Source organism: Leopardus geoffroyi, chromosome A2, assembly GCF_018350155.1.
Source record: "Leopardus geoffroyi isolate Oge1 chromosome A2, O.geoffroyi_Oge1_pat1.0, whole genome shotgun sequence".
Classification (NCBI taxonomy): Eukaryota; Metazoa; Chordata; class Mammalia; order Carnivora; family Felidae; genus Leopardus; species Leopardus geoffroyi.
The window spans coordinates 10,666,935-10,739,023 of NC_059331.1; the positions used below are offsets into that span (position 1 = coordinate 10,666,935).

At 39.9% G+C, this 72,089-nt stretch overlaps 4 protein-coding genes across 4 annotated transcripts; all 4 read left to right on the forward strand.

The window, feature by feature from the left end:
* Positions 1 to 12,863: 12,863 nt before the first annotated feature.
* Positions 12,864 to 13,802, forward strand: LOC123607559 (olfactory receptor 7A10-like). Its single transcript, XM_045497057.1, has one exon. The coding sequence runs from the start codon at positions 12,864 to 12,866 to the stop codon at positions 13,800 to 13,802; it is 939 nt and encodes a 312-aa protein (XP_045353013.1).
* Positions 13,803 to 35,428: 21,626 nt separating this feature from the next.
* Positions 35,429 to 36,753, forward strand: LOC123607560 (olfactory receptor 7A10-like). Its single transcript, XM_045497058.1, has one exon. The coding sequence runs from the start codon at positions 35,429 to 35,431 to the stop codon at positions 36,395 to 36,397; it is 969 nt and encodes a 322-aa protein (XP_045353014.1). The 3' UTR covers positions 36,398 to 36,753.
* Positions 36,754 to 47,708: 10,955 nt separating this feature from the next.
* LOC123607561 (olfactory receptor 7A10-like) lies at positions 47,709 to 48,718 on the forward strand. The gene has a single exon (XM_045497060.1). The coding sequence runs from the start codon at positions 47,718 to 47,720 to the stop codon at positions 48,684 to 48,686; it is 969 nt and encodes a 322-aa protein (XP_045353016.1). The 5' UTR covers positions 47,709 to 47,717; the 3' UTR covers positions 48,687 to 48,718.
* Positions 48,719 to 67,884: 19,166 nt separating this feature from the next.
* On the forward strand, positions 67,885 to 68,853 carry LOC123604907 (olfactory receptor-like protein OLF4). Its single transcript, XM_045491055.1, has one exon. It carries the CDS (start codon positions 67,885 to 67,887, stop codon positions 68,851 to 68,853), a length of 969 nt encoding a protein of 322 aa, XP_045347011.1.
* The last annotated feature ends 3,236 nt before the right edge of the window (positions 68,854 to 72,089 follow it).

Sequence of the window (72,089 nt, forward strand, 5' to 3'; positions counted from 1 at the left end):
AGAGTTTCTGTGGTTTCTGTCATTTCATCTTGGAAAGAGATCACATCTACAACAGTAGAGGCACAGGAAACCCTGTGATGACATTTACAATACTCCACATTCACTATGCAATATCTAATTTTACCTTGCACCATCCAAAACATCAATTAAGTGTGTAGGTAATAGAAATTATGACTCCTGATTTTCAGACATTAATGGTGTCATTCTTGGTGATTATCCCAGGGATGCATTATGAGTTTTCTTTTAATATTTTGGTAGGCAGGAACACTGCCTTTCACAGATGATAGAAGCAATATGGATATTTTATGTATTGTCAGTCAAATTTTTGTATATCGTGTCTCAGAAATCAGGCAGTAATATCAGGATATAATTATGGACCTAACCTGTGCTTTATGAGACAGAGTAAAGCAAATGTCTCATCATCACCTGACCCTAGAAGCCACCACTTTGGTTTGTAGAAGTCCACAGCTCTCTCTGCACACTAGTATTCAGATAAATGTTTAAGGAGCTCTCACTCAAAAGTAAAGACTAAAAGAAAGAAGGAAAGCAGAGAGAAGAAAATAAAATCAAATAAAAAAGATCTTCATTGCAGCTTTACCAAGTTCCGCTGTGTAATTACTCTCATCTTGCCCAGTTTCAAGCTACCAATTTTAGTTCAGACCACAGTCCTCATGAACCATTATAAGCTAGCCAGCGCCATCATCTCAGAGACTTCGGGTTGGGTTTGGAGGAAAAGTAAATATTTGTTGTCATTTTCATTCCTCTCAGTGGTAACTGGTTCCATCCATTGAGGATCTGAGACAGTGAAGTGTCTTAGGTCTGAAAGTCAAGAAGAGATTATGACCTTACATTGTAGTGATTCAGGTCAGGCTTTTTTTCCCAGAAGAATGAGAGGGTTTTAATTGTTTAAGTTTCTTTTGGTTACTCAAATTGGTTGAACCCTTTGTAAGATTCTCATCATTTTTTTTTCATGGAGACACCGGGATGAATTTTCCCTTTCCAGAAATCTCTGTGGCTCAACCAATTTGGATGAGAATGATTAACTTTTACATGCACTATGAATACCATACCTTGGATGTTTTTGACTGCTGAGGCCTCTGGCAGTTCAAGATGGGCTGGAGTCAGGACAAGGCATTTCAATTTCAGCATGTCCATGGTAAGTCTGTCATATGGGGGAGAACTCTGTAGAACTTGTGAAGGATGACATTGTCACCTTCCCCAAGGTAGTTTCGATATCCTTATGAATTTTATGTTCTCTGAATCCTTATGTTGAGTACACTTAGTGGTTGAGGTATTGAATCACAGAAGATAAAGCCATCACAACACCCTTGTCTCCTTGTACTTTGGCTTCTTTCCTCTACATCTTTTTAACCTATTTATGGCACTGAAATTCTTTCAGAATATGTCACTGTTTTAGATTCTTTGTGTCATGGTAAAATAGATATAAAATTTATTATTTTAAACATTTTAAATATACTTATGTGGCACTAAGTACTTTCTCACTGTTGTACAACCACTACCTCTGTCCATCTCCAGCATTTCTTATGGTCTCAAATTGAACCCTTTGCCGCCTTGAAATACTATCTCCCCATTGTCCCTTAGCCCAACCCCTGTCTCCCATCATCCTACCTTCTCTCACTAAATCTGAGTACTCTAGGTATTTCATATAGATGGCATTGTATAATACTGTGTATGTGTGTGTGTGTGTGTGTGTGTGTGTGTGTGTGTGTTTCTGGCTTCTTACACTTAGCATAATCTTTGTAAGGTTGACCCAAGTCATAGCCTGTTTCAGAATTCCATTCGTTTTAAAAGCTGAATGATGTCCCAGTGTATGTGGTCACCACATTTTGTTCATCTGTGAGTTTGTTGATGGACATTCTGGTGTCTCCACATTTTGGCTACTGTAAGTAAAGCTGTTATGAATTGGTGTACAAATATCTATTTTGGTCATTGCTTTCGATTCTTTTGGGGCATACAAGTGGGTATTCAAGCAGAAGTGAAACTACTGGATGAAGTGATAATTCTATGTTTACGTTTTTGAGGAACTGGTATTGGAGAAATGTCTATTTGAGCCTACTGCCTGCTCTTTATTCCCCCCAGCATTAATTTGTTTTATAATTAAAAAAAAAATCTAATTCCAGTATGGTTAACATACGTGTAATATTGGTCTCAGTTATACAATGTAGTGATGCAACACTGGCACACAACACCTCGTGCTCATCACGACAAGGACACTCCTTAATCCCCATCACCTATTTCACCCATCCCCCACCCATCTTGCCATTGTAACCATCAGTTTGTTCTCTATCATTTAGAGTCTGTATTTTGGTTTGCCTCTCATTTTTCCCCTTTGCTCATTTGTGTTGTTTCTTAAATTCCCCCCATGAGTGAAACCATGTTGTATTTGTCTTTGTCTGATTGACTTATTTTGCTTAGAATAAAACTCTCTAGCTCCATGCATGTCATTGCAAATGGGAACATTTCATTCTTTTTTTATTGGCTAAATAATATTCCATTGTTTGTGTATGTGCACAACGTCTTCTTTAATCAGTTATCTATTGGTGGACACGTGGGCTGCCTCCATAACTTGGGTATTCTAAATGATGCTGCTAATACATAGGGGTGCGTGTATCCCTTTGAATTAGTGTTTTTGTGTTTTGGGGATAATGACCCAGTAGTGCAATTACTGGATTGTAGGGAAGCTCCATTTATACTTTTGAGGGGATATGATACTCTTTCCACAGTGGTGACTGCAGTTTCAATTCCCATTAATGCCTGAGGGTTCCTGTTTTTTCCAGATCATTACCAACAGTTATTGTTTCTTTCATTTTAAAAATATTGTTTGTTTGGGGCGCCTGGGTGGCGCAGTCGGTTAGGCGTCCGACTTCAGCCAGGTCACGATCTTGCGGTCTGTGAGTTCGAGCCCCACGTCGGGCTCTGGGCTGATGGCTCAGAGCCTGGAGCCTGTTTCCGATTCTGTGTCTCCCTCTCTCTCTGCCCCTCCCCCGTTCATGCTCTGTCTCTCTCTGTCCCCCCCCCAAAAATGAATAAACGTTGAAAAAAAAATTAAAAAAAAATATTGTTTGTTTTAAGCTTTAATTATGCAAGCATTGAATCACTCTATTGTATACCCGAAACTAATATTACACTGCTGATAAGTAAATGGAATTTAAATAAAAGCACAGCCCTTTAAAAATTGAGATGTTTGGGGTTTTGCTGTGGAATTTTTGAAAACCTTTTTATATTGTGGATATTAATCTATTCCCAGGTATCTGATTTGCCAATCTATTCTCTGTTTTGTGAGCTTTCTTTTTTGACATGGGAAACAGTGCCCTTTGATGCTCAAATCTTGTCCATTTTGCTGAAGTAATTTTTTCCCCAGTTGCCTGTGTTTTTGGTGTTCTCTCCAGGAAATCTTTGTTAAATCCAGTGTCATAAAGATGATGTACCTCTCTATTCTCCTAAGTGCTTAAGTTTTATTTTTTAGCTTTAGTCTGTGATCCATTTGGAGTCATGCGTCTAGATGGTGGACGGAGGGTCGGCTTCATCATGAAGCATGTGGATATCCAGGTTTTCCATCACCGTGTCTTGCAAAGGCTGTCCATTCCGGCACTTTCGTCAAAAATCACTCAATCGTAACATATGAGTTTATTTCTGGGTTCCCCCCCCCATTCCATTGAGTTATATTTCTATATTTATTGTTGTTGAAAACAGATCACTTTGAAATTATAAGGTAGTAACTCTGAAAATCATATTTTCCCCTTTCCCTAGGCATTATTTTTATTGAAGTGTAATTTACATACAGTGTTATTTCAGGTGTACAATGTAATATTTTGCAATTCTTTTTTTCTCCAGGGGTGAATACACTATTTTATTAATTAATTAATTAATTAATTCACTCACACATTCATTTGTCTATCTATCTACACTGAAGCTAGTTAGCATATAGTGTAACATATGTCCTCATCCCAACATGTTTCTTTTGTAATGCCCCTTACCCATTTAGCTCATCCCCCTACCCTTGTTTTTATATTATTTTTGCTTCTCTCTCATTATTTCCATCTGTTTTGTATCTTAAATTTCTCATAATGGTGAAATTATATGATATTTGTGTTTTTCTGACTGACTAATTTCACTTGGCATAATACCATCTAGTTCCATCCACTTAGTTGCAAATGACAGGATTTCATTCTTTTTGATTTATGAGTAATACTCCATCATACACGTGGGCTCTTTCCATACTTTAGCTATTGTCGATAATGTTGCTATACACATTGGGGTGCATGTGCCACTATGAAATAGCACACATGTTTCCCTTGGATCAATATTGCTGGGTTGTAGGGTAGTTCTATTTTTATTTTTTTTGAGGAACCTCCATACAGTTTTCCAGAGTGGCTGCACCAGTTTGCATTCCCACCAACAATGCAAAAGAGATCCTCTTTCTCTGCATCCTCACCAACGTCTGTTGTTGCCTGAGTTGTTAATGTTAGCCATTCTGACAGGTGAGAGGTGGTATCTCATTGTGGTTTTGATTTGTATTTCCCTGATGATGAGTGATGTGGAGCATTTTTTCATCTGTCTGTTAGCCATCTGGACGTCTTCTTTGGAGAAGTGTCTATACATGTAGTTTGCCCATTTCTTCACTGGATTTTTTGGTTTTTGTTTGTGTTGAATTTGATAAGTCCTTTATATACTTTGGATACTAACCTTTTATCTGATATGTCGTTTGCAAATATCTTCTCCCATTCTGTTGGTTGCTTTTTAGTTTTGCTGATTGTTTCCTTCGCTGTGCAGAAGCTTTTTATTTTGATGAGGTCCCAGTAGTTCATTTTTGCTTTTGTTTCCCTTGCCTCCAGAGACGTGTTCAGTAAGAACTTGCTGCGGCCAAGATCAAAGAGGTTTTTGCCTGCTTTCTCCTTGAGGATTTGGCTTCCTGTCTTCCATTTAGGTCTTTCATCCATTGTGAGTTTATTTTTGTGTATCGTGTAAGAAAGTGATCCAGGTTCATTTTTCTGCCTGTGGCTGTCCAGTTTTCCCAGCACCACTTGCTGAAGAGACTGTCTTTTTTCCATTGGATATTCTTTCCTGTTTTGTCAAAGATTAGTTGGCCATACGTTTGTGGGCCCATTTCTGGGTTCTCTATTCTGTTTCATTGATTTGAATGTCTGTTCTTATGCCAGTACCATATGCCAATCCCATACATGGGATTGTGATGCCTCCTGCTTTGGTTTCCTTTTCAAGATCGCTTTGGCTATTCAGGGTCTTTTCTGGTTTCATACAAACTTTAGGATTGTTTGTTCTAGGTCTGTGAAGAATGCTGGTTTTACTTTGATAGGGATTGCATTGAATATGTAGATTGCTTTGGGTAGTATCAACATCATTTTATATATAAATTTTATTTGAGGTAGTTAGCATACAGCAAAATATTGATTTTGGGAGGAGAATTCAGTAATTCATCTCTTACATACAACACCCAGTGCTCATCACAAGTGCGCTCCTTAACACCCAACACTCATCTAACCCATCTCCCTCCCACCTTTCTCTATCTGTCTATCCTTAAGAGTCTCTTATGGTTTCTTTCCCTCTCTCCTCTTTCACCTTTCATATATGTTCATTTGTTTTGTTAATTCACTTCCAATATGAGTGAAATCATATGGTATTTGTCCTTCTCTGATTGACTTAATCTCAGTTAGCATGATACATTCTAGCTCCATCCATGTCATTGCAAATGGCACGATTGCATTTATTTTTATGTCTCTTTCCCTGTTGAGACTGTGAGCCCCTCAAGATAAAGGACCATTCTCACACTTTTCTTCCTTCCCGCCACATTGCTTAGTGCCTACTATATCACAAATGCTAATGAGGGGTTTAGAAGATGCCCAAAGAAGCAAATGGTTGAGTGATGTTAAATAGATATTGCCCATGTTGAAGGAGGATGAGAATCAGGAAAAAAGGAGAATCACTGTGGGGGCTGGGGGCTGCAGGATGGTGAGCCAAAAGAACAGGTATGGATGGGAGAAAGAAGATTAAGGGGACACAGAATTCTCCAAAACCAGAATTGAATAGTTACTATGGGAAACTCTGACTTCTTAGTGAGAACCTGTAAAGACAGGGCAACTTCTTCTGGGATAAGAGAGTAAATGTGATAAGAGACAATCCGGGAATGCCAAGTCTGTGTCCCAATACCAACAGTGGGACAAGTTTGCTTTCTATTTTTCTCTCCTAGCTCTAGAGACCCAGGTCTCCTAAAGGGAAGAGAGACAACAGAATATTTCATTAATGAGACTCATGGGAATTCATTCCCTATGGCTACAGAAATTAAAATGCCTTTCTGCACCAATGAAGTCGACTCTTGTAACCTCAGGTGATATGAGCACATAGCTGTGTTCTAGAGCCTTCCTGGGTGGGGCCATGTCTCTTCCTTTCCTGGCGACATAACTTCCAGCTGCATCAGTCAACCATGGGAGAGACTGGGTTATTGATTTCACGCTGTTCTGTGCTAACATCTGGGTGAGCCGTGGCATCTTCAGAAGTGCCGGGGAAATGTGTTATGGTAGGAAGGAACCCTTGTGTCAGTAGTTATTTTGGGAGCATCAACAGGGACAATAAGTTAAGGAGAGTTTAGTGATGTCAAGCCCTTAAGGCTTTGATTGTGGAGGGAAACTCTGGATATACTAAACTATCTCTCCCTGATCTGTCTCCTACAGAGTTAGTTCTTCATCAATGGCCCTTCATTTCTCAACAGTCTTTCCTGTGTCTTCTTTGCCAGTTCTTCCTTTGTCAGGAGTGACTATTTACCATTTTTGAGCCATTTGTTAATTGTAGTCATTCAACAAACATTGTTTTCAGCATTTTATGAATAAATAAATGACCAAGACAGTGTTTCTTCTGTCAAGGTACTCACTGTATCAAGAGAATGAAAGAGGTAAAAATACATAAATAAACGTATAAATGTGAGGTGGCATTGAAATCTGGTGAAGTAGATCCTCCAAAATTGGCCCTTTATGTTATTTGTTCTTGAAAAGAGGACTCTTTGGTGGGAGTTAGTGAAGGCTTCCCAGAGCAGCTTCTCGGTGCTGAGACATGGAGGCGGTGTAGGGGTCTTCCCATGAGGACAAGGGGTGCGCAGTCCAGGAAGTTTCTAGTTGTTCTAGTTGTTTCTAGGTCTGAAGAATGCTGGTGTTATTTTTATAGGGACTGCAGTGAATATGGAGATTGCCTTGGGTAGTATTGACATTTTAACAATATTTGTCTTCCTATGCAGGAGCATGGAATATTTTTCCATTTCTTTGTGTCTTCTTCAATTTCATTCATAAGCTTTCTGTAGGTTTCAGTGTATAGATTTTTCACCTCTTTGGTTAGGCTTATTACTAGGTATTTCATGTTTTTTGGTACAACTGTAAATGGGATCAATTCATTGTTTTCTCTGTCTTGTTGCTTCATTATTGGTGTATAACCGATTTCTGTGCATTGATTTTATATCCTGCGACTTTGCTGAATTCACGGATCAGTTCTAGTGGCATTTTGGTGGAATCTTTTGGGTTTTCCATATAGACTATCATGTCATCTGTGAAGGGTAAAACTTTGAACTCCACCTTGCCAATTTGGATGCTTTTATTCCTTTATGTTGTCTGATTACTGGGGCTAGGACTTCCAACACTACGTTAAATAGCAGTGGGGAGCGTGGACTTCCCTGTTACGTTCCTGACATTAGGGGGAAATCTCTCAGCTTTTACCCATTGATCATATTAGCAATGGGTCTTTCATATGGCTTTTGATCTTGAGGTATGATCCTTCTATCCCTACTTTCTTGAGGGTTTTTATCAAGAAAGGATGCTGTATTTTGTCAAATGCTTGTTGAGGATTTTTGTGTCCCTGTTCATCAGGGAAATTGGTCTATAGTTCTGTTTAGTGGGGTTTTTGTCTGGTGTTGGAATCAAAGTAATGCTAGCTTCATAGAATGAGTTTGGAAGTTTTCCTTCCATTTCTGTTTTTTGGAACAGTTTTGAAAGAATAGCTCTTACCTCTTCTTTAAATGTTTTTTTAGAATTCCCCTGGAAAGCCATCTGGCCCTGGCTCTTGTTGTTTGGGAGAATTTTGATTACTAATTCAATTTCTTCAATGGTTATGAGTCTGTTTAAATTTTCCATTTCTTCTGGTTTCAGTTTTGGTAGTTTATGTTTCTAGGAATTTGTCCATTTCTTCCACATTGCCCAATATGTGGACCTATACTTGCTTATAATATTCTCTTATTTTTGTTTGTATTTCTGCAGTGCTGGTTTTAATCTCTGCTCTTTCATTCGTGATTTTATTTATTTGGGTACTTTCCTTTTTGTTTTTGATCAAACTGGCTAGGGGCTTATCAATGTTGTTAATCTTTCAAAGAACCAGTTCCTGGTTCCTTTGATCTGTTCTACTATTTTTGTTTGTTTGCTTTTTTTCAGTAGCATTGATTTCTCCTTTAATCTTATTAATTACCCATCTCTCATTTGCTGTTTTTTTTCCATCCCTTTATGGTGTAAGGTTAGGTTGTGTATCTGAGACCTTTCTTCCTTCTATAGATGACCTGGATTGCTATATACTTCCCTTTTATGACTGTCTTTCCTGTGTCCCAGAAGTTTTGGGCTGTGATGTTATCATTTTCATTGGCTTCCATGTCCTTTTTAATTTCCTCTTTCACCTCTTTGTTAGCCCATTCATTCTTTAGTAGGTTACTCTTTAGTCTCCAAGTATTTGTTGCCTTTCCAAATTTTTTCTTGTGGTTGATTTTGAGTTTCATAGCGTTGTGATGTGAAAATATGCATGTTATGATCTCGATCTTGTAATTGTTGAGAGCTGATTTGTGTCCCAGTATATGATCTATTCTGCAGAATGTTCTCTTGAGAAGAATGTGTATTCTGGTGCTTTAGGATGAAATGTTCTGCATATATCTGTTCAGTCCATGCAGTCCAGTGTGTCAATCAAAGCCACTGTTTCCTTGCTGATTTTGTGTTTAGATGATCTGTCCACTGTTGTAAGTGGGGGGTTGAAGTCCTCTACTATTATGGTATTATTATCAACGAGTTTCTTTATATTTGTGATTAATTGATCTATATATTTGGGTGTTTCCACGGTTGAGGCATACATGTTTATAGTTGTTAGATCTGCTTCATGGGTAACCCCTTAATTATGATATAATGCCCTTCTTCATCTCTTGCTACAGTCTTTCTTTTAAAATCTAGGTTGTCTGATATAAGTATGGCTACTCTAGTGTTCGTTTGGAGATCATTAGCATGATAGATGGTTCTTCATCCACTTACTTTCAATCTGAAGGTTTCTTTAGGTCTACAATGGGTCTCTTGTAAACAGTGTATAGATGGATCTTATTTTCTTATCCATTCTGTTATCCTATGTCCTTTGATTGGAGTGTTTAGTCCATTGACATTTAGAGTGAGTACTGAAAGGTATGAATTTGTTTCAACATGTTGCCTGCAGAGTTGGAGTTTCTGGTGGTGTTGTCTGGTCATTTATAGTCTTTGTTGCCTTTTTTTTTTTCTTTTTTTGCTTTTCTCTCCTCAGAGAATCTCCCAAACATTTCTTGCTGAGCTGGTTTAGTGGTCATTAACTCCTTTAGCTTTTGTTTCTCTGGGGAACATTTTTTTTTTTTTAAATTCTCACCTCTTATTTTGAATGACAGCCTGGCTGGATAATCCTTGGTTGCATATTTTTGGATTCAGCACATTGAATATACCCTTCTGCTCTTTTTTGGCTGCCAAGTTTCTGTGGATAGGTCTGCTTTTAACCAAACTGTCTTCCCTTGTAGGTTAAGGCCTTTCTTCCCCCTTGGTGCTTTCATGATTCTTTCCTTGCCTGAGAATTTTGTGAACTTGACTATGATAATCTTGATGGCCAGTTTTTGTTGAATCTAATGGGAGTTCTCTGTGATTCCTGGATTTTGATGTCTGTGTCTTTTCCAAGATTAGGAAAAATTTCCACTATGATTTGCTCACATCAACCTTCTACCCCTTTTCCTCTCTCTTTATCTTCTGAGACCCCTATGATTTGGATGTTATTCCTTTTTAATGAGTCATTGAGTTCTCTAATATTATATCCTACTCTTTTGCCTCAGTTTCCTTCTTTTTTTCTGCTTCCTTATTCTCCATAAATTTGTCTTCTCTGTAACTGATTCGCTGCTCTGCTTCATCCAACCTCACCACCATGGCTTCCATTCGAGATTCCATCTCTGGTACAGCACTTTTCATTTCATCCTGGATAGCTTGTACTTCTTTTGTCTTCACAGAAAGAGATTCTACGCTTTTTCAACCCCAGCTAGTGTTCTTATTATCATGATTCTAAATTCTGTTCAGACTTCCTGTTGTATCTGTGCTGATTACGTCCCTTGCTGTCATTTTTTTCCTGTTTATTTTGTGCTGAATTCCTTCGTTTCATCATTGTGGAGTAAGAAAAGGGATTAATAAAGTAAATAAAAGTAAAAATTAAAATAACATAAAAAATAAAATAAAGGATGCTAACTCCTAGGTTTGTTTTGGTCAGGTTGTTGTAAGAAGCTTGATAGAATAGAGATAGAAGGGAAAGAAAAGAAAAGAAAAAAAAATGGAAAAAAAGAAAAACGTTTGGAATTAAAAAAATTAATACAATAAAAGAATAAAATGAAATGACGAAAGTCAAATAGAATTTTAAAAATTACAAAAATGTAAAAAATATAAGGAAAATTTAAAGAAAATATTTTTTATAAAAACGGAAAAAAATCAAATTTTTTCCTTTTCTGTATTCAGAAGTAATAAAAGAAAAGGAAAAGAAAAATATTGAATAGATGGACCAGCAAACAGAATGAAATATGATGGAAAATGCATCCAGTTTCCACTAAAGTCAAACTATGAAGCACTTTATAGTCTGTAAACTACGTAGGCAGAGAGACTGGTGATGTTCCTCTAGATTGTGGTTGGCCCGGTTGGGCGGTGCTTGGTGTAGTGACTCTGTTCTGCACTAGATGACGCTGCTTAGTTTAATGCGGTTGATCGATTGCTGTGGTGCATGAAAGTGCTTATGTGCATATGCGGGAGGGGTGAAAATGGAGTCACCCAGTCCCCCAGTCTCTAGTATCAGAAGTCTATCCTCTCATTGATTGGCAATCAAGCACCCTTCCTTTGTCTTTGGCTTCTGTCCACTCCACATTTCTCCACTGTCTGTGACCAAGCTGTCAGCTTGCCAGAGGACACCTCCCTCCCAAATTTTATCTCAGATAGGGCAATGTTTACAAACTGCTCATTTCTGAGGGCCAAGCAGCTTTGACCCTCTCAGACCCTCAGGGGAGGGTCCACCAAGCAATGTCTTGGTGCCCGCCCACCCCTGGTGTGTTTGTGTGACTGTGCTGCTGCAGATGCCCAGAGATTGTGGCCAGGCGCCCCAGAAAATGTTGGTGTGATTGTGTAGTAGCAGCATTTCAGGGATTATGGTAAATCACAGTACCCATCTGGCACCAGACTTCACCCTTACCATCCTTGTTCCAACAGCAGCAATGTGGCTGTTCTCCAGGGTCTGCTGGGACCTTTGCCTGTGGCGAGGCTGCATGGCCTCTACCAAATATCCTCCCAGCAGAGAAATTGCCTCTCCCCGTGTGGCCTGAGGACCCCTCGGACCTTGCTGTCTGTTTCTGGGGATACGCCCTCCCCACCAGAGCTCTCCCAGGTATCGAGCTGTGAAGTTTCAGACTCTATGCTCCCCTGTTTATAGCCTCTTCGTGAAATTGAAACCCTCTCCTTTCTCTCTTCTCCCTGTTTTTGTTCAGTCCACTCCTTCTCTTTCTCTCCAGCTGCTTTTTTGTTGGGCAGTGCTTCTCCTATACTCTCCCCCATCTCCATCCTCTCTTCACAAGCAAAAACAGCTCCCTGCCCTCCATAGCTTCTCTCTTCCCCAGTTCACCTCTCCATGCTGTGTACCTGCCAAATTCCGTGGTTCAAGTTGTGCAGATTGTTGTGTTATTCCTCAGATCAGGTTTCTAGATATGCAAGATGGTTTGGTGTTGATTTAGTTGCATTTCAGTGAGGAGAGAGGCAAAAAACCTTCCATGTTCCTCTGCCATCTTGGCCTCTCCCCAACATTGCCTTAGAATGTATCCACTGATACAGGAGGCTTTGAGCTCCTCTCTCTCTTATTTACATTCCACTCCTACACCCGTTGTGTTACCTGCTCTGCTCACAACTTTGTCTTTTATATTGCCTGATGGTTTTGGGTGAGCTCTTGACTCAAGGTCTTTGCACATGTGACTTCTCTGCCTTAACTGGTTTTCTCAAAGTTATCCACATGGTTCATGCATCCCTGAGTTTTCCGGCTCAGAAGCCCCTGATCAGTCATGACACAAAGGCAGGTTTTCCTTCCACTTAGGACTACTGTGTCCCGAACTTTTTTCCTTATTAGTTGTAACCACCACCTGAAACACCATTTATTCCTTTATTAATATTCTGTTCCTCCCTCTGACACACACACATCTTAGACTGTCTTGTTAAGGTGAAACACACATTCCTACCGCATTTGTGCAATGCTGTTAAAAATACTTGTCACAAGATAATGTGTTAAATTTTCTCGGGTGGAAAAAAAAAGGTCACAGGAAATTTATGGAGGAGAACATTGCTTTGGATAATTGTTTTGATTCAGAACAAGAATTGTGAACAATTTAAGACTCATGGAAAACATGGACATTTGAGAGTCCCTGAAATTTTCTGGTGTATATTCTAGACTGGTAGGGAGTGTGTAAGAATTAATGAATGAAGCATTTTGAGAAGACAGCATTTCTTGTAATTCTGTGATCATGCTGCTGCCTTTCCAATGTTCCTGTCTCTGTTCCAGCCATTTTCATCAATTACATGGAAGGAAGAAATCAAACTCGTGTTACGGAATTTATCCTCTTGGGACTCTCAGACCAGGGGGAGCTGCAGTCACTGCTCTTTTGGCTGTTCCTGTCCTTGTACTTGGTCACCTTCACTGGGAACCTGCTCATGATCCTGGCCATTATCACAGACTCCCGCCTCCACACGCCCATGTACTTCTTCCTCTCCAACCTGTCCTTTTCGGACATCTGTTTCACCTCCACCACCATCCCAAAGATGCTGCTGAACATCCAGACGCAGAGCAGAGTGATCTCCTACAAAGGTTGCCTCAGCCAGATGTACTTTTTCATGCTTTTTGCAGGAATCGACAACCTCCTCTTGACAGTGATGGCCTATGACCGGTTCGTGGCCATCTGTCACCCACTACACTACATGGTCATCATGAACCCCAAGTTCTGTGGCATCCTGCTTCTGGGATCCTGGTTATTGAGTGTTCTTGTTTCTCTGTTACATGACTTACTGATTTTGCGACTCTCTTTTTGCACAGATCTGGAAATCCTTCACTTTTTCTGTGAACTTAAGCAGGTGATCCAACTTGCTTGCTCTGATAACTTCCTCAATGACCTGGCAGTGTATTTGGCAAGTGGACTTCTGGGTGTTGTTCCACTCACTGGCATCCTCTCCTCTTACTCTAGAATTGTAGCCTCCATTTTGAGAATTTCATCAGTGAAGGGCAAGTGTAAAGCATTTTCCACGTGTGGGTCTCATCTCTCAGTTGTGTCCTTGTTCTATGGTACAAGCCTTGGTGTGTATTTTAATTCTGCTGCTTCCCAAAACTCCAGCACAGGTGCCATAGCCTCAGTCATGTACACGGTGGTGACGCCCATGCTGAACCCCTTCATCTATGGTCTCAGGAACAGAGACATCAAGCAAGCCCTGAGAAAGCTCTTTAGTCGAGACATTGTCTGCATGTAGGTTTCTTTGTTTCGGAATAAAGACTTGAGTAACAGGGCTTAAAACCCTAGAAGACCTAGATCATGATATTTGTATCAGTTCATAGGCTGGCAATGCACATTTTTTCTTCTTAACTTATTAGTTAGCTGTAACTTTTCATACATCACAAGCAGCTATTTTGTCTGTAGCTTTTTATAGTTCATTTATTTATTTTGAGCGGGAGAGCAAGAATGAGTATGGAGAGCCAGAGGGAGATTGATGGAATATCCCAAGATATGTCCATGCTGTCAGCACAGAGCATGAAGTGGGACTCAATATCACAAACTGTGAAGTTTTGATCTGAACCATAATCAAGAGTTGGACTCTTATCTGGCTGAGCTACCCAGGAACCGGTGTGCTGAATTTCTTTAAAACTGTTTAGTCATCGTATTAAATTCCATTGCACGGATTTTTAGAAGAAAATTTTAATGTGTATTCATTTTTTGAGAAAGAGATAGAGATAGAGAGAGAGAGAGAGAGAATAAATCAGAAGTAGGCTCCAGACTCTGAGCTATCAGCACAGAGGGTGATGCAGGGCTTGAAACCATGAATTGTGAGATCATGACATGAACCAAAGTCAGACGCTCAAAAAATTCAGCTACCCAGGTGTCCCCATTGCATGGATATTTAAGAACATATACATAATATAGCAAATTGAGTACTTGTAATGTGATAGGAGGAGCCAATGGAGTAAATGTGAAATGCTTTTTCTCTGGGTTGAAAGCAGGTGTCAAGAGTATCTGCTTTTCGAGGAAAATCATTGTACCTATCACAGGTTATATACAAGTTTCGAGAGTTTTAAGTCAATCCACCTTGGAAGGAGATCACATCTGCAAGAGCCTAGGCACCTGGAACCTTCTGTGATTAGTTTACAATAATCCACCTTCACTATGCAGTCTCCAGTTTCCCCTCACACAGTCCAAAACATAAATGAAGTATGAAGGTAATAGAAATTGCAACTCCTGATTTTTCAGGCCTTGATGGTGGCATTCTTGGTGATTTTCCCAGGGATGCATTATTACTTTTCTTTTAATATTTGGTAGGCAGCAGCACTGTCCTGTGATTTCCCTCAGCACCTCCTACCATAATAGACTCTTCACAGATCTCACACACAATATGGCTACTCTGCCTATTGCCACCTCCATCTTTTCTAATGCTGCATCCCAGAAATTAGGCAGTGAGAACAGGATGCAATTATGGACTTGACCTGTGGCTTGTGAGACAGAATAAGATGAATGTCTCTTTCTCACCTACCCCAGAGGCCCTCATCTGGATTGTAAACCATAATGGTAATTTTCTATTCCCTTATTCACAGCTTTCCAGGTAAATATCCACAGGTCCTTTCAAACACTAGTATGCAGATAAATGTTCATGGAACTATCTCTCAAAAAGAAACAGGGAAAGCAAGAAGAAAGGAAGTAATTAAGAACAAAAGAATAAAGAAGAGAGCTTATTAACATTTGCCAATTTCCATGGTATAATTACTCTCATCCTCTCCAATATCAAGGTACCAATTTTAGTTCAGACCACAGTCCTCATGAACCATTATAAGCTAGCCAGCGCCATCACCTCAGAGCCTTTGGGTTGGGTTTGGAGGAAAATGTAAAGTAATTGTTGCCATTTTACAGCCTTCTGTCAGGTGTAAATGGTCCCATCAGTTGAAGATTTGGGGCAGTGAAAAGTCTCAGGACTGATAGGTAGAGATTATGACCCTTCATTGTAGTGACTCAGGTCTATCTTTTCTTCATGATTATTAGAGTTGGTTGTGTTTTTGTTTTTGTTTTGCTTATTTTTTTTATTTACACAAATTAGATAGGCTATTACTAAGCTGCCCATCTATTTTTGTTTCTTGGAGACACCAGGATGAATTTGCCATTTGCAAAAATCCATGTGGATCAACCAGTGTTGATGAGAATGATTAATTCTCATGCACTATGAATAACATGCCTCAAATGGTTTTGGACTGCTGTCATGGCCTCTGGCAGTTCAGGAGGGGCTGAACTTAAGACAAAGGCATTTCAATTTTAGCAGGTCCATGGTAAGTCTGTCCTATGGGGGAGAAGCTCTGTAGAGTCTGTCAAGGAAAACATTGTAGCCCTCCCCAAGCTATTTCTCAATGATCTTATGAATTTTATGTCGTCTGAAACTTTAGTTTGGGTATATTTGGGGTTGATGCATTGAATCACACAAGATAAACATATCACGATGCCCTTGTCTCCTTGTACTTTGGATTCCTTCCTCTACATCATATTAAGCTATTTATGGCACTGAAATTCTTTTTTTCCTTAAAGTTCATTTATTTCTTTTGAGAGAGAAGAGAACAAGCTGGGAAGGAGCAATGAGAGGGATAAAGAGAAAATCCCAAGAAGGCTCCACACTGCCAGCCCAGAGCTCAATATGGGTCTTGAACTCACATATTTTTAGTTCATGACCTGAGCCAAAATCTAGAGTAGGACTCCTAACCGACTGAGCCACCCAGGACAGATGAAATTCTTGTGGAGAATGTCACTCTTTTTTCATCATTTTTTCAGGGTAAAAATATATGTAATTTATTATTTTAAACATTTTGAAATATATTTATGCATCATTAAGTACTTTCTCACTGTTTAGCAACCACCACCTCTATCTGTCCCCAGAACTTTCTCATCATCTCAAATTTAACTTCCGTTTCCTTGTAATAGTAAATTCATATGGCAGAATCCCTCTGCCCCACCCCTGTCTCCCACCATCATACCTTCTCTCTCTCAAACTGATAACCCTGGTTATCTCATATATGTGTAATTGTGTAATATTGGTCCTTTAGTGCTGGCTTCTTTCAGTTAGCATAATGTTCGTGAGGTTCATCTGAATTACAGCCTGTGTCAGAATTCCATCCATTGAAAAAGCTGAATGATGTTCACCACACTTTGTTCAGATTATTGATGGACATTCACGTTGTCTCTACACTTTCGTTAGGGTGAATAAATCTGTTATGAAAATTGGTGTAGAAATATGTGTTTTGCTCACTGCTTTAATTTCTTTTTGGGCATATAAGTGGGTAAATAAATAGCCGTGAAACTATTCCATCAAACGATAATTCTGGGTTTACATTATTGAGTCACTAGCACACTGTTTGCTTCAGCAGCTGTGTCCCTTTTTATTCTCATCAGCAAAGCACCACAGGGTTCCAATTTGTCCACATCCTCGCCAACACTCATCTTCTGTTTTAGTTTTCAAATAGCCGTCCTAGTGTGTGTGGAGTGGTATCACGCTATGGTTTTTATTTGCATTTCTGTAGTGATTAGTCATGTTGTGCATCTTTCATGTGCTAAATACCCATTGCTCTATATTTCTGAGTCCATTGTCTTTTCTTCTTTTTTCAAAACCAGTTTCATGCATTTTTTATTTTTTCATGAATTTATTTTTTATTGTTTTACATTTATTGATTCTGAGAGAGAGAGAGAGAGAGAGAGAGAGAGAGAGAGAGAGAGATCACGAGCATGAGGAGGGGAGCGGCAGAGAGAGAGAGGGAGAGAGAGAATCCCAAGCAGGCTCCATGCTGTCAGTGCAGAGCCAGACGTGGGGCTCGAACTCACAAACTGTGAAATCGTAGCCTGAGCTGAAACCAAGAGCCAGACACTTAACCAACTGAAGCAGCCAGGCTCCCATTAGTTTTACTTCTTAAAATTTATTTAAAAGTTTCAATTCCTGTATAGTTAACATACAGTGTAATATCAGTTTCAGGTATATAATATGGTGCTTCAGCATTTCCATAAAACGCACAGTGCTCATCACAACAAGTGCCCTCCTTAATCCCCAGCACCCATTTCTCCCATCTTCTTCCTTCCCCTCTGGTAACCATGAGCTTCTCTCTTTTTTTCTTGTGCTCGTTTGTTTTGTTTCTTAAATTCCGCATATGAGTGAGATCATGTGGTATTTGTCTTTCTCTAACTGACTTATTTTGCTCAACCTTATGCTCACTAGCTCCATCCAAGTCTTTTCAAATGGGAGGATTTCATTCAGTTTTATGGGTGAGTAATATTCCATTGTATGTCTATACCAGATCTTTATCCATTCATCTATCAATGGACACTTAGGCTGTTTCCATTATTTGGCTACTGTAAGTGATAGTGCTAAAAACATAAAGGTGCATTTATCCCTTTGAATGAGTGTTTTTGTATTTTGGGGGTAATGGCTCAGCAGTGTGATTACTGGATTGTAACACTGTTTTCTTTCTTCCAAGATTTTATTTCAGTTCAAGTTAGTTACCATATATGTACTATTGGTTTCAGGAGTAGAATTTAGTGATTTGTTGCCTGCATACAATATGCAGTGCTCATCACAAGTGCCTCCCTTAATGCCCATCACCCATCCAGTCCATTCCTCATTCAACTCCCCTCCAGCAACTCCCACTTTGTTAACTATGGTTAAGAGTCTCTTATGGTTTGTCTCCGTCCCTGTTCTTATCTGATGTAATTTTTCGTTCCCTTCCCCTATGTTTGTCTGTTCTGTTTCTTAAATTCCACATATAAGTGAAATCATATGATATTTGTCTTTCCCTGACTGACTTATTTTATTTGGTTAGCATAGTACACTCTAGTTCCGTCTACATCATTTCAAATGGCAAAGCAACAAGAGTCATTCTACTTTTAATGTTTTGAGGAATTTTCATACTGTTTTCTACAGTGACTATACCAGTGTTTATTCCTTCCAACAATGAAAGAGGGTTCCCCTCTCTCCACATCCTCCTCAACATTTTTTAAAATATATTTTAAAAAGTTTTATTATGGAACTGTGGATTCATTGTATGGCACACCCGAAACTGATATGACACTATATGTTAACTAGCTGGAATTTAAATAAAAGTTTTGCCTTTTTCTCTTTAATATTAGAGAGAGAGAGAGAGAGAGAGAGAGAGAGAGAGAGATAGTGCAAGTGAGAGAGGGGGGGTGAGGGAGAGAGAGAGAGAGAGAGAGAGAGTATCAAGTAGGTTCCATGCTCAGTAGAGAGCCCGACATAGGGCTCGATCCAACAACTCTGGGATCATGACCCAAGCCGAAATCAAGTGTCAGACACTTAACTGACTGAGACACCAAGTTGACCCAGCACTACCTTTTTAAAATTGAATTGTTTGTTGTTTTCCAAGAATTCTTGAAATTCTGTACATCGTTTGAATATCAATCTGTTACCAGGTGTGTGATTCGTCAATAGCTTCTCCATTTTGCGGGTTGCCTTTTCATTTGGAAATAGTGCCCTTCAGTGCACCAATACTTCTGATTTTGGTGATGTAATTTTTTCTCTAGTTGCCTGTGCCTTTGGTGTTACATCCAAGGAATCTTTGTCAAATTCAGAGTCATAAAGATGTACCTTTATGTGTTCTTCACGTGTTTATTTACAGTTCTATTTCCTACCTTTAGATCTGTGATCCATTTGGAGTCATGTTTGTTGATGGTGGACAGAAGGGTCATTTTCATGTTTGTGCATGTGTATATCCAGGTTTCCATCACCATTTCTTGGAAAGACTGTCTACTTACCATTGAAACGTCCTGGCAGTCTTGTCAAAAATCATTCACTTGTAGGTATGAATTTCTAAGCTCCCTCCTGTTGCATTGACTTGTATCTTTGTTTTTCTTGTTGTTGTGAAAGCTGGTCATTTAAAAATTAAATTGTGGTAACTCTGAGTAGTGTATTTTCCTCTTTCTCCAGTCATTATTTTTATGAAGTATACTTTACAGACAGAGTTGTGTTAATTTCAGGTGTAAAATGTAATGCGTCAACAATTCTATGCACTATTAAGTGCTCATGGAGGTAAGGGTACTCTTTTTTTTTTTTTTAATTTTTTTTCAACATTTATTTATTTTTGGGACAGAGAGAGACAGAGCATGAACGGGGGAGGGGCAGAGAGAGAGGGAGACACAGAATCGGAAACAGGCTCCAGGCTCTGAGCCATCAGCCCAGAGCCCGACGCGGGGCTCGAACTCACGGACCGCGAGATCGTGACCTGGCTGAAGTCGGACGCTTAACCGACTGCGCCACCCAGGCGCCCCATGGGGTACTCTTAATTCACTTCATCTATTTCATCCAGCCACAGCCACCTTTGTCTCTGGCAACCACCAGTTTGTCCTCTGCACTAAAAATCTGGTTTTGTTTGTTTGTTTTTTTCCCATGTTCGTTCATTTGTTTTGTTTCTTAAATTCCACATGGGAGTGAAATCAAACAGTGTTTGTCTTTCTCTGATGGACTCCTTTCCCTGAGCACCGTACCCTCTAGGTCCTTCCATATTGCCAACTTACATAACTTTTATTATTATTTTTTTTTGCTCTTCAAAGGGGGTCCATTGATTCCCTATTTTTCCATCTACAGTTTTCTTAGACTATTGTAGTAGCAACAGTCTGTGTCTAACATTGTCCAAGGATGAATTTTCCACAGGGAGAGCTTGATACTAGACATCCTGTCATGAGATCTGCACTGACGTTCAGATATTTTCATCAATTCGTGTCAAGCCAATAGTCAAAATATCAGCATCTCTGCTCTCTGCGTGCTGTCTAACTGCTCAGGGTCATGTTTGAGTTGTCATACTTGCCTCCTGATCACTGGTAGCAAGTATGAAGTATTTCCTACATTGGCTGCCCAGATACTTCCTGTTGGAGTGCTCTTACCCCTTCACCCACATCAAGACTTGGGACAAGTATTCGCTTGTTTGTGTAGACTTCACTCATCTCTTTTGGAAAAGTTGTCTATGTTTGTATTCTCTTCATCAGGTGCCACTGCCTCTTCAGGTTAGCACATTCATTTACATTTTTTTTCTCTTGCTCTGTTGAGAAGGGACCATTTGTTATACCTTTCTTCCTTCCTGTGATGTGGTTTAGTGCCTACTGTTAAACAACTACTAATGAAGTTGTTAGTAAGATGCTTAAAGAAGCAAATGGTTGAGTGATATCAAACAGACATTGCCTACATTGAAGGAGAAAGGAGAAGCAGGAGAAAAGAAGAAACACTGTGGAGGCTGGGAGTTCCATGATTGTGAGCTAACAGATGAGTACAGATGGGAGCAGTAAGAGAGTTAGGGGACACAGAATCCTGCAAATCCACAATTCGATATTTACGATGGAGTGCTCTGACTTATTAGTGAGAAGCTCTAATGACAGGGAGCCTCCTTCTGGGATAAGAGAGTTTAATAGGATAAGAGACAATCAGGGAATGCCAAGGCTATGTCCCAACACTTGGATAAGTTTGCATTCTATTTTTGTCTCCTAGCTCCAGAGACCCAAGTCTCTTACATGGAAGAGAGACAAAAGAATATTTCATTAATGAGACTCATGGGGATTAATTCCCTACAATTACAGAAATTGAAAATGCCTTTGCTGCACCCAGAAAGTCGACTCCTATAATCTCAGGTGATATGAGCACATAACTGTTTTCTAGAGACTTCCCAAGTGGGGCCATGTCTCTTCCCTTCCTAAGGATATAACTTCCAACCACATCACTCATCCATGGGAGAGACTGGGTCATTGATCTCACGCTGTTCTGTGCTAACATCTGGGTGAGCCACGGCCTCTTCAGAAGTGCTGGGGAAATGAGTTATGGTGGGAGGGTCCCCTTGTATCGGTAGTTATTTTGGGGCCTCAACAGGGACAATAGGTTGAGGAGAGTTTAGTGATGTCAAGCCCTGCCCATAAGGCTTTGGTTGTGTAGGGAAAATCTGGATGCACTAAACCATCTCTCCCTGATCTGTCTCCTCCAGAGTTAGTGCTTCATCAATGGGCCTTCATCTCCCAACAGTCTTTCCTCTGTTTTCATTGCTGCTTCTCCCATTGTTGGGAGTGACTATTTACTGTTATCAAACCATTTGTTAATTGTAGTCATTCAACAAACATTTCCCCCCCCCAGCAATTAATGTGTGGTAGACACTACTATTTCTGTGAATAACTAAATGACTAAGACAGTGTTTCTTCTGTCAAGATCCTCACTGTGTAAACAGAGTGAGAGATGTAAAAATGAATAAACGTGATAATGAGAGGTTGCATTAAAATCTGGGGAAGTAGATCCCCTAACGCTGTCTCTTTGTTTTATTTGTAATTGTTTTCAAAAAAGAGGACTCTTTTGCAGGAGTCAGTGACGCTTCACAGAGAAGCCTCTAGGTGCTGAGCCTTGAGAGGGGTGTTGGGGTCTTTCCATGGAGACGAAGGGTGTGAGCAGTCCAGAAACAGCAGAGGGGGAAATTTAGAGATTAAGTAGAGTGGGAGTTGTGCTGCTTAAATTAGAAATACTCCTTACTGTCTGATCAAGAGTCAGGAGCAGGGTCTGCAAAATGAACCCAAATGAACCTGGCTGGGTAGGCAATCGTCAGGTTAAGAAACAATCTTACATTTTGGCTAGAAAGTCGAAATTGAAATCTGAACTTGTGAAGTGTGAGTGCCGTTTTTATGTCAGGGGACAGCTATGACAAGGTCTTGTCTATGGAAAAACGACCCAGGTTATTGTGAGGAAAAAACTATTGCTGCATTCAGAGTGAGAGAGTGTTATTGAGGGATAGAAACAGCACCAGGCACAGAATGGGTCTCGGAGGGGTGGAAATCGTGAATACAGAAATTCAGATGAATTTTTTCATTCATTCTTTTTTTTTTTAATTTATTTTTTTTAATATATGAAATTTATTGTCAAATTGGTTTCCATACAACACCCAGTGCTCATCCCAAAAGGTGCCCTCCTCAATACCCATCACCCACCCTCTCCTCCCTCCCACCCCCCATCAACCCTCAGTTTGTTCTCAGTTTTTAACAGTCTCTTATGCTTTGGCTCTCTCCCACTCTAACCTCTTTTTTTTTTTTTCCTCCCCCTCCCCCATGGGTTCCTTTTAAGTTTCTCAGGATCCACATAAGAGTGAAACCATATGATATCTGTCTTTCTTTGTATGGCTTATTTCACTTAGCATCACACTCTCCAGTTCCATCCACTTTGCTACAAAAGGCCATATTTCATTTTTTCTCATTGCCACGTAGTATTCCATTGTGTATATAAACCACAATTTCTTTATCCATTCATCAGTTGATGGACATTTAGGCTCTTTCCATCATTTGGCTATTGTTGAGAGTGCTGCTATGAACATTGGGGTACAAGTGCCCCTATGCATCAGTACTCCTGTATCCCTTGGATAAATTCCTAGCAGTGCTATTGCTGGGTCATAGGGTAGGTCTATTTTTAATTTTCTGAGGAACCTCCACACTGCTTTCCAGAGCGGCTGCACCAATTTGCATTCCCACCAACAGTGCAAGAGGGTTCCCGTTTCTCCACATCCTCTCCAGCATCTATAGTCTCCTGATTTGTTCATTTTGGCCACTCTGACTGGCGTGAGGTGATACCTGAGTGTGGTTTTGATTTGTATTTCCCTGATAAGGAGCGACGCTGAACATCTTTTCATGTGCCTGCTGGCCATCCGGATGTCTTCTTTAGAGAAGTGTCTATTCATGTTTTCTGCCCATTTCTTCACTGGGTTATTTGTTTTTCGGGTGTGGAGTTTGGTGAGCTCTTTATAGATTTTGGATACTAGCCCTTTGTCCGATACGTCATTTGCAAATATCTTTTCCCATTCCGTTGGTTGCCTTTTAGTTTTGTTGGTTGTTTCCTTTGCTGTGCAGAAGCTTTTTATCTTCTTAAGGTCCCAGTAATTCACTTTTGCTTTTAATTCCTTTGCCTTTGGGGATGTGTCGAGTAAGAGATTGCTACGGCTGAGGTCAGAGAGGTCTTTTCCTGCTTTCTCCTCTAAGGTTTTGATGGTTTCCTGTCTCACATTCAGGTCCTTTATCCATTTTGAGTTTATTTTTGTGAATGGTGTGAGAAAGTGGTCTAGTTTCAACCTTCTGCATGTTGCTGTCCAGTTCTCCCAGCACCATTTGTTAAAGAGGCTGTCTTTTTTCCATTGGATGTTCTTTCCTGTGTTGTCAAAGATGAGTTGGCCATACGTTTGTGGGTCTAGTTCTGGGGTTTCTATTCTATTCCATTGGTCTATGTGTCTGTTTTTGTGCCAATACCATGCTGTCTTGATGATGACAGCTTTGTAGTAGAGGCTAAAGTCTGGGATTGTGATGCCTCCTGCTTTGGTTTTCTTCTTCAAAATTCCTTTGGCTATTCGGGGCCTTTTGTGGTTCCATATGAATTTTAGGATTGCTTGTTCTAGTTTCGAGAAGAATGCTGGTGCAGTTTTGATTGGGATTGCATTGAATGTGTAGATAGCTTTGGGTAGTATTGACATTTTGACAATATTTATTTTTCCAATCCATGAGCAGGGAATGTCTTTCCATTTCTTTAAATCTTCTTCAATTTCCTTCATAAGCTTTCTATAGTTTTCAGCATACAGATCTTTTACATCTTTGGTTAGATTTATTCCTAGGTATTTTATGCTTCTTGGTGCAATTGTGAATGGGATCAGTTTCTTTATTTGTCTTTCTGTTGCTTCATTGTTAGTGTATAAGAATGCAACTGATTTCTGTACATCATTCATTCTTAAATGTTTACTAGAAACAATGCAGATACCGTGTAGTCATTATTTCATTGAAACATTTCAAAAACTGTACGTGGTATGATTATTTAATGTTACTGATGGGAAGTGTTACTGACAGCAGTGACACTGGTCATACAGGGCACATACCAGACTCATTGGGACAATCTCAGAACACGGTGTTTCCAAAGATTTTTAAAATTCAGTAATAATTTTAACTTTAATCGGCTTTCGTACTTGAGCAGTGGTACATTTACAAAACAAACTTGCTGTGATTTTTCAGACGGTTCTCATGAGCTCCTTTCCAGTTTCTCCTGTTATGAACACATCCTCTCTCTTACACATGTTACTTTTAATCGTCCTATCTGTTGACCTTCCACATGCAGTGACTTTTTCCTCAGTCTTCCTTTGTTCTTGAAGCAATTGATCGTGCTAAGAGTACTGGTCAGGAGTGCTGTGAAAAAAAATCCTCTTTTGAGCTTGCCTTCTTCTTCTTCTTCTTCTTCTTCTTCTTCTTCTTCTTCTTCTTCTTAATGAGAAGACTGGGACATGGATGTTAGACAAGGAGACTGGAGAGGGAAAAGAGGCATGTACATTTCCTGACATCAAGGGTACACATTATCAACATGACTATTTCTCATTGGTGTTGATATCGATGTCCTGGCTGACATGATATTTGTCAGATTTGTCTTTCCCCTTTCTTTCCATCTTGTCCTCCTGTAGGAAGTTTCTATGTACAATCCCATCTTTAAGTAGTGGTAGTTATCTCACACCTCCTTAAGTGTAGAATATTTCTGTAAAGCATTAGTTTTCTTCTACACTGGAGATTGTGTCTTCCATATTTTTTTCAATTATTTACATTATATACTCTGTGTTATAACCCAATACTACTTTATTTTGTTGCTCACATTGTTTCAGCTTTGTCAAAGGAGAGTTCCTTCAGTTACTGATATGTCACTATGGCATGTCCCAACATTCTTGGCTCTTTGGAGGTATCATTTCATTACTGTCTTACAGGAGAAGATGCTTCAGCTTCACCTTCAGCTTATTGTATGTTCCTCTGGAGTTGTACCATGAGTCATTTCTGCAAGGAGCCCTGTTTTATTTTATTGGATCATGGGATAAGATTCAAGATCTTGGTACCTGCTGTGCTTTTTGCTACCAGATTCTCTATATCCCATCAACTGACCTGGCAAAGACACATATAAGTGTTTACTACTCTGTGTATATGCAGATATCCATACATGTATCTATATGTAACCTTCCGTATTTTTATATAAGCTGAAACAAGTTCATACTGATGGCTCTAAAACTAATTTATTACCAAGGGATCATAAGAGCTACTCCACCTTGCTTACATGTGAAGTCCCACGCCAAATGTGATCACCTCTTTCCCACCATTTACTATTCATTTCCTTATGTGTTCAACTTCAGTTCACACGTGCAGGAGTATCAGCATTGTTAACAGTATTCTCTGGGACACATTTTATCAAGAATGGTGCAGTGTTTCTGTGCAGTTTCTCTCATGTCCAGTTTTACAGACTCTTCTCTTTTCCCAGGTCTTGTTTTTCTGCACTTTTTTTGCCCACCTGTTTCACTGAGATTGTGTCCTACAGTTGTAATATAGTTAGTTTTTTTCACATGTACATTCCAGTGTAAGATTCCATCTGTCACCTGGGTTTGATGCTTGCATTGATTTCTATTCTGCATTATGCAGGTTTATATTGATTTATTATATTTTATTATATTTACATATATAATATATAATATAATAATATTATAATACATTTATTATATTTTTAATATAATATTGATTTACTATATTATTATATTGATTTATATTCTGAATTATATTCACATAATGTTTGCATTAATTTATATTCTGAATTTATTACTCTAAGAGTTTTTCCTGTTTTTAATGCTTTCTTACTTTCATTTTTATTTATTGAAAAATTTTAAAAATATTTATTTATGTTTGAGAGAGAGAGGGACAGAGCGTGAGTGGGGAGGGGTACAGAGAGATGGAAACACAGAATCCAGAGCAAACTCTAGGCTCTGAGTTTTAGCACAGAGACTGATGTGAGGCTCAAACCCATGAACCATAAGATCATGACCTGAGCTGAAGTTGGACGCCCAACTGACTGAGCCACTCAGGCGCCCCTTAATGTTTTTTTTTTTTTTTTAGTATGAAATTTATTGTCAAATTGGTTTCCATACAACACCCAGGGCTCATCCCAAAAGGTGCCCTCCTCAATGCCCATCACCCACTTTCCCCTCCCTCCAACCCCCCATCAACCCTCAGTTTATTCTCAGTTTTTAAGAGTCTCTTAAGGTTTGCCTCCCTCCCTAACTTTTTTTCTTCTCCTCCCCCATGGTCTTCTGTTAACATTCTCAGGATCCACATAAGAGTGAAAGCATAAGATATCTGTCTTTTTCTGTATGACTTATTTCACTTAGCATAACACTCTCTGGTTCCATCCACGTTGCTACAAATGGCCATATTTCATTCTTTCTCATTGCCAAGTAGTATTCCGTTGTGTATATAAACCACAATTTCTTTATCCATTCATCAGTTGATGGACATTTAGGCTCTTTCCATAGTTTGGCTATTGTTGAGAGTGCTGCTATAAACATTCGGGTACAAGTGCCCCTATGCATCAGCACTCCTGTATCTCTTGGGTAAATTCCTAGCAGTGCTATTGCTGGGTCATAAGGTAGATCTATATTTAATTTTTTGAGGAACCTCCACACTGTTTTCCAGAGTGACTGCACCAGTTTGCATTCCCACCAACAGTGCATGAGGGTTCCCGTTTCTCCACATCCTCTCCAGCATCTATAGTCTCCTGATTTGTTCATTTTAGCCACTCTGACTGGCATGAGGCAGTATCTGAGTGTGGTTTTGATTTGTATTTCCCTGGTGAGGAGCGGCGTTGAGCACCTTTTCATGTGCCTTTTGGCCATCCGGATGTCTTCTTTAGAGAAGTGTCTATTCATGTTTTCTTCCCCTTTCTTCACTGGCTTATTTGTTTTTCGGGTGTGGAGTTTGGTGAGTTCTTTATAGAATTTGGACACTAACCCTTTGCCTGATATGTCATTTGCAAATATCTTTTCCAATGCCATTGGTTGTCTTTTAGTTTTGTTGATTGTTTCCTTTGCAGTGCAGAAGCTTTTTATCTTCTTGAGGTTCCAATAGTTAAATTTTGCTTTTAATTCCCTTGCCTTTGGAGATGTGTCAAGTAAGAAATTGCTGCGGCTGAGGTCAGAGAGGTGTTTTCTTGCTTTCTCCTCTAGGGTTTTGATGGTTTCCTGTCTCACATTCAGGTCCTTTATCCATTTTGAGTTTATTTTTGTGAATGGTGTAAGAAAGTGGTCTAGTTTCTTCTGCATGTTGCAGTCCACTTCTCCCAGCACCATTTGTTAAAGAGACTGCCTTTTTTCCATTGGATATTCTTTCCTGTATTGTCAAAGATTAGTTGGCCATACTTCTGTGGGTCCACTTCTGGAGTCTCTATTCTATTCCATTGGTCTATGTGTCTGTTTTTGTGCCAATACCATACTGTCTGATGATTAAAGCTTTGTAGTAGAGGCTAAAGTCTGGGATTGTGATGCCTCCTGCTTTGGTCTTCTTCTTCAAAATTACTTTGGCTATTCGGGATCTTTTGTGGTTCCATACAAATTTTAGGATTGCTTGTTCTAGTTTTTTTTTTTTTTAATTTTTTTTTCAACGTTTATTTATTTTTGGGACAGAGAGAGACAGAGCATGAACGGGGGAGGGGCAGAGAGGGAGGGAGACACAGAATCGGATACAGGCTCCAGGCTCCGAGCCATCAGCCCAGAGCCTGACACGGGGCTCGAACTCACGGACCACGAGATCATGACCTGGCTGAAGTCGGACGCTTAACCGACTGAGCCACCCAGGCGCCCCTGCTTGTTCTAGTTTTGAGAAGAATGTTAGTGCAATTTTGATTGGGATTTTATTGAATGTGTAGATAGCTTTGGGTAGTATTGACATTTTAACAACATTTATTCTTCCAATCCATGAGCACGGAATGTTTTTCCATTTCTTTATATCTTCTTCAATTTCCTTCATAAGCTTTCTATAGTTTTCAGCTTACAGATCTTTTACATCTTTGGTTAGGTTTATTCTTAGGTATTTTATGCTTCTCGGTGCAATTGTGAATGGGATCAGTTTCTTTATTTGTCTTTCTGTTGCTTCATTGTTAGTGTATAAGAATGCAACTGATTTCTGTACATTGATTTTGTATCCTGCAACTTTGCTGAATTCATGTATCAGTTCTAGCAGACTTTTGGTGGAGTCTATCGGATTTTCCATGTATAATATCATGTCATCTGCAAAAAGTGAAAGCTTGACTTCATCTTTGCCAATTTTGATGCCTTTGATTTCCTTTTGTTGTCTGATTGCTGATGCTAGCACTTCCAGCACTATGTTAAACAACAGCGGTGAGAGTGGACATCCCTGTCTTGTTCCTGATCTCAGGGGGAAAGCTCTCAGCTTTTTCCCATTGAGGATGATATTAGCTGTGGATTTTTCATAAATGGCTTTTATGATGTTTAAGTATGCTCCTCATATCCCGACTCTCTAGGGTTTTTATTAAGAAAGGATGCTGGATTTTGTCAAATGCTTTTTCTGCATTGATTGACAGGATCATACGGTTCTTTTCTTTTCTTTTATTAATGTGATGTATCACGTTGATTGATTTGCGAATGTTGAACCAGCCTTGCATCCCAGGAATGAATCCCACTTGATCATGGTGAATAATTCTTTTTATATGCTGTTGAATTTGATTTGTTAGTATCTTATTGAGAATTTTTGCATCCATATCCATCAGGGATATTGGCCTGTAGTTCTCTTTTTTTGCTGGGTCTCTGTCTGGTTTAGGAATCAAAGTAATACTGGCTTCATAGAATGAGTCTGGAAGTTTTCCTTCCCTTTCTATTTTTTGGAACAGCTTGAGAAGGATAGATATTATCTCTGCTTTAAATGTCTGGTAGAATTCCCCAGGGAAGCCATCTGGTCCTGGACTCTTATTTGTTGGGAGATTTTTGATGACTGATCCAATTTCTTCGCTGGTTATGGGTCTGTTCATGTTTTCTATTTCTTCCTGTTTGAGTTTTGGAAGTGTGTGGGTGCTTAGGAATTTGTCCATTTCTTCCAGTTTGTCCAGTTTGTTGGCATATAATTTTTCATAGTATTCCCTGATAATTGCTTGCATTTCTGAGGGATTGGTTGTAATAATTCCATTTTGCTTCATGATTTTATCTATTTGGGTCATCTCCCTTTTCTTTTTGAGAAGCCTGGCTAGAGGTTTATCAATTTTGTTTTTTTTTTTCAAAAACCAACTCTTGGTTTCATTGATCTACTCTATGGGTTTTTTTTTATTCTATATTGTTTATTTCTGCTCTGATCTTTATTATTTCTCTTCTGCTGGGCTTGGGGTGTCTTTGTTGTTCTGCTTCTATTTCCTTTAGGTGTGCTGTTAGATTTTGTATTTGGGATTTTTCTTGTGTCTTGAGTTAGGCCTGGATTGCAATGTATTTTCCTCTCAGGACTGCCTTTGCTGTATTCCAAAGCATTTGGATTATTGTATTTTTATTTTCATTTGTTTCCATATATTTTTAAATTTCTTCTCTAATTGCCTGGTTGACCCATTCATTCTAGTAGGGTGTTCTTTTTTTTTTTTTTTTTTTTTTTTTTTTTAATTTTTTTTTTTTTCAACGTTTATTTTTTATTTATTTTTGGGACAGAGAGAGACAGAGCATGAACGGGGGAGGGGCAGAGAGAGAGGGAGACACAGAATCGGAAACAGGCTCCAGGCTCTGAGCCATCAGCCCAGAGCCTGACGCGGGGCTCAAACTCACGGACCGCGAGATCGTGACCTGGCTGAAGTCGGACGCTTAACCGACTGCGCCACCCAGGCGCCCCTAGTAGGGTGTTCTTTAACCTCCTTCAAGTTTCATAGCATTGTGGTCTGAAAGTGTGCATGGTATGATCTCAATTCTTGTATACTTATGAAGGGCTGTTTTGTGACCCAGTATGTGATCTATCTTGGAGAATGTTCCATGTGCACTCGAGAAGAAAGTATATTCTGTTGCTTTGGGATGCAGACTTCTAAATATATGTCAAGTCTATCTGATCCAATGTATCATTCAGGGCCTTTGTTTCTTTTTTGATCCTGTGTGTAGATGATCTATCCATTGCTGTAAGTGGGGTATTAAAGTCCCTTGCAATCACCACATTCTTATCAATAAGGTTGCTTATGTTTGTGATTAATTGTTTTATATATTAGTTGCCTCCTGAATTCAGCACATAGGTAATTTTTAGCTTTTCCTGATGGATAGTCCCTGTAATTATTATATAATGCCCTTCTTCATCTCTTGTTACAGCCTTTGATTTAAAGTCTAGTTTGTATGATATAAGTATGGCTACTCCAGCTTTCTTTTGACTTCCAGTAGCATGATAGATAGTTCTCCATCCCCTCACTTTCAATCTGAAGATGTCCTCCGGCCTAAAACGAGTCTCTTGTAGACAGCCAATAGATGGGTCTTGTTTTTTTTATCCATTCTGATATCTTATGTCTTTTGGTTAGAGCATTGAGCCCATTTAAATTTAGTGTTATTATTGAAAAATATGGGTTTAGAGTCCTTGTGATGTCTGTAGGTTTCATGCTTGCAGTGATGTCTCTGGTACTTTGTGGTCCTTGCAACATTTCACTCACAGAATCCCCCACAGGATCTCTTGTAGGGCTGGTTTAGTGGTGATGAATTCCTTCAGTTTTTGTTTGTTTGGGAAAACCTTTATTTTTCCTTCTATTCTGAATGACAGACTTGCTGGATAAAGGATTCTTTTTTTTTTCAATATATGAAATTTATTGTCAAATTAGTTTCCATACAACACCCAGTGCTCATCCCAAAAGGTGCCCTCCCCAATACCCATCACCCACCCTCCCCTCCTTCCCACCCCCCATCAGCCCTCAGTTCTCAGTTTTTTTTTTTTAATTTTTTTAATTTTTTTTTTCAACGTTTATTTATTTTTGGGACAGAGAGAGACAGAGCATGAATGGGGGAGGGGCAGAGAGAGAGGGAGACAGAGAATTGGAAACAGGCTCCAGGCTCTGAGCCACCAGGCCAGAGCCTGACGTGGGGCTCGAACTCACGGACCGCGAGATCGTGACCTGGCTGAAGTCGGACGCTTAACCGACTGCGCCACCCAGGCGCCCCAGTTCTCAGTTTTTAAGAGTCTCTTATGCTTTGGCTCTCTCCCACTCTAACCTCTTTTTTTTTTTTCCTTCCCCTCCTCCATGGGTTTCTGTTAAGTTTCTCAGGATCCACATAAGAGTGAAAACATATGGTATCTGTCTTTCTCTGTATGGCTTATTTCACTTAGCATAACACTCTCCAGTTCCATCCATGTTGCTACAAAAGGCCATATTTCATTCTTTCTCATTGCCACGTAGTACTCCATTGTATATATAAACCACAATTTCTTTGGATAAAGGATTCTTGGCTGCATATTGTTTCTGTTCATCACATTGAAGATTTCCTGCCATTCCTTTCTGGCCTGCCAAGTTTTAGTAGACAGGTCTGCCACTACTCTTATGCCTTTGTAAGTTAGAGCCTGTTTATCCCTAGCTGCTTTCAGAATTTTCTCTTTATCCTTGTATTTTGCCAGTTTCACTATGATATGTCTTGTGGAAGATCAAGTTATGTCTGAAGGGAGTTCTCTGTGCCTCTTGGATTTCAATGCCTTTTTCCTTCCCTAGATCAGGGAAGTTCTCAGCTAGGATTTATTCAAGTATACCTTCAGCCCGTTTCTCTCTCTCTCTTCCTCTTCTGGAATTCCTATGATACAGATATTGTTGGTTTGATTACATCACTTAGTTCTCTAATTCTCCCCTCATATTCCTGGATTTTTTTCTCTCTTTTTCTCAGCTTCCTCTTTTTCCATAATTTTATCTTCTAATTCACTTATTCTTTCCTTTGCCTCTTCAATCCGTGCTATGGCCACCTCCATGTTATTTTGCACCTCATTTATAGCATTTTTTAGCTCTTCATGACTATTTCTTAGTCCCTTGATCTCTGTAGCAATAGATTCTCTGCTGTCCTCTGTACTTTTTTCAAGCCCAACGATTGATTTTATGACTATTATTCTAAATTCTTGTTCCGTTATATTGGCTAATTGTTTTTGATCAATTCGTTAGCTGTCGCTACTTCCTGGAGTTTCTTTTGAGGAGAATTTTTCCATTTCATCATTTTGGGTAGTCCCTGGGGTGGCGCAGAACTGCAGAGCTCTTCCTCTGTGCTGTCTGGAGTAACTTGTGTTGGTGGGCGGGGCCACAGTCAGACCCGATGTCTGCCCCCAGCCCACCACTGGGGTCACGGTCAGACTGGTGTGTACCTTATCTTCCCCCCTCCCAGGGGCCGGACTCACTGTGGAGTGGTGTGGCCCCTGTCTGGGCTACTTGCACACTGCCAGGCTTGTGGTGCTGCTTTGATGGGATCTGGTATATTAGCCGGGGTGGATCTGCAAGGTGCACGGAGACAGGAGGGGCAGACATAGGTCGCTTTGCTGTCAGTAGTCCCTTGTGGGAGGCGTCCCGCAGCACCAGGAGGGAGGCTGACCCATTGGAGGGATGGATCCACAGAAGCACAGTGTTGGGCATTTGTTGGGGAAGCAAGTTCAGTGATGGGAACTGGTTCCCTTTGGAATTTCGGCTGGGGAATGGGAGAGGGAGATGGCACTGGCCAGCGCCTTTGTTCCCTGCTGAGCTGAGCTCTGTCTTCTGGGGCTCAACAACTCCCCCTCCCAGTGTCCTCTCGCCCTCCCTGCTCTCAGAGAGCAGAGCTGTTGACTTTTAACATTCCAGATGTTAAGTCCCGCTGGCTGCCAGAACTCATGGAATCTGGCCCCTCTGCTTCTGCAAGTCAGACTCAGGGGCTCTGCCTTGCCCGGCGGGCTGCCCCTCCACCACCCCGGCTCCCTCCTGCCGGTCCATGTAGCATGCACCGCCTCTCTGCCCTTCCTACCCTCTTGTCTACACTTGGCTCCGGAGAGTCTGTTCTGCTAGTCTTCTGGCAGGTTTCTGGGTTATTTAGGCAGGTGTGGGTGGAATCTAAGCGATCAGCAGGACGAGGCGAGCCCAGCGTCCTCCTATGCTGCCATCTTCCCCTCTGAGTCCCCCAATTTTTTTTTAAATAAGATCAATTTCTTTTAAAGAGAAATAATATTACTCCTTCCATTCTAATTTTGATTCCTTTTATTTCCTTCTTTTTCTTTCCTTTTTTTGGCGAGTTGCTCTGTCTGGAACCTGCATTATACCACGTTGTATATAAGGGTATGAAAACAAACATGCTTATCCTGCCTTATCTTAGGGGTCACTCTCAGTGTTTCACGTTTCAGAATTATTTTACAGGTGGGTTTACATATATGACCTATTTCGTGTTGTGGAAGTTTCCTTCTATTCTTAGTTACTTGAATGTTGTCAGTCTAAGGAATGCTTCATTTTGCCACATTTTGTTTACCATCTGTGGACATACTTATGTTACCCTTCATTCTGTTAATATGGTGTATTACACTGAGGGAGTTTTATTGCCTTCCTGGAATAAATGCCATTTGGTCATGATGCATAACCCTTTTCCACACCATGATCAAAAGGCTGCATTGCTGGAATATGTTCACATGTATATTCCTTGGGAATATTGTTGTGTACTTTTCTTTTCTTGCAATGTCTTTTCATGGCTTTGGTATCAGTGCAATGCTGGCCTGATGGAGTAAAGTAAGAAGTGTTTCCCATTTGATTTTTTTTTGGAAGACCCTGACAAAGATTGATGTTAATTCTTCTAATTCTGTGTGGTTCTTGTGTACCTTAACCATGACTACTCCACTGGAAAGCCTACTTTCACAGTGGAAAGCCTACAATCACAAACTGTAATTCTGCTAGGAGAAAGAATCTCTTTGACTTATGGTGTAGCCTGTCCTCTGCCTTCTAAAAAGTGTGCTTCAGCTACAAGAATACACAGTAGTACCACAATAATGGAGAACTCTCTCTGTCTCTTTCCCTACCCACATGTGTGTGTATGTGTGTGTATAGATCAAAGAGAACTTATCAATGAAGTACACACCCGTTAAGTATTTACAGCAACCTGAAGCTGTCTTATGCAATAGAAAATGCAGAATTTAGACCAACTGGAGACCTAGAGTAAGGGAAGAGAGAAAGACAGAGAATTATGGAGAAATGAATTATGTTCCATTTGTTTACATTACATAAAATGTATCCTGTTGTAGACAGACATCATATATAACATATATAACTGTAGTGTCCAGTGCCTTAGCATGTTTCCACAGATACAGGAGTTTTTGAGTTCTTCTCTTATTTACATACAACTCCTACTCCTGTTGTGTTACCTGCTCTGCTCACAATGTTCTCTTTGATGTTGCCTGATGATTTGGGGTGAGCTCTTGACTCAAGGTCTTTGCATATGCGATTTGTCTGCCTTAACTGGTTTTCTCAAAGTTATACACATGGGTCACATATCCCTTAGTTTTCCAGCTCAGAAGCCCCTGATTAGACATGATACAATGACAGGTTTCCCTTCTACTTAGAACTCCTTTGTCCTGAATTATTTTCCTTATTAGTTGTAACCATCATTTGAAACATCATTGATTCATTTATTTATATTATATTCCTCCCCCTGACACACACACACACACACACACACACACACACACACACACACACCTAATACTAAGTCTTGTTAATTTCAAACACACATCACTACTTTTTGCAATGCTTTCAACCAAACTTGTCACAAGGTATTTTGTTAAATTTTGTTGGGTGAATAAAAAAGTCTCAGGAAATTTATGGAGGAGAACATTGTTTTGAATTATGTTTTTTTATTTGGATCAAGAACTGCTAACAGTTTCAGCCTCACAGAAAACATGGAGCATTTGAGAGTCTCTGAAATTTTCTGGTACGTATTCTAGGTTGGTAGAGAATGTGTAAGAATTAGTGAGTGCATCATGTTGAAAACACAGCATTGCTCTTAATTCTATGATCACAGCTGGTGCCTTTACAATGCTCTTATCTCTGTTCCAGCTGTTTTCATCAGTTACATGGAAGGAAGAAATCAAACTCATGTTACAGAATTTATCCTCCTGGGACTCTCAGACCAGGGGGAACGGCAGTCTCTGCTCTTTTGGCTGTTCCTGTCCATGTACCTGGTCACCTTCACTGGGAACCTAGTCATGATCCTGGCCATTATCACGGACTCCTGCCTCCACACGCCCATGTACTTCTTCCTCTCCAACCTGTCCTTTTCAGACATCTGTTTCACCTCCACCACCGTCCCAAAGATGCTGCTGAACATCCAGACGCAGAGCAGAGCAATCTCCTATGAAGGGTGCCTCAGTCAGATGTACTTTTTCATGCTTTTTGGAGGATTAGACCACTTCCTCTTGACAGTGATGGCCTATGACCGGTTCATGGCCATCTGTCACCCATTGCACTACATGGTCATCATGAACCCCAAGTTCTGTGGCATTATGCTCCTGGGATCCTGGATACTGAGTGTTCTTGACTCTCTATTACATGACTTACTGATTTTGCGACTCTCTTTTTGCACAGATCTGGAGATCCTTCACTTTTTCTGTGAACTTAAGCAGGTGATCCAACTTGCTTGCTCTGATAGGTTCCTCAATGACCTGGCAGTGTATTTGGTAAGTGGACTTCTGGGTGTTGTCCCACTCACTGGCATCCTGTTCTCTTACTCTAGAATTGTCACTTCCATTTTGAGAATTTCATCAGTGAGGGGCAAGTATAAAGCATTTTCCACGTGTGGGTCTCACCTCTCAGTGGTCTCTTTGTTCTATGGTACAAGCCTTGGGGTGTATCTGAGTTCTGCTGCTGCACAAAACTCCAGGGCAAGTGCCATAGCCTCAGTCATGTACACGGTGGTGACGCCCATGTTGAACCCCTTCATCTATGGTCTGAGGAACAGAGACATCAAGCACGCCCTGGGAAAACTCTTTAGCAGAGGGGTGTTCTCTGCATATAGGATTCTTTGTTTTAAGATAAAGTTATGAATAACAGGGCTTAAAACCCTAGAAGACCTAGTTCATGTTATTTAACTCAATTCAGAGACTGACAATCTGCAGTTTATCTTTCTACAGTATTCAGTTGCTAAAAGTTTTTCATACACTATAAGCAACATTTCTTCTGAAATTTTTTAAAGTTTATTTATTTATTTTGAGAGAGAGGGAGCAAGAGCGTGTGGGAGGAGCAGATACAGATTGAAGATATATCCTATGCTGTGTCCATATTGTCAGCGCAGAACCTGAAGTGGGGCTCAGTCTCAGAAAGCATGAGATCTTGAGGTAAAGCGAAATCAAGTGTTGGATGCTCAACTGACTGAGCCACCCAGGCACCTGTCTTCTGCATTTTAAAAAGTTTTTACACCTCCCATTAAATTCCATTGCATGGGTTTAAAAATATTTTTTATTGTTTATTCATATTCTGTGTGTGGATGTGTGTGTGTGTGTGTGTGTGTGTGTGTGTGTGTGTGTGTTTGTGTGAGAGTGAGAGAGAGAGAGAGAGAGACAGAGAGAGACAGCGTAGTCGGGGAGGGGCAGAGAGAGAGGGAGACACAGAATCAGAAGCAGGCTCCAGGCTCTGAGCTGTCAGCACAGAGCAAGACGCAGGATTTTAAACCATGAATTGTGAGATCATGAGCTGAGCCAAAGTCAGACGCTCAACCAACTGCGCTGCCACGTGCCCCCATTGCATGGATATTTAAGAACACAGACATAATACAGCAAATTAAATACTTATAATGTGATAGGAAAAGCAGTGGAGCAAATGTGAAAGGCTTCTTCTTTGGGTTGAAAGCAGGTATTTGTTAGCGACTCTGCTTTTGGAAGAAAATCTTTGAACATATCAGAGGTTGTATACAAGTTTCCAGGGTTTTATGTCAATCTAGCTTGGAAGGCAATCACATCTACAAGAGCAGAGGCACCTGGAACCCTCTGTGATTAGTTTACAATAATCCACCTTCAGGACGCAATCGTTAGTTTTCCCTCACACAGTCCAAAACATAAATGAAGTGTGAAGGTAATAGAATTGCAACTCCTGATTTTTCCAGCCTTGATGGTGTCATTCTTGGTGGTTTCCAGGGATGCATTATTATTTTTCCTTTAATGTTTTGGTAGGCAGCAACGCCGTCCTGTGATTTCCCTCAGCACCTCCTACCCTAATAGACTCTTCACAGATCTCACACACAATATGGCTACTCTGCCTACTGCCACCGCCATCTTTTCTAATGCTACATCCCAGAAATTAGGCAGTGTGAGCAGGATACACTCATGGACCTAACCTGTGTTGTGTGAGACAGAGTAAGACGAATGTCTCCTTATCACCTGACCCCGGAAGCCACCACTTGGATTGTCAGCCATAACGGTAATCTCCTATTACCTGGTTCACAATTTTCCAGCGAAACGTCCACAGGTCCCTTCAAACACTAGTATGCAGATAAATGTTCATGGAACTGTCTCTCAGAAGCAAAGACGAAAAGAAACAGGGAAAGCAGGAAGAAAGGAAGAAAATGAGAAGAAAGGATTAAGAAGACAGCTTACTCTTCTTAACATTTGCCAGTTTCTATGGGATAATTGCTCTCATCTTGCCCAATATCAAGGTGTCAATTTTAGTTGACACCACAGTCCTCATGAACCATTATGAGCTAGCCAGTGCCATCATCTCAGAGCCTTTGGGTTGGGTTTGGAGGAAATGTAAAGCATTTGTTGCCATTTTACAGCCCTCCATCAGGTGTAAATGGTTCCATCAATTGAAGATCTGGGCAGTGAACATACTCAGGACTGATAGTCTGGTAGAGATTATGACCCTTCATTGTGGTGACTCAGGTCAATCTTTTCTTCATGATCATTGGAGATGGTGTTTTTTATTTTTATTTCTTGGTTTTGGTTAGCTTATATTTTTAGTTACACAAATCGGATGTGCCCTTAGTAAGCTGCCCATTATATTTTTGCGTGGAAATGCTAAACTCTGCTAGTGCAGAGCCTGATAGGGGGTTCAAACTCACAAATTGTTAGATCATGACCTGAGCCAAAATCAAGAGTTGAATGCCTAACAGACTGAGCCACCCAGGCACCCCTGAAATTCTTTTAAAGCATGTCTCTCTTTTTTTCATCTTTTTTTTTTGGTCAGGGTGAAATATACATAACATTTTTATTTTAAACATTTTGAAATATACTTATGGGGCCTTAAGTACTTTCCCACAGTTGAGCAACCTCTATCCACCTCCACAACTGTCTCATATTCTCAAAATGAACCTCTGTCTACTTGAAATATTAAGTTTGTATTGCCCCTTTGCCCAGCCCCTGTCTCCCACCACCCTACCCTCTGTCTCTAAAACTGTTCACTCTAGGTATCTCATATATGTGTAATTGTATAATATTGGTACTTTTGTGCTGGCTTTCTTTCAGTTAGCGTAATGTTTGTGAGGTTCATCCAGATTGTAGCCTGTGCCAGAATTCCACCCATTGTAAAGGCTGAATGATGTTCCACTCTATGTGTTCACCACACTTTGTTCATCCGTGAGTTTGTTGATGGATATTCAGGCTGTCTCCACATTTTGGTGACTGTGAACAAAGGTGATCATTCTATGTTTACACTTTGAGGAACTGGCACAATCTTTTCTACGGTAGCTGTGCCACGTTTCATTGGCATCAGCAAGTGCCACCAGGTTGCAATTTCTCCTTATCCTCACCAACAATTATTTTTTGTTTTGGGTTTTAACAATAGACATTCTAGTACGCATTATACCGTACTATACATTCTAGTATGCATTCTAGTAGGCATTCTAGTACCCATTATACTATACTATAATCACATTGTAGGTTTGATTTGCATTCCCTAATGATTAGTCATGTTTTGCGTCTAAGTAGCCATGCCTCGATCTTCCTTGGAGAAGTGTCTATTTGAGTCCATAGCCCATGTTCTTTTTCTTTCACCATTACTTTTGTTTTTAAATTTATTTAAAAATTTTAATTCCAGTACAGTTAACATACAGTGTAATACTAGTTTCAGGCGTACAATATAGTGATTCAGCATTTCCGTACAACACCCGGTGCTCATCATGACAAGGACACTCCTTAATCCCCATCACCTATTTCACCCATCCCCCACGCGTCACCCTCTGGTAACTATCAGTTGGTTCTCTATATAGTTAAGAGTCTGTTTCTTGGTTTGCCTTTTTCCCTTTGCTCGTTTGTATTGTTTCTTAAATTCCACATATGCGTGAACTCCTATGGTATTTGTCTTTCTCTGAATTGCTGATTTCGTATAGTAATAGTCTCTAGGTCCGTGGACCTGATGCCAAAGGCAAGATGTCATTTTTGTTTTCACTGGCTGAAAAATATTCCATCGTGTGTCTACATGTACTGTATCTTCTTTATTCATTCACGTATTGGTTGACACTTGGGCTGCTGCCACCATTTGGTTATCATAAATGGTACTACTATAAATATAGAGGTGCAAGTGTCCCTTTGAATTTTTTTTTTTTGGTATGTTTTGGGTAATGACCCAGTAGTGCAATTACTGGATTGTGGGGAAGCTTTATTGATGCCTTGAAGGAACCTCTATACTCTTTTCCAGAGTAGCAGCTCCAGTTTTGATTCCCACCAACAATACCAGAGGGTTCCCTTTTTTTCCCAAACCATTGCTCACACTGGTTGTTTCTATTTTTAAAAAAATTTTAACGTTTTTTTATTATGGAAGCATTGAATCCCTATATAGTACACCAGAAACTAATATTAAAGTGTATGTTAAGTAATTGGGATTTAAATAAAAGGATTTCATTAAAAAAATTTTTTTTTAATGTTTATTTCTTTTTGAGAGGAAGAGAGAGAGAGAGAGAGAGAGAGAGAGATAATGAGCGGGGAAGGGACAGAGAGGAAGACCCAGAATCTGAAGTGGGCTCCAGGCTCCAAGCTGACAGCACAGAGCCTGACGTGGGGCTCAAACTCACAAACCATGAGATCATGACCTGAGCCAAAGTCAGACACTTAACCGACTGAGCCCCTCAGGCACCCCAAAAGGATTGGCTTTTTAAAATTGAATTGTTTGGGGTTTTTTGCTGTGAAATTTTTGAAAATTTTTACATATTTTGGTTATTAATCTGTTACCAGGTATGTGCTTTGTCAATCTTTTTTCCGTTTTGTTGGTTGCCTTTTTACTGTGTGCCCTTTCATGCACAAAAATTTTAATTCTGCCAAAATAATTGCTTCTCTAATTGCCTGTGTGTTTGGTGTTCTAAACAGGAAATCTTTGTCCAATCTAGTGTCATAAAGATGTACCTCTGTGTTTTCTTTTAAGTGCCTATAGGTATATTTCTTATGCTTCAGTCTGTGATCCATTTCGAGTCATGTTGGTAGATGGTGGACAGAAGGGTTAGCTTCATCTTTTTGTATGGGGATACCCAGGTTTTCCATCACCATGACTTGAAAAGGCTGTCTATTTACTACTGAACTGTCCTGGCACTCTTGGCAAAAATCATTCAATCATCATATTTGAGTTTATTTCAGGGGCCCCTCGTTTTCCATTGAGTTATATTTCTGTTTTTGTAGCTGTTGTTGAAAACAGACCAGTTTGAAATTATGTGGTAAATCTGAAAATCATATTTTCTCCCTTCCCTGGGCATTATTTATATTGAGGTATAATTTACAAGTGTTGTATTAATTTGACGTGTACAATATAATGCTTAACAATTCTATACACTGTTCAGTGCTCATGGACATCAGTGTATTCTTAATACCCTTTATTTATCTCACCCATCCCCACCCACATTCCCTCTTGCAACCACCTGTTTGTTTTCTGTGTTAAAGAGTCTGTGTTTATGTCTGTCTTTTCTTGTTTGGTCCTTTCTTTTAATTCTTATAGTCCACTTATGAGTGACATCAAATGGTATTTGTCTTTGTCTGGCTGGCTCATTTCACTCGGCACTCTGCCCTCTAGGTCCATCCAATTGCATTCTTACATAATATTTTATTATGTCTTTTCACCTTTTAAAAGTGTCCATTCCTTCCCTATTTTTCCATCTACAGTTTTCTTTGACTATTGTTATATCAAGAGTCTGTGTCTAACATGATTGCATGGTGAGTTTTCCACAGGGAGAACTTGATCCTCGGCATCTCATCATGAAATCTGCACTGAAACTCCACTATTTTCATAAGTATGTGTCAAACCTGTAACAAAAGTACAAGCGTCTCTGCTCTCTGCAGGCTAACTGCTCAGGGTCATGTTTGAATTGTCATACTTGCCCCCTGATTATTGGCCAGCAAGTATGAAGTATTTCCCACATTGGCTGCCCAGATACTTCCTCTTGGAGTGCCTTATCCCTTTCTCCCTCCTCAAGAGTTGGGACAAAGAAAAGGTTCTTTGTGCGGCCTTCACTCAACTCTTCTGGAAAAGTTGACTAGGGTTGTATTCTTTTTCTCATGTGTCAGTGCCCCTTCAGGGTAGTTCATTCATGTATGTTTTATTTTATTTTCAAATTTATATTTTAGGTGGTTAACATAGAGTGCAATACTGGTTTCAGGAGGAGAATTCAGTAATTCATCACTTCCATACAGCACCGGCTGCTCATCAAAAGTGCACTCCTTAACTCAACACTCAGCTAGCCCATCTCCCTCCCACCTTCCTCCATCTGACTATTGTTGTCTCTTGTGGTCTCTTTCCCTTTCTCCTCTTTCCCCCTTCACACACGTTCATTTGTTTTGTTAATTCAATTCCAATATGAGCGAAATCATGTGGTAGTTGTCTTTCTCGGATTCTTATCTCTGTTCGCATAATACATTCTACCTCCATCCACGTCACTGCAAATGGCAAATTTGCATTTATTTTTATGTTTCTTGTCCTGTTGAGACTGTGAGCTCCTCAATAGAAGGGACCCTTCTTACACTTGTCTTCCTCCTACCACTTTGCTTAGTGCCTACTGCCCCACAGCTGCTAATGCGTGGTTTAGAGGATGCCCAAAAGCAAATGGTCAAGTGATGTTAAAAAGATATTGCCCACATTGAAGGAGAATGAGAAACAGGAAGAAAAGAGAAGCACTGCGGGGCCTAGGGGTTCCATGATTGTGAGCTAACAGAAGGGGTACAGATGGGAGAAAGAAGAGATTTAGGATACACAGAATTCTTCAAAGCCAAAATTGGATAGTTACTACAGTGGCTATGGCTTATTAATGAGAACCTCTAAAGACAGGGCACCTCCTTCTGGGATAAGAGAGTTAAAATGGGATAAGAGACAATCTGGGAATGCCAAGTCTTTGTCCCCATACCAACAATGGGATAAGATTGCATTCTTCTTTTCTCTCCTAGCGCTAGAGACCCAAGTCTTGTAAAGGGAAGAGAGACAAAAGAATATCTCATTAATGAGACTCATGGGAATTCATTCCCTACAGCTACAGAAATTAAAATGCCTTTGCTGCACCCATGAAGTCGACTCTTGTAACCTCAGGTGATATGAACACATAGCTGTGTCCTCCAGAACCTTCATGAGTGGGGCCATGTCTTTTCCCTTCCTAAGGATATAACTTCCAACCACATCACTCATCCATGGGAGAGACTGGGTCATTGATCTCCTGCTGGTCTGTGCTAATATCTGGGTGAGCCTTGGCCTCTTCAGAAGTCCTGGGGAAATGAGTTATGATGGGAGAGTCCCCTTGTATCGGTAGTTATTTTGGGGGCCTCAACAGGGACAATAAATTAAGGAGAGTTTAGTAATATCAAGCCCTGCCCATGAGGCTTTGATTCTGGAGGGCAACTCTGGATACACTAAACCATTTCTCCCTGATCCGTCTCCTCCAAGGTTAGTGCTTTATCAATGGGCCTTCATCTCTCAGCAGTCTTTCCTCTGTTTTTATTGCTGCTTCTTCCATTGTTGGGAGTGACTGTTTATTGTTATTGAAACAGTGGTTAATAGCAGTCATTCAAGAAACATTTTTTCAGAAACTTATGTATGGTAGACAGTACCATGTATTCTGGGACTAAATAAATGACTACAACAGTATTTCTTTTCTCAAGATACTCACTGTAGAAACAGAATGAGAGATGTAAAAATAAATTAATGTTATAATATGAAATTGCATTGAAATCTGGGGAAGCTGATCCCCCAAAGTTGACTGTTTATTTTATTCTTAATTGTTTTCAAAAAGAGGACTCTTTCATGGGAGTCAGTGAACACTTCATAGACAAGCTTATAGGTACTTAGCCTTGACGTTAGTGTTGGGGTCCTTCCAAGGCACAAGGGAGGTGAGAAGTCCAGGGAGAAACAGCAGAGGGGGAAATTTAGAGATGAAGTAAAGCAGAAGTTGTGCTGCTGTTATTAGAAATACTCCTTACTGTCTCACCAACAATCAGGAGCAGGGTCTACAATCTGCAAAATGAACCCATAGAAGCCTGGCTGGGTAGGCATCAGTCAGATGTCCAAAGAAATGTATGTTTTGGCTGGAGGGTTGAAATTTAACTCTGAAATTAGTAAAGAGTATGTGCAGGCTTTATGTCAGGGGATTAACTATGAACAGGTACTCTCCATGTAAAAATGACCCAGTACTGTGAGGAAAAAATTATTCCTGCATTCAGGGTGTGAGAAGCATATTTAGGGATACAAATGGCACCACAAGTGTGGGAGGGGAGGCAAGACGGGTCTCTGAGGAGGTGGCAATCGTGGATACAAAACCTCAGATGGATTTTTTTATTCATTCTTAAATGTTTACTAGAAACAATGCCAGATATCTATAGTCATCAAGTTATTGAAATGTTTCCCAAACTATTTCTGTGGTATCATTATTTTATTTTATTGATGGAAAGCAACAGCAATGATACTGCTTATACACAGAAAATAATGGAGACTGGAGCTCTTCACACTCAGAGCTCAGTGCTTCCAAAGCTTTGCATTTCATTAATAACTCTCATTTTTTCATCCCCTTTAATATTTGAACAGTTGTACATTTACAGAAACAATTTGCTGTGATAGATCAGGGAGTTATCATAAGCTCCCTCCCCAGTTTCTACTGTTTGGATCACAGCCTATCTCTTCCACATGTTAGTTTCAATTCTCATATCTCCTGAGCCTCCACACATAGTGACTGCGTCTCAGGCTTGCTTTATGATTGAAGCGATTGATAGTTCTGAGGACTACTGGTCAGGTGTTCTGTAAAATAATCTCCTTTTGGACACACCTTATTATTCTTTTTCCTGACTATACTGGGACTGTGGAATTTGGACTGGAAGACCAGAGAGCGAAACTGCCATGTTCATCTCGTGACATCAAGCATGCACACTGTCAACATGACTATTTCTCATTGGGGTTGCTATTGATGCCTGCTGTGACAGGGTTTGTCAGATTTCTCTTTCTCCTTTCTTGCCATCCTGTCCTTCTGTAGCAGCTTTCTATGCAGCCCCATCTTAAAGTAGGGTGAGTTATCTCACACCTCCTTAAGAGTAGAATATTTCTGTAAATCATTGGTTTTCTTCTGCACTTGATGTTGTGTCTTCCATATTTATTTTTCAAGTATTTACATTATATGCCCTGGGTTATAACCCAATACTACTTTATTTTGGTGCTCTAATTGGTCTTACTTTGCATTGGGGAGCTTCTTCAGTTAGCTGACATGTCCCTATCATTCTTGACTATTGGGGGTAGCAGTCTTACAGGAAAAGATGCTTCAACTTGAGCTTACTGTATTTTCCTCTGAGCCCTACAAGCAGTCATTTCTGCGAGGAGCCCTGTTTTATTTTATTGGATCATGGGATGAGATTCAAGATCTTGGTGCCTGGTGGCTTATTGCTACCAGGGTCTCTATATCTCCTCGATTGACCTGGCAAGGACACAGGAGTGCTTACTACTCTGTGTATATGCAGACATCCATACATGAGTCTATATGTAACCCTCTGTATTTTTATATAAGCTAAAGCAAGTTCATACTGATGGCACCAACTCTAATCACCAAAGGATTATAAGAGCTATGCCACCTTGCTTACATGTAAAATACCACATCACATGTGATACCTCATTCCCACCATTTACTGTCCATTTCCTTACATGCTCAACTTCAGTTAACATGTGCAGAAGTATCAGCATCGTTAACAATACCCCACGGGATGCATTTTATCAAGTGTAGAGCAGTGCTTCTGTGCAATTTCTTTTATGTCTGGTTTTACGGTCTTTTCTTTTTCCCCAGATCTTGTTTTTCTGCACTTCTTTTTGCCCTCCTGTTTCACTGAGATTGTCTCATACAATTGTAATAGAGTTAGATTGTTTCTTTTCCACATGATCCACTCCATTCTAGGATTCCATCAGCCACCTGAGTTTTATGTTTGCTTTGATTTACACTCTGCAAAAGTGCTGAATTCGTTTATTACTCCCAACAGTTTTTCTTGTTTTTAATGCTATCTTTTTTTAAAAAATAAGATCACCTTCTTTGTGAAGAGAAATCATTTTACATCTTCCATTCTAATTTTGATGCCTTTTGTTTCCTTTTACTTTTCTTTCTTTTTTTTGCTTAGTTGCTCTGTCTGGAACATGCAATGCCATGTTGCATAAAAGGTATGAAACAGACATGCTTCTCTTGCCTTATCTTAGCAGTTGCTCTCAGTGTTTCACTGTTGAGAAGGATTTTAGAGGTGGGTTTTCATATATGACCTATTTCGTGTTGTGGAACTATCCTTCTGTTCATAGTTTCCTGACTGTTATTACTATCAAGGTATGCACCATGTTGTCGCGTTTTATTTACCATATGTTGAGATAATCATATGCTTTTATCCTTCTTTTTGTTAACCTGTCATATTACACCAAGGGAGATTTATTAGTTAAACCATTCTTGCCTTCCAGGAATAAATCCCACTTGGTCAGGATAAATGATCTTTTTCTACATCCTGATCAAAGGCTGCTATGCTTGAATTAGTACTATTTAGTCAAAGATTTTCACATAAATATTCTTTGGGAATATCATTTTGTACTTTTCTTTTCTTGCAATGTCTCTTCTTGGCTTTGGTACAGTGCAATGGTGGCCTGAACGATTAAAGTAGGAAGTATTTCCCATTTGAATTTTTTGGAAGCAGTTGAGAAAGATTAATGGTAATTCTTCTAATTCTGGGTGGTTCTCGTGATTCGTAGCTGTGACTACTCTATTGGAATGCCTACAACAAAATGCAATTCTCATCAGAGAAAGAAACTCTTTGACTAATGGCGTAGCCCGTCCCATGATTTCTAAAAAGTTGTGCTTCAGCTGCAAGAGTACACGGTACCACAATAATGAAGAACTCTCTCTCTGTTGCTTTCCCTACCCACGTGTGTGTGTGTGTGTGTGTGTGTGTGTGTGTGTGTGTAGAACTAAGAGAATTTATCAGTGAAGTACACACATATTAACATTTGTAGCAAGCCGAAGCTGTCTTATGAGGTAAAAACTACAGAAATTACACCAACTGGAGACCTAGAGTAAAGGTAGAGAGAAAGAGAATTATGGAGGAATGAATTATGTTCCATTAGTATACATTACATAAAATGTATCCTGTTTTAGACAGACATCATATATAACATATAAATATAAACGTGACACTGAACGGTAGTGTCCACTGCCTTAGAATGTTTCTAAAGATGCAGGAGGCTTTGAGCTCTTCTCTCTTGTTTGCATCCAACACGTACTCCCATTGTGTTACCTGCTCTGCTCACAACTTTTTCTTTGATGTTGCCTGATGGTTTCGGGTGAGCTCTTGACTGAAGGCCTTTGCATATGTGATTTCTCTGGCTTAACTGGTTTTCTCAAAGTAATTGGGAAGGTTCATATATCCCTTAGTTTTCTAGGTCAGAAGCCCCTGATCGACTTGACACATTGGCAAGTTTCCCTTCTACTTAGACTAATTTTTCCTGAATTATTTTACTTATTAGTTGTAACCACCACTTAAAACATCATTTATTCATTTATTAATATTCTATTCCTCCCTCTTCACACACATAAACATCTAAGACTCAGTGTTGTTAAGGGCAAACACCCATCACTACTTTTTGTAATGCTTTCAACATTACTTGTTACAAGATATTTTTGTTAAATTTTGTTGGGCGAAAAAAAAAGATCTCAGGAAATTTATGGAGAACATTGCTCTGAAATTGTTTTGATTCAGAACAAGAATTGTGAACAGTTTCAGACTCATGGAAAACATGGAGCATTTGAGAGTCTCTGAAATTTTCTGGTACACGTTCTAGATTGGTAGGGAATGTGTAAGAATTAATGAGTGAAGTGTGTTGAAAACGAAGCATTTCTTTCAATACTGTGATCACTGCTGGTGTCTTTACAATGTTCTGGTCTCTGTTCCAGCTGTTTTCATCAGTTACATGGAAGAAAGAAATCAAACCTGTGTCACACAATTTATTCTCCTGGGACTCTCAGATGAGGGGGGGCTGCAGTCACTTCTCTTTTGGCTGTTCCTGTCCTTGTACTTGGTCACCTTCACTGGGAACCTGCTCATGATCCTGGCCATTATCACAGACTCCCGCCTCCACACGCCCATGTACTTCTTCCTCTCCAACCTGTCCTTTTCAGACATCTGTTTCACCTCCACCACCGTCCCAAAGATGCTGCTGAACATCCAGACGCAGAGCAAAGTGATCACCTATGAAGGCTGTCTCAGCCAGATGTACTTTTTCATGCTTTTTGGAGTATTAGATAATATACTCTTGACAGTGATGGCCTATGACCGGTTTGTGGCCATCTGTCAGCCACTGCACTACATGGTCATCATGAACCCCAAGTTCTGTGGAATCCTGCTCCTGGTATGCTGGTTATTGGGTGTTTTTTACTCTCTATTACTTGACTTACTGATTTTGCGACTCTCTTTTTGCACAGATCTGGAAATCCTTCACTTTTTCTGTGATCTTAAGCAGGTGATCCAACTTGCTTGCTCTGATACCTTCCTCAATGACCTGGCAGTGTATTTGGTAAGTGGACTTCTGGGTGTTGTCCCACTCACTGGTATCCTGTTCTCTTACTCTAGAATTGTCACTTCCATTTTGAGAATTTCATCAGTGAGGGGCAAGTATAAAGCATTTTCCACGTGTGGGTCTCACCTCTCAGTGGTCTCTTTGTTCTATGGCACATGCCTTGGGGTGTATCTGAGTTCTGCTGCTGCACAAAACTCCAGGGCAAGTGCCATAGCCTCAGTCCTGTACACGGTGGTGACGCCCATGTTGAACCCCTTCATCTATGGCCTGAGGAACAGAGACATCAAGCGAGCCCTGAGAAATCTGTTTAGCCGAGAGACATTGTCTGCATGTAGGATTCCTTGTTTCAAGATAAAGACTTGAGTAACAGGGCTTAAAACCCTGGAAGACCTAGATCATGATATTTGTATCAGTTCAGAGGCTGACAGTCTGCAGTTTATCTTTGTACAGTATTCGGTTGCTAGAAATTTTTCATACTTTATGCACAAGTATTTCTTCCGTAGCTTTTAAGGCATTTATTCTGAGAGAGAGTAAGAGCAAGTGGTGAGGGTCAGAGAGATTGAGGGAATATCACAAGCCATGTCCATGCTATCAGCACAGAGCCTGAAGTGGGGCTCAATGTCAGAAATTTTGAGACCATGACTTGGACCAAAATCAAGAGTGGGGCGCCTATTGGTTCAGTCACCCAGACACCCCTCTTCTGTATTTCTCTAAAACTGTTTAGGCCTCTCATTAAACTTCATCCCATGGATTCTTAATTTTTTTAATGTTTATTCATTTTTTGAGGGATGGGGGAGTAGGGGCAGAGAGAGAGAGGAAGGCACAGAATCAGAAGCAGTCTCCAGGCTCTGAGCTGTCAGCACAGAGCACAATGCAGGCTCAAACCCATGAATTACAAGATCATGACCTGAGACAAAGTTGGATGGTCAACCAACTGAGCCATCCTAGTGCCCCGATTGAGATATTTAAGAACATATACCTAATATAGCAAATTGAGTACTTTTAATGTGATAGGAGGAGCTACTGAAGTCAATGTGAAATGCTTTTGCTATGGGTTCAAAGCAATATCTTTATAGTATATATTTATATATATACACAGATATATTAGATTATCTCCTTTTGGAGGAAAACCATTGAACATATCAGAATTGATAGATGAGTTTCCAGGGCTTTATGTCAATCCACCTTGGAAGGAGATCACATATGCAAGAGCAGAGGCCCCTGGAACCCTCTGTGATTAGTTTGCAATAATGCATCTTTGCTATGCAATCTTCAGTTTCCCCTCACACAGTCAGTCCTAAACATAAATGAAGTGTGAAGGTAATAGAAATTGCAACTCCTGATGTTTCAGGCCTTGATGGTGTCATTCTTGGTGATTTTCCCAGGGATGCATTATCATTTTTCTCTTAATATTTTGGTAAGCAGCAACGCTGTCCTGTGATTTCCCTCAGCACCTCCTACTGTAATAGGCTCTTCACAGATCTCACACACAATATGGCTACTCTGCCTCTTGCCACCGCCATCTTTTCTAATGCTGCATCCCAGAAATTAGGCAGTGTGACCAGGATACACTCAAGGACCTAACCTGTGTTGTGTGAGACAGACTAAGACGAATGTCTCCTTATCACCTGACCCCAGAAGCCCCCACTGGGATTGTCAGCCATAACGGTAATCTCCTATTACCTGATTCACAGTTTTCCAGCTAAATGTCCACAGGTCCCTTCAAACACTAGTATGCAGATAAATGTTCATGGACCTATCTCTCAGAAGCAAAGACAAAAAGAAACGGAAAGGAAGAAGAAAGGTGGAAAATAAGAACAAAAGATTAAGAAGAGAGCTTACTTGTAGCATTTGCCAGTTTCCACGGTATCATTACTCTCATTTTGCCCAATAGCAAGGCGCCAATTTTAGTTTAGACCACAGTCCTCATGAACGATTATAAGCTAGCCTGTACTATCACCTCAGAGCCTTTGGGTTGGGTTTGGAGGAAAATGTAAAGCAATTGTTGCCATTTTACAGCCTTCCACCAGGTGTAAATGGTTACACCAATTGAGGATCTGGGCCAGTGGACAGTCTCAGGACCGATAGTCAGGTGGAGATTATGACCCTTTATTGTGGTGACTCTGGTCAATCTTTTCCTCATGATCATTGGAGGTGGGTTTTTAATTTTTTTGTTTTGTTTTTGTTTTATTTATTTTTCTACTTACACAAATCGATGGGCCCTTAGTAAACTGCTCATCATTTTTGTTTCTTGGAGACGCCATGATGAATCTTCCTTTTGCAAAAATCCATGTGGCTCCCCCAATGTTGATGAGAGTGGTTAATTCTTACACACTATGAATAACAAACCTAGAATCATTTTGGACTGCTGACATGGCCTCTGGCAATTCAGGAGGGGCTGAACTCAGGACAAAGACATTTCAATTTCAGCATGTCCATGGTAAGTCTATCACATGAGGGAGAAGCTCTGTAGAGCTTGTCAAGGAAGACATTATAGCCCTCCCCAAGCTATTTCTCAATGACCTTATGAATTTCATGTCCTCTGATTCCTTAGTTTCAGTGTACTTTGTGGTTGAGGTATTGAATCACACAAGATAAACCCATCACCATGCACTTGTCTCCTTGTACTTTGGATTCCTTTCTCTATATCACATTAAGCCTTTATGGAACTGAAATTCTTTTTTTTTTTAAGTTCATTTATTTACTTTGAGAGAGAGAAAGAGTAAGCTTGGGAGGTGCAGAGAGAGGGATAGAGAGAAAATCCCAAGCAGGCTTCACTCTGCCAGCACAGAGCCCAGTGTGGGTCTCGAAGTCACAAATTGTTACATCGTGACCTGAGCCAAAATCTAGAGTTGGATGCCTAACTGACTGAGCCACCCAGACCCCCATGAAGTTCTTGTCAAATATGTCACTCTTTTTTTCATCCTTGTTTTCTCAGGGGAAAATACATGTAAATATTAAACATTAAACGTTAAACATTTTGAAATATACTTCTGTGTCATTAAGTGCTTTCTCACTGTTGAACAACCACCATCTCTATCAATCTCCAGAACGTCCTCATTGTCTCAAACTGAACTTCTGTCTCCTTGAAATACTAAATTCGTATTGCCCCTCTGTCTAACCCCTATGTCCCACCATCTTACCTTCTCTTTAGGTTTACCTAAAGAGATTGCCCTAGGTATCTCATATACATGTAATTGTATAATATTGGTCTGTTTGTGCCGGCTTCTTTCAGGTAGCATAATATTTGTGAGATTCACCCGTTATAGCTTGTGTCAGAATCCCATTCATGTTAAAGGCTGAATGATGTTCTACTGTATGGGTTCACCACACTTTGTTCATCCGTGAGTTTTTTGATGGACATTTGGGTTGTCTCCACATTTTGGATACTGTGAATAAAGGTGTTTTGAAAATTGGTGTACAAAAATCTGTTCTAGTCACTGCTCTAAATTCTATTGGGACAGAGGACCCTGGGTGGCTCAGTTGGTTGAGCCTTCAGCTCAGGCCATGATCTCATGGTTTGTGGGTTTGAACCTTGGGTCGGGTTCTGTGCTGACAGTTCAGAGCCTAGAGCCTGTTTCAGATTCTGGGTCTTGCTCTCTCTCCCCTGCTCATGTCTGTCTCTCTAAAAAAAACATTAAAAAATTAAAAATAAATAAAAATAAATTATTTTGGGACATATAGGTAGGTACATAAGCAGGAGTGAAACTCCAAATGATCATTCTATGTTTACATTTTAAGGAACTGGCACAATCTTTTCTACACTAGCTGTGCCACTTTTCATTCTCATCGGCAAGCACCACAGGGCTGCAATTTCCCCTTATCCTCACCAACAATTATTTTCTGTTTAGTTTTAAAAAAATAGCCATTCTAGTATGTGTGTTGTGATATCACATTATGGGTTTGATTTGCATTTCCCTAATGATTAGTCATGTTTACCTCTAAATATCCATACCTATATCTTCTTTGGAGAAGTGTCTATTTGAGTCTATTGCTTTCTTTTTCTTTTCACAATTTTTTTTTCAAATTTATTTAAAAGTTTTAATTCAAGTATAGTTAACATACAGTGTAATATTAGTTTCAGGTGTACAATATAGTGATTCAGCACTTCTGTACAACACCCGGTGCTCATCATGACAAGGACAGTCCTTAATCCCCATCACCTATTTCACCCATCCCCCCCCCCCCCCCACATCACCCTCTGGTAACCATCAGTTTGTTTTCTATAGTTAAGAGTCTGTTTCTCGTTTTCTCTGTCCTTTCTTCCCCTTGCTCATTTGTACTGTTTCTTAAATTGCACATATGAATGAAAGCATATGGTATTTGTTTTTCTCCGAATGACTACTTTCATTTAGCATAAGACCCTCTAGCTTATGCTAAGGTTGAAAAGCAAGATTTCAGTTTTTTTTTTATTGGCTGAAAAATATTCCATTGTGTGTGTGTGTGTGTGTGTGTGTGTGTGTGTGTGTGTATGTACCACATCTTCTTTATTCATTCATCTGTTGGTGGACACATGAGCTGCTTCCACAATTTGGATATTGTAAATGATGGTGCTGTAAGCATAGAGGTGCAAATATCCCTTTGAATTTTTAAAAAATATTTTTGGGGTAATGACCCCGTAGTGCAATTACTGGATTGCAGAGAGGCTTTATTTATGCCTTGAAGGAACCTCTATACTCTTTTCCGCAGTGGCAACTCCAGTTTCTATTTCCACCAACAATATCAGAGGGTTCTCTTTTCTCCAAATCATTTCCCACACTTACTGTTTTTTCTTTTTAATCTTTTTTAAAAGTTTTTATTATGGAGGCATTGAGTCAGTCGATTGTACACCTGAAATGAATATTATACTGTATGTTAAGTAACTGGAATTTAAATTTTAAAATTGCCTTTTTAAAATTGAGTTGTTTGTGTTTTTTTGGTTGGTGGAATTTTTGAAATTCTTTATATATTTTGGATATTAATCCATTACCAGCTATGCGATTTGCCAGTCTTTTCTGCATTTTGTTGGTTGTCTTTTCACTTGGGAAATAGTGCCCTCTAATGTACAAATATTTTTAATTTCGCCAAAATGCTTTTTTCTCTAATCGCCTGTGTTTTTGGTGTTACATCTGGGAAATTATAGTCAAATCCAGGGTCATATAAATGCACTTCTGTATTTTCTTCTAAGTGCTTGCAGTTATATTTCTTATGCTTCAGTCCATGACCCACTTGGAGTCATGCTGGTAGATGGTGGCTGGAAGGGTCGACTTCATCTTTTTGCACGTGGATATCCATGTTTCCCACCACCATTTCTTGGACAGGCTGTGCATATGTCATTGAAATTTCCTGACACACGTGTAAAAACCATTCAGTTGTATATATTTGAATTTAATTCTGCACTCCCTTGTATTCCATTGGGTTATATTTCTGTTTTTGTTGTTGTTGTTGAAAAATATATCAGCTTGGGGGAGGGGCCGAGATGGCGGAACAGCATGGTAGTTTTTTTTTTTTTTCATCTCTCGTCCCTGAAATGCAGCCAGATCAACACGAAACCATCTTGCACACCTAGAAAACTGATTTGAGGATTAACATAACAATCTCCACCACCTGAACACAGAACTGGGCAGTTATGTGGTGTGGAGTGGTGAACTGGGGGAGAGAGAGGCCGCGGAGGGCAGGGAGCTGTTTTTGCTTGTGAAGAGAGGACGGAGACAGGGGAGAGCATGGGAAAAGCACAACACCCCCTCCAAAGCAGCTGGATATAGAAAGAAAGAATGGAAATAGCCCCAAGGGAATGGACAAAAAAGGGAGAAAGGAGGGGGTTTAAATTCCATTAAGACTCTATAAACAGGGAGTGCAGAGTTCTGAAACTCCACAGCTCAATACCTGGTAGTGTTCTGGTGGGAAGGGCGAATCCCCAGGAGTAGAGAGCAAGGTCTGAGGGGTTCTTGGGTCGCAAGGGGAGTGGTGGTTCCCTTGCTGGTAGGACATTCAGTAGAGGCTGTGCATCCTCCCCACAGGTGAAGATCCCAGCAGACCCTGGAGAACGACCTCTTTTATTGGTGTTGAAACAAGGATGTTAAAGGTGAAACTTGGCACCAGATGTGTGTTGTGATTTTCCATAATCCCTGAAACATTGCTGCTACATGATCACACAAACTTTTTCTGGTGCAGGCTTGCAGCCAGATGCAGTCTCTGGATATGTGCATCAGCATGGTCTCACAAACGTTTCTAGGTGCAGGCCGACACCCGGCCATTGCTCAGTGAGACTCTCCCCAGAGGGTCTGAGCGGGTCACACCTGCAGTCTCTCAGAAGTGCTGTGTTGGGAAACAACCCCATCTGAGATAAATCCCAGGAGGGAGGTGCCGCCTGGCAAGCTGACAGCTTGGTCATGGACAGTATAGAAGCAGGGAGTGGAGGAAAGCCAGAGACAAAGGAGAGGTGCTTGATTGCCTGTCAGGGAGAGCACAGAGTTTTGATACTAGACCCTGGGTAGAGGGGTGATGCCATTTTTACCCCTCCCGCACATGTGCCTACATGCCTACATGTACCACAACAATCTACCTCAGTAAGCTAAGCTGTTCTATCTAGTGGACAATGAAGTCGTTACACTAAGCCTGGCCAAACTGGGCCAACTGTGCTGTTGAGGAACACCAGAAGTCTCTCTGCCTGCTTAGTTTACAGTCTATAACTTGCTTCATAGTTTGACTTCTAGGAAAAAAAACCGGATATAATTTCAAACGTATTTCATTGTTTGCTGGTCCATCTATTCAATTTTTTCCCTTTTCTTCTCTTTTCTTATTCTTGCATACAGATAGGGAAAAATTTATTTTTATTTTCCATTTTTATTAAAAAGATTTTTTCCTCAATTTTTTCTTTTTTTTTTTTTTTTTTTAATTTTTTTTTTTTTCAACGTTCATTCATTTTTGGGACAGAGAGAGACACAGCACGAACGGGGGAGGGGCAGAGAGAGAGGGAGACACAGAATCAGAAACAGGCTCCAGGCTCTGAGCCATCAGCCCAGAGCCCGACGCGGGGCTCGAACTCACGGACCGTGAGATCGTGACCTGGCTGAAGTCGGACGCTTAACCGACTGCGCCACCCAGGCGCCCCTCCTCAATTTTTTCTATTATATTTTTTAACTTTTTGTAAAATTTTCAAATTCTATTTTACTCCCATTATTTAATTTATTGTATGTTATTATATTCATTTTTTTCAAATTTTCAAACCTTTTCTTTTTTCTTTTTCCTTTTTTCTCTTCTCACATCCTTCCCTTTCTTCTCTAATCTATCAAGCTCCCTTTAACAACCACACCAAAACACACCTAGGATCTAGCCTCCTTTATTTCATTTTTGTGTGTTGTTTTCAATTTTTGTTTTTTTACTTTATTAATTCCTTTTCTTCCTTCAAAATGACGAAATGAAGGAGTTGACCCCAAAAGAAAGAAAAGGAAGAAATGACAGCCAGGGACTTAATCAACACAGATACAAGTAAGATGTCTGAAATATAATTTAGAATCACGATAATAAGAATAGTTGGGGTTTAAAATGCTTAGAATTGCTTTCTGCAGAGATGAAAGAAGTAAAAGCCAGTCAGGATGAAAAACAATGATATAATTGAGCTACATTCTTGAATGGATGCCACGGTGGCAAGGATGGATGAAACAGAGCAGTGAATCAACGATATAGAGGACAAACTTAATGAGCATAATGAAAGCAGAAAAAAAGAGGAAACTAAGGCAAAAGAGCACAATATAAGAATTAGAGAATTCAGTGACTCATTAAAAAGGAATAACATCCCAATCGTAGGGGGTCTTAGAAGATGAAGAGAGATAAAAAGGGATGGAAGGTTTATGTAAGCAAATCATAGTAGAAAACTTTCCTAACCTGGAGAAAGACACAGACATAGAAATTCAGGAAGCACCTCCCCTTAGATTCAACAAAAACCGAGCATCAACAAGGCATATCATAGTCAAATTCACAAAGTACTCAGGCAAGGAAAGAATCATGAAAGCATCAAGGGAAAAATGTCCTTAACCTACAAGGGAAGACAGATTAGGTTCACAGAAGACCTATCCACAGAAAGTTGGCAGGCCAGAAAGGAGTGGCAGGATATATGAATGTGCTGAATAGGAAAAATATGCAGCCAAGTATTCTTTATCCAGCAAGGCTGTCATTCAAAATAGAAGGAGAGATAAAAGATTTCCCAGACACACAAAAATTAAAGGAGTTCATGACCACTTAACCATCCCTGCAAAAAATTTTAAGGGGGACTCTCTGAGGGGAGAAAGGACAAAAAGAAAAAGAAAAAAAAGAAAAAAGAAAAAGACCAAAAAGCAACAAAGATTAGAAAGGACCAGAGAACAACACCAGAAACTCCAACTCTCCAGGCAACATAATGGCAATAAATTCATATCTTTCAGTACTCATCCTAAATGTCGATGGAATAAATGCTTCAATCAAAAGACATAGGATAACAGAATGGATAGGAAAACAAGATCCATCTATATGTTGTTTACAAGAGACCCGTTGTAGACCTAAAGAAACCTTTAGGTTGAAAGTAGGGGATGGAGAGCCATCTTTCATGCTAATGGTCACTATAAGAAAGCCAGAGTAGCCATACTTACATCAGACAAGCTAGGTTTTAAAATAAAGACCATAACAAGAGACGAATTGGTCTATCCACCAATATATAACAATTGTAAACACTTATGATCCAAAGGTGAAAGCACCCAAATATATAAATCTATTAATCACAAACATAAAGAAACTCATTGTTAATAATACCATAGTAGTAAGGGACTTCAACATGCCACTTACAACAATGGACAGATCATTTAATCAGAAATCAACAATGAAACAATGGCTTTGAATGACACACTGGACTAGATGGACTTAACAGATATATTCAGAACAGTTCATCCGAAAGCAGCAGAATACACATTCTTCTCAACTGCACATGAAACGTTCTCCAGAATAGACCACATACTGGGACGCAAATCATCCCTCAACAAGTACAAAAAGATCGAGATCATACATGCATATTTTCAGACCACAATGCTATGAAACTCGAAACCAACCACAAGAAAAAATTTGGAAAGATAACTAATACTTGGACACTAAGGAACATCCTACCAATGAATGAATGGGCTAACCAAGAGGTTAAAGAGGAAATTAAAAGTATATGGAAGCCAATGAAAATGATAACACCTCAGCCCAAAACCTCTGGGACGCAGGGAAGGCAGTCATAAGAGGGAAGTATATAGCAATCCAGGCTTTCCTAAAGAAGGAAGAAAGGTCTCAGATACACAACCTAACCTTATACCTTAAAAAGCTGGATAAAGAACAGCAAATAAAACCCAAAAACCAGCATAAGACAGGAAATAGTAAAGATTAGAGCAGAAATCAATGCTATTGAAACGAAAAAACAGAACAGAACAATGAAACCAGGAGATGGTTCTTTGAAAGAATTAACAAAATTGATAAAGACCTAGCCAGTTTTGTCAAAAAGAAAAAGGAAAGGACCCACATAAGTAAAATCAAGAATGAAAGGGGAAAGATCACAACCAACACTGCAAAAATACAAAACAATAATAAGAGAATATTATGATTAATTATATGCTAATAAAATGCACAATCTGGAAGAAATGGACAAATTCCTAGAAGCATATAAACTACCAGAACTGAAACAGGAAGAAATAGAAAATTTGAACAGTTTCATAACCAGTAAAGAAATTGAATTAGTAATCAAAAAATTTCCCCAAAACAGAGTCAGGGCCAGGTGGCTTCCAGGGGGATTCTACCAAACAGTTAAAGATGCATTAACACCTATTCTTTTGAAGCTGTTCCAAAAAATAGAAATAGAAGGAAAACTTCCAAACTCTTTCTATGAAGCCAGTATTACCTTGACTCCAAATCCAGAAAGACCCCAACAAAAAGAACTACAGACGAATTTTCCTGATGAATATGGATGGAAAAATCCTCAACAAGATACTACTCAACTGGATCCATCAATACATTAAAAGAATTATTCACCATGACCAACTGAGATGTAGGCTTGTTTGATATCTGCAAAACAATCAATGTGATATATCACACGAATAAAAGAAAGGACAAGAACCACATGATCCTCTCAACAGATGCAGAGAAAGCATTTGACAAAATACAGCATCCTTTCTTGGTAAAAACCATCAGGAAAGTAGGGATAGAAGGATAATACCTCAAGATTATGAAAGCCATATATGAAAGACCTACCACTAATATCATCCTCAGTGGGGAAATTCTGAGAGCTCTCCCTCTAAGGTCAGGAACAAGACAGGGATGTACACTCTCACCACTGCCATTTAGTGTAGTATTGGAAGTCCTAGCCTCAGCTATCAGACAGCACAAAGGAATAAAAGGAATCCCAATCAGGCAGGAGGAGGTCAAACTTCCACTCTTTGCAGATGACATGGTACTCTCTATGGGAAACCCAAAAGATTCCACCAAAAAACTTATAGAACTGATCTATGAATTCAGCAAAGTTGCAGGATATGATATCAATGCACAGGAATTGGTTGCATTCCTATAGACCAATAATGAAGCAACAGAAAGAGAAATCAAGGTATTGATCCTATTTACAATTGCACCAAAAACCGTAAAATACCTAGTAATAAACCTAACCAAAGTGATGAAAAATCTATACATTGAAAACTATTGAAAGCTTATGAATGAAATTGAAGAAGACACAAAAAATGAAAAAATATTCCATGTCTCTAGATAGGAAGAAAAAATATTGTTATAATGTCGATACTACCCAAAGCAATCTACATATTCAATGCAATTCCTATCAAAATGTCACCAATACTCTTCACAGACCTAGTACAAACAATCCTAAAATTTGTATGGAGCAAGAAAAGACCCCTAATACCCAAACTAATCTTGAAAAAGAGAACCGAAGCTGGAGGCATCACAATCCCAGACTTCAAGATGTGTTACAATGCTGTAGGCATCAAGACAGTATGACACTGGCAAAAAACAGACACTCAGATCAATGGAACAGAATAGAGTACCCAGAAATGGACCCACAAATGTATGGCCAACTAACCTTTGAAAATGCAGGATAGAATACCCAATGGAATAAAGACAGTCTCTTCAGCAAATGGTGCTGGGAAAACTGTACAACAGCATGCAGAAAAATGAACCTGGACCACTTTCTTGCACCATACACAAAAATAAACTCAAAATGGATGAAAGACCTAAATGTAAGACAGGAAGCCATCAAAAATCCTCGAAGAGAAAGCAGAAAAAAACCTCTCCGGCTGCAGCAACTTCATACTCAACACGTCTCCGGAGGCAAGGAAACAAAAGTAAAAATGAACTATTGGGACCTCATCAAAATCAAAAGCTTCTGCACAGCAAAGGAAACAATCAGCAAAACTAAAAGGAAACCAACAGAATGGGAGAAGATATTTGCAAATGACATATCAGATAAAGGGTTAGTATCCAAAATCTATAAAGAACTTATCAAACTCAACACCCAAAAAACAAATAATCCAGTGAAGAAATGGGCAAAAGACATGAATAGGCACTTCTCCAAAGAAGACATCCAGATGGCTAACAGACACATGAAAAAATGTTCAACATCACTCAGCACCAGGGAAATACATATCAAAACTACAATGAGATACCACCTCACACCTGTCAGAGTGGCTAACATTAACGACTCAGGCAACAACAGATGTTGGCGAGGATGCAGAAAAACAGGATCTCTTTTGCACTGCTGGTGGGAATGCAAACTGGTACGGCCACTCTGGAAAACAGTATGGAGGTTCCTCAAAAAATTAAAAATAGAACTACCCTATGGCCCAGCAACTGCACTACTAGGTATTTATCCAAGGGATCCAGGTATGCTGTTTTGAAAGGGCACATGCACCCCAGTGTTTATAGCAGCACTATCAACAGTAGCCAAAGTATGGAAAGAGCTCAAATGTCCATCAACAGATGAATGGATAAAGAAGATGTGGTATATATATATGAAATGGAGTATCACTCAGCAATCAAAAATAATGAAATCTTGCCTTTTGCAACTATGTGGATGGAACTGGAGGGTATTATGCTAAGAGAAATTAGAGAAAGACAAATATCATATGACTTCACTCATATGAGGACTTTAAAATAAAAAACAGATGAACATAAGGGAAAAAACAGATGAACATAAGGGACGGGAAGAAAAAATAATATAAAACCAGGGAGGGAGCAATACAGAGAGATTCTTAAATATAGACAAGAATCAGAGGGTTGCTGGAGAGGTTGTGGGAGGGGTGGTGGGCTAAATGGGTAAGGGGAATTAAGGAATCTACTCTTGAATCATTGTTGCACTATATGATAACAAACTTGGAAGTAAATTAAAAAAATTAATTAATTAAAATAATAAATTAATTAAAAAAGCATTTAAAAAAGGAAAACAGATCACTTTCAATTGTAATGTGATAACTCTGAAAATCTTATTTTCCCCCTTCCCAGCCATTGTTTTTATTGAAGTATAATTTACATTTAGTGTTATATTAATTTGACGTGCACAATGTAATGTTTAACAATTCTATACACTGTTGAGATCTCATGGAGATTAGTGTACTCTTAATATCCTTTATCTATCTCACCCATCCCCACCCACATTCCCTCTGGCAGCCACCTTTTTGTTCTCTGTGTTTAAGAGTCTGATTTTTTTGTCTGTCTTTTCCTTGTTTGTTCCTTTTTAAATTTATTAAATTCCACATATGAGTGTCATCATATGGTATTTGTCTTTCTCTGACTGGCTCATTTCGTTCAACACTATACCCTCTAGGTACATCCAAGTTGCAAACTTACATCATACATTATTATTATTTTATTAATCACTTACATACAATGCTCAGTGCCATCAAAATTGCCCTCCTTAGTATCCAACATTCATCTAGCCCATCTTCCTCCCACCTCTCTACATCAACCCTGAATTTGTTTGCCATCTCTAAGAAATTCTTAGGATTTATTTCTCTTTCTCTTCCCCCTCCCTTTCATGTATATATATGTATATTGTTTCTTAAATTCCACATATGAGAGAAATCATATTAGAACATATTAGAATGGTTCTTTGGAGAAGAGAGAAAAAAGAATATTTCATTAATGAGACTCATGGGAATTCAGCGCCTTCAGGCAGAGAAATTGAAACTGCCTCCGCTGCACCTACTGAAGTGGACTCTTGTAATCCCAGGTGATTCTGTGTCTTCCAGAACCTTCACAAGTGGGGCCATGTCTCTTCCCTTCCTGGGGATATAACTACCAAAGACACCAATCATCCATGGGAGAAAGAGGGTCATTCATGTCACATGTTCTCTGTTAACATCTAGGTGAGCCACGGCATCTTCAGAAGTGCTGGGGAAATGTGTTACGGTGGGAGGGACCCCGTTATAGGTGATTATTTTGAGGGCATCAAAGGGACAATTAGTTAAGGAGAGTTTAGTGATGCCAGTTTTGACCAATAAGGCTTTGATTCTGGAGGGCAACTCTGGATACACTAAACCATCTCTCCCTGATCTGTCTCCTCCTTAGTGCTTAATCTATGGGTCTTTAGCTCTCAACACTATTTCATCTGTTTTCTTTTTTCTTTTATTGTTTTTTATTTTTATTATAATTTTTAACGTTTTTACTTATTTGTGAGGGAGAAGGAGACAGCATAAATAGGGGATGGACAGAGAGAGAGGGGATGGACAGAATCTGAGCTGTCAGCACAGAGCCTGATGTGGGGCTTGACCCACAATCATGAGAATCATGACCTGAGCCAAAGTCCAATGCTTAACTGAATGAGCCACCCAGGCGCCCCCCTCCTCTGTTTTCATTGCTGGGTTTTCCATTGTTGGGAGTGACTGTTTATCATTATTGAGCCATTTGTTAATTGCAGTCATTCAACAGACATTTTTCAGCAATTAATGTATGGTAGACAGTACCATTTATTCTGGGAATAAATAAATGACAAAGACACTGTTTCTTCTCTCAAGGTAGTCACTGTGTAAACAGACTGAGAGACGTAAAAATAAATAAATGTGATGCGAGGTTGCATTGGAATCTGGGGAAGTAGATACCCCAAATTTGACTCTTTATTTTTTTTTTTAAATTGTTTTCAATAAAGAGGACTCTTTCATAGGTGTCAGTTAAGGCTTCACAGAGAAGCTGGTAGGTACCGCGCCTTGGAAGGCAGTCTTTCCGTGGGCACAGGGGATGTGAGAAGTCCAGAATGAAACAGCAGAGGAGGAAATTCAGAGATTACGTAAAGCGGAAGTTGTGCTGCTGGAGTTAGAAATACTTCTTACTGTCTGACCACCAATCAGGAGCAGGGTCTGCGGGTTCTGCAAAAGGAACCCACAGTAGCCTGGTTGGGTAGGCAACAGTCAGATTACCCAAGAAATTGACGTTTTGGCTAGAGGGTTGAAGTTTCATTCTGAAATTAGTGAAGAGTATGTGCCGGTTTTATGTCAGGGACAGCTATGAACAGGTCTTCTTGATGGAAAAGTGACCCAGGTTATTGTGAGGAAAACTCTACTGCTGTGCTTAGAGTGTGAGTGATGGAAATAGTATCATGAGCATGAGATGGGAGGTAAGGAATGGGTCTCTGAGCGGGTGGAAATCGTGGATACAGAAACTCAGATGAAGTTTTTTATTCATTCTTAAATGTTTACTAGAAACTCTGCTAGACCTCTTATAGTCATCATTTAATTGAAAATTTTCAAAAACTATGTGTGTGGCATCATTATTTTATTTTACTGACGGAAAGTGAAAGCAGTGATACTGCTTTATACACAGCAAATAACAGAGCCTGGGGACATGCTCAGAGCTCAATGTTTCCAGAGATTTTGCTAGTCATTAATAATTTTAATTTTTAATAAACTTGATTTTTGAACAGTTGTGCCTTTGCAAAAACAAACAAACAAACAAACAAACAAACAAAAACGTGCTGTGTTAGTTCAGAGGGTGGTCATAAGCTCCGCTCTCAGTTTCTGAAGTTATGAACACATCCTCTCTCTTACACCTGTTACATTTAATCGTCATATCTGCTGAGCTTCCACATGCAGTGACTTTTTCTCAGGCTTCCTTTGTTCTTGAAGCAATTCATAGTTGTGAGGAGTAATGGTCAGGAGTTTCGTAAAATAATCTTCTTTTGGACTGGCCTTCTTCTTTCGTTCATGAGTAGACTAGGACTGTGGATGTTGGACTGGAAGACCAGAGAGGGAAACTTCCATGTTCATCTCGTGACATCAAGGGTACCCACTGTCAACATGACTAATTCTCATTGGTGTTGCTATTGATGTCCTGGCTGGCACGGGGTTTGCCCAGTTTTTCCACTGTGGTTAATCTTTTCCCTTTCCTTACATCCCACGCTCATTAGGGACTTTTCTATCCTAAGTAGTGAGAATTCTCCACCTCTCTGAGAGTAGACTATCTTCTTAAATCATTGTCATTCTTCTGCACTTGAGATCGTTCCTTCTCTTTATTCCTTAATTATTAATTTTGGTGTGCACTCCTTGATACGTAGTATATACTCTGGGTCATAGCCCAATACTACTTTATTTTGTTGCTCAAATTGGTCCAGCTTTGGCAATGGGGGGCTCCTTCAGTGAGCTGATATGTCTCTCTGGCATGTCCCTATCATTCCTAGCTTTAAAAAAATTTTTTATATTTATTTATTTTTGAGAGACAGAATGAGACAAAGCATGAGCGGGGAAGGGCAGAGAGAGGAGACACAGAATCTGAAGCAGGTTCCAAGCTCTGAGCAAGCGGTCAGCACAGAGCCTGATGCGGGGCTCGAACCACGAACTGTGAGATCTTGCCCTGAGCCGAAGTCTGACGCTCAGCCAACTGAGCCACCCAGGTGCCCCCATCATTCCTGGATTTTTAAAGGGAGTGTAGTATTTCATTACTCTCTTACAGAAGATGATGCTTCAGCTTCTTCTATATCCCTCCTAAGCCCTAGAAGCAGTCATTTCTGCAAGGAGCCTGGTTTTATTTTATTGGGACATGGGGTTAAAACCAAGACATGGGTTCCAGGTGTGCTTGCTGCTACCAGGTTCTCTATATCCCCTGACCTGACCCAGCAAGGAAACATATAAATGTTTACTACTCTGTGTATACGCAGACATCCATAGAGGTATCTGTACGTAAGCCTCTGTATCTATGTTAAGATAGAAGCAAGTTCATGCTGATGACATCAACTCTATTATCACAAGGATCATACTAGCCTCTTGCTTCCGTGTAAAGTCCCACAACAAATGTGATTACCTTATTCCCACCATTTTCTCTCTGTTTCCTTCTATGTTCAATTACAGTGCACATGCGCAGAAGTATCAGTATTGTTAACAATACCCTCTGGGATACATTTTATTAAGTATGGAGCAGTGCTTCTGTGCAATTTCTTTCATCTCCAAATTTCAGAATCCACTCATATTCCAAATCACATATTTCTGCACTTTTTTTTTGCCTACCTGCTTCACTGAGATTGTCTCGTACAATTGTAATACAGTTAGGTTTTTGTTTTTTTTTTTTTTCACATGGTGCATTCCATGCTGGGATTTGCTCTGCCATGTAAATTGTGTGTGTGTGCTGATTTGTATTCTGCAAATTTGCTGAATATGTGTATCGGCCTAACAGGTTTATTTGTTTTTACTGATACACTATTAGTTTATTTTTACATTTATCTATCTACTGTCTGTCTATCTGTCTATATCTTGATAGAGAAGGAGAGGAAGAGAGAGTGCACAAGTGGGGAAAGGGCAGGGAGTGGTAGAGAGAGAAAATCTCAGGCAGGCTTTGTGCTGCCAGGGTAGTGGGACATGGGGTTTAATCTCATCAACCATAAGATCTTGACGTAGCTGTAACCAAGAACCATGCTTAACTGACTGCCAGTTGAGCCACCCAGGTGCCCTGATATCTTATTTCTTTTTAAATAAGATCACCTTTGTGGGATGCCTGGGTGGCTCAATTGGTTAGGCATCTGACATAGGCTCAGGTGATGATCTCCTGGTTCATGAGTTTAATCCTGAATGTTCTCTGTTGTCGCTTCACAGATTGCTTCAGATGCTCTGTGTCTGTCTCTGTCTCTGTCTCTCTCTCTCTCTGTCTGTGCTCCTCCTTCCCCCTTTCCCCCTTCCCTCCTCTGCATGCACTGTCTCTCAAAAATAAATAAATAACAAAAATATAAATAAATATGATCACCTTTGTGAACAGAAATCGTATTCTTCCTTTCTAATTTTAATGACTTTTATTTCATTTTCTCTCTCATCCCTCCCTCCACTTTTTCTTTTCTTTTCTTTCTTTCTTTCTTTCTTTCTTTCTTTCTCTTCTTCTCCTTCCTCTTTCTTTCTTTCTTTCTTTCTTTCTTTTTCTTCTTCTTCTCCTTCTCCTTCCTTCCTTCCTTCCTTCCTTCCTTCCTTCCTTCCTTCCTTCCTTTTTCTTTCTTTCTTTCTTTCTTTCTTTCTTTCTTTCTTTCTTTCTTTCTTTCTTTCTTTCTCTTCTTCTTCTTCTTCTCCTTCCTCTTTCTTTCTTTCTTTCTTTCTTTCTTTCTTTCTTTCTTTCTTTTTCTTCTTCTTCTCCTTCCTTCCTTCCTTCCTTCCTTCCTTCCTTCCTTCCTTCTTTCCTTCCTTCCTTCCTTCCTTTTTCTTTCTTTCTTTCTTCTCTCTCTCTCTCTCTCTCTCTTTCTCAGCTAAATTCTCTGTCTGGAACTTTCAATGCCATGTTACATAGAAGGTATAAGGCAGACATGCTTGTCTTGTTTTTATCTTAGAGGTCACTCTTAGCCTTTCACTATTGAGAATGATGTTAGAAGTGGGCTTTCACATATGATCTATATCATGTTGAAGAAGTTTCCTTTTGTTCTTAGCTTCTTGAATGTTGTTATTATGAAAGAAGGTCCAATTTTGTCTATTTTTCTGCATCAGTGGACATAAGCATGCAGTTTTATCCTTCATTCTGTTAATGTGGTGTATCACACTGACAAATTTTCGTAACTAAAACCATCCTTGCATTCCAGGAATAAATCCCACTTGGTCATGATGCATTATCCTTTTGTACACCATGAACAAAAGGCTGCTATGTTCTGTTTGGTAGTATTTAGTAAAAGATTGTCACATCAGTATTTGTTGGGAATATTGTTCTGTACTTTTCTTTTCTTGCAATGTCTTTATTTTGTCAGTATTAGCGCAATGTTGGCCTCTTGGAATAAAGTAGGACGTTTTAACCTTTGAATTTTTGTAAGAGTTTGAGAAAGTTTGGTGTTAATTCTTCTATTTCTGTGTGGTTTTTGTGATTCTAAGCCATGACGACTCAATTGGCACACCTACATTGCAAAATGCAATTCTCTTAGGCAAAATAAGCTCTTGACTCATGGTGTATCCTGTCCCCTGCTTTCTAAAACAGCTGTGCTTCAGCCACAAGACTACACAGTACCACAATGATGGAAAACTCTCTCTCTGCCTCTCTTCCTACCTGCACTGTGTGTGTGTGTGTGTGTGCGTGTGTGTGTGTGTGTGCGTGTGTGTGTGTGTGTGTGTGTGTAGGGAATAGAGATGTTATCAGTGAATATACACACATGAAAAACATTTGAAGCAAGCTGAAACTGTTTTATGAAATTAAAAAATGCATAGTTTAGACCAACTGAAGACTGACAGTAAGAGTGAGAGAATGTGAGAGAATTATGGAGGAATGAGTTATGTTGTATCTGTACACATTACATAAAATTTATTCCAAGGTAGACAGACATCATATATAACATATAGGTATAAAAACAACAATGGACTGTAGTGTCCACTCCCTTAGAACGTTTCCACAGATGCAGGAGGCTTTGAGCTCCTCTCTTTCTTATCTTCCACCCCACCCCTGATCCTGTTGTGTTACCTGCTCTGCTCACAGCTTTCTCTTTGATGTTGCCTGATGGGTTTGGGTCTTGCCTTAGGGTCCTTGCACAGGCTTTTTCTCTGCCTTAATTGGTTTCCTCAAAGTTATCTGCATGGTTCATATATCCACTGCCCTCAGTTTTTCAGCTTTGAAGCCCCTCATCAGAGATGATACAATGGCAAGTTTCCCCTTCATTTAGGATTCCTAGTGTGGCATTGCTTTACTTACTGGTTGTAACCACCACTTGAAACATCATTCTTCATTTAGTAATATTTGCTGCCTCTGACACACACACACATCTTAAACTCAGTCTTGTTAAGGTCAAATGCACATCACTAATTTTTTCAGTGCTTTCAAAAAATCTTGCCAACAAAATAATAGGTTAAAATATTTGTTGGGTGAACAAAAAAAGTCTCGGGAAATTTATGGAGGAGAACATTGCTTTGGATAAATGTTTTGATTCAGGACAAGGATTGTGAATCAGTTTCAGCCTCATGGAAAACATGGAACATTGGGATTCCCTGAAATTTTCTGCTAAATTTTCTAGATGGTAGGTAATGTTTAAGAATTAACTAATGAAACACGTTGAAAACACAAATTGCAGCATTTCTTTCAATTCTGTGATCACTGCCTGTGCCTTTACAATGCTCTTGTCTCTGTTCCAGCTGTTTTCACCAGACACATGGAAGGAAGAAATCAAACTCATGTTACAGAATTTATCCTCCTGGGACTCTCAGACCAGGGGGAACAGCAGTCTCTGCTCTTTTGGCTGTTCCTGTCCATGTACCTGGTCACCTTCACTGGGAACCTGCTCATGATCCTGGCCATTATCACGGACTCCCGCCTCCACACACCCATGTACTTCTTCCTTTCCAACCTGTGCTTTTCAGACATCTGTTTCACCTCCACCACCATCCCAAAGATGCTGCTGAACATCCAGATGCAGAGCAAAGTGATCACCTTCGAAGGCTGCCTCAGCCAGATGTACTTTTTCATGCTTTTTGTAGGATTAGACAACTTCCTCTTGACAGTGATGGCCTATGACCGGTTTGTGGCCATCTGTCAGCCACTGCACTACATGGTCATCATGAATCCCAAATTCTGCAGCATCCTGCTTCTGGTTCCCTGGATATTGAGTGTTCTTACCTCTCTATTACATGACTTGATGATTTTGCGACTCTCTTTTTGCACAGATCTGGAAATCCTTCACTTTTTCTGTGAACTTATTCAGGTGATCCAACTTGCTTGCTCTGATACCTTCCTCAATGACCTGATGATCTATCTCACAAGTGGACTTCTGGGTGTTGTCCCACTCACTGGTATCCTGTTCTCTTACTCTAGAATTGTAACTTCCATTTTGAGAATTTCATCAGCAATGGGCAAGTATAAAGCATTTTCCACATGTGGGTCTCATCTTGCAGTGGTCTCTTTGTTCTACGGTACAAGCCTTGGGGTTTATCTTAGTTTTGCTGCTTCACAAAACTCCAGAGCAAGTGCCATAGCCTCAGTGATGTTCACAGTGGTGACGCCCATGCTGAACCCCTTCATCTATGGTCTGAGAAACAGAGACATCAAGCAAGCTCTGAGAAGGCTCTTTAGCCAAGAGACATTCTCTGCATATAGGATTCTTTGTTTCAGGATAAAGACTTGAGTAACAGGGCTCCAAACCCTAGAAAATCTAGATCATGATATTTGTGTCAGTTCATAGGCTGACAATCTGCAGTTTGTCTTTCTACAGTTTGGGTTGGCTTGTGTTTTTCATACATTATGAGACACCATTTCTTCTGTATCTCTTTTCTTGTTGAAGTTTATTTATTTTGAGAGAGAGAGAGCAGGGAGGGGCAGAGAGAGGGAGAGGGAGAATCCTAAACAGGCTCCTTGCAATCAGTGCAGAGTCTGATGTGGGGTGTGATCTCACAACTGATGAGTTCATATCATAAATTGAGCTGATATCAAAAGTTGATGCTTGGGGCGCCTGGGTGGCGCAGTCGGTTAAGCGTCCGACTTCAGCCAGGTCACGATCTCGCCGTCCGTGAGTTCGAGCCCCGCGTCGGGCTCTGGGCTGATGGCTCAGAGCCTGGAGCCTGTTTCCGATTCTGTGTCTCCCTCTCTCTCTGCCCCTCCCCCGTTCATGCTCTGTCTCTCTCTGTCTCAAAAATAAATAAACGTTAAAAAAAAAAAAATTAAAAAAAAAAAAAAAAAGTTGATGCTAAGTTCCTGAGCCACCCAGGTGCTCCTGCTCTGTATTTCTTTTAAACTGTTTAGACTTCTCATTAAATTCCATTGCATGGATTTTCAGCAACAAATAGAGGATATAGGAAATTGAGTACTTATGATGTGATAGGATAAGCCAGTGGAGTAAATGTGGAATCCTTCCTCTCTGAGATGAAAGCAGCTGTCTGGTAGAGTATCTGCTTTGGCAGTAAAATCATTGAACATATCAGAGGTTATATACCAGGTTCCTGGGGTTTCTGTCAATCCACCTTAGAAAGAGCTCACATCTGCAAGAGCAGAGGCCCCTGGAATCCTGTGTGATTCATTAACAATCATCCACATTCACTATGCAATATCTAGTTTCCCCTTGCACACTTGAAAACATTAATTACATGTGAAGTTAATAGAAATGACAACTCCTGATTTTTCAGGCATTGATGGTGTCATTGTTTGTGCTTATCCAAGGCATGTACTATTACTTTTCTTTTAATATTATAGTAGGTAGCAACCCTATCTTCTAATTTCCCTCAGCACCTCCAAACTATGATAAACCCTTAACAGATCCCAACAACAATATGGATAGTCTGCCTATTGCCACCTCTGTCTTTTCTTTAAAAAATTTTTTTAATGTTTTTATTTATTTTTCAGACAGACAGAGCATGGGGGTGGGGGCAGAGGGATGGGCAGAGAGAGAGGGAAGCACAGAATCTGAAGCAGGCTCCAGGCTCTGAGCTGTCAGCACAGAGCCCGACGTGGGGCTTGAACCCACAAATTGTGAGATCATGACCTGAGCTGAACTGGATGCTTAATCAACTGAAATACTCAGGTGCCCTTACCTCTGTCTTTTCTAATGATGCATCCCAGAATTTAGGCATTGATAGCAGGATATACATATGGTTCTAGCCTGTGCTTTATGAGGCAGAGCAAGTGAAAGTCTCCTTATCACCTTACCCCAGAAGCCACCAGTTTGATGGTTGGCCATAATGGTAATTTCCTATTACCTGATTCACAGTTTTCCAGGTAAAAGTCCACAGGTCCCTTTAAGGACTAATATTCAGAGAAATGTTTAAGGGCCTCTCACTCAAAAGCAAAGAGAAGAAGAAATAGGGAAAGCAAGAAGAAAGAAAATGAGAAAAATAGAATAAAGAAGAGAGCTTACTTATAGCATTTGCCAGTTTCCATGGTAAAATTACTCTCATCTTGCCCAATATCAAGCTACCAATTTTGGTTCAGACCACAGTCCCCATGAACGATTATAAGTTGGCTACCACCATTACCTTAGAGTCTTTGGGTTGGGTTTGGTGGAAAATGTAAAGCATTTGTTGCTATTTTACATTCTTCACTCAGGGGTAATTGGTTCCATCCACTGAGGATCTGAGTCAGTGAACAGTCTCAGGTCTGAGAGGCAAGTAGAGATTATGACCCTTCATTGTGGCGACTCAGGTCAATCTTTTCTTCATGATTAGTAGAGGTAGGTGTTTTGGTTGTTGTTTTTGTTTTCCTTGTTTTTCATAGCTACACAACTTGGATGAACCCTTAGTAAGCCGCCCATCATTTTGTTTCATGGAGACACCTTGATGAAAATGCCAGTTCCAGAAATCTCTGTGGCTCAACCAATGTTGATGAGAATGATTAACTCTTATATGCACTATAATACTATACCCTGGGTGGTTTCAGACTGTTGACATGGCCTCTGGCAATTCAGTGGAGGGGGCAGGGGCTGAACTCAGGACAAAGGCATTTCAATTTCAGCATGTCCATGGTAAGTCTGTCATATTGGGGAGAAGCTCTGTAGAGCTTGTCAAGGAAGACCTTACATCCCTCGCCAAGGTGTTTCTCAATGCTTTATGAATTTTATATTCTCCAAACTCTTATTTTGGGTGTACTTTGTGGTTGAGGGGGGTGTTGGGGTCTCATAGGGTAGAATCACACAAGATAAACCCATCACAACACTCTTGTCTCCTTGTACTTTGGATTCCTTCCTCTACATCATCAAGCTCTTTATGGCACTGAAATTCTTTTAGAATATGTCACTCTTTTAGTTCCTTCCTTTTTTGTCAGGGTAAAAAATATATAAAATTTATTATTTTAAACATTTTGAAATACACTTAAGTGGCCTTAAGTACTTTTTCACTGTTGTGCAATCACCACCTCAATCCGTCTCCAGAATTTTCTCATCATCTCAAACTGAATCTTTGTCCACTTGAAATACTAACTCCCCATTGCCCCTTTTTCCAGTCCCTGTCTCCCACCATCCTACCTCTTTCTCTAAAACCGAATACTAAAGGTTCCTTATGTAGATGTTATTGTTTAATATGGATCCTTTTACATCCTTCCTTTCACTTAGCATAATGTTTGTTTCACCCATGTTGTAGCCTGTGCCAGAATTCCATTCATATTAAAGCCTGAATGATATTCCACTGTATGTATTCACCACATTTTGTTCGTCTGTGAGTTTGTTGATGGACATTTGGGTTGTCTCCACATTTTGGCTACTGTAAATAAATCTGTTATGAAAAGTGTTGTACAAAAAATCTTTTCTAGTCACTGCTTTAGTCTTTTGGGGCATATAAGTGGGTACATAACCAGAAGTGAATCTACTGGATCAAATGATAATTCTATGTTTACATTTCCGAGGAACTAGCACACTGTTTCCTCCAGCAGCTGTGCCCC

Coding starts and splice junctions, on each gene's coding strand:
- LOC123607559 (XM_045497057.1), top strand. CDS start 12,864: ATGGAAGGAAGAAATCAAACTCGTGTTACGGAATTTATCCTCTTGGGA.
- LOC123607560 (XM_045497058.1), top strand. CDS start 35,429: ATGGAAGGAAGAAATCAAACTCATGTTACAGAATTTATCCTCCTGGGA.
- LOC123607561 (XM_045497060.1), top strand. CDS start 47,718: ATGGAAGAAAGAAATCAAACCTGTGTCACACAATTTATTCTCCTGGGA.
- LOC123604907 (XM_045491055.1), top strand. CDS start 67,885: ATGGAAGGAAGAAATCAAACTCATGTTACAGAATTTATCCTCCTGGGA.